General features: G+C 38.6%; 3 protein-coding genes across 3 annotated transcripts; 2 read left to right on the forward strand and 1 right to left on the reverse strand.

The window, feature by feature from the left end:
* Positions 1-5,764: 5,764 nt before the first annotated feature.
* ULP1 (Ubiquitin-like-specific protease 1) lies at positions 5,765-7,158 on the forward strand (the record flags this gene model as incomplete). Its single annotated transcript, XM_036646953.1, has 2 exons — positions 5,765-5,769; positions 5,838-7,158. The coding sequence occupies 2 exons, from the start codon at positions 5,765-5,767 to the stop codon at positions 7,156-7,158; spliced, it is 1,326 nt and encodes a 441-aa protein (XP_036487842.1).
* Positions 7,159-7,335: 177 nt separating this feature from the next.
* On the reverse strand, positions 7,336-8,808 carry CGCS363_v015105 (uncharacterized protein; the record flags this gene model as incomplete). Its single annotated transcript, XM_036646954.1, has 1 exon — positions 7,336-8,808. One exon carries the CDS (start codon positions 8,806-8,808, stop codon positions 7,336-7,338), a length of 1,473 nt encoding a protein of 490 aa, XP_036487841.1.
* A 21,433-nt stretch (positions 8,809-30,241) lies between these two features.
* CGCS363_v015106 (uncharacterized protein) lies at positions 30,242-30,520 on the forward strand (the record flags this gene model as incomplete). Its single annotated transcript, XM_036646955.1, has 1 exon — positions 30,242-30,520. The coding sequence occupies one exon, from the start codon at positions 30,242-30,244 to the stop codon at positions 30,518-30,520; it is 279 nt and encodes a 92-aa protein (XP_036487843.1).
* Between the last annotated feature and the right edge of the window lie 31,846 nt (positions 30,521-62,366).

The following is a 62,366-nucleotide window of genomic DNA, read 5'->3' on the forward strand; positions in this document are numbered from 1 at the left end:
CCTTTTACCTTCAATCACTCCGTCTTGATCCATTCATCGTCAATCCTCTGGGCATTCCGCCCTTCAAGTCTTCGACGAATCATCCGTTCTGGAAGCTGTGCCTGTGAGGTTTCGAGCGTTCTGTTTTCCATCTGACTAACTGCTGCGGGATCCCCCCCTTTTCAATCATAGCGGGAAAGCCACGGACGGCCTCTGGCTTCCGTATGAACAGGCCTGGCCCCCGTTATGGGAGATACGCAGACAAGGAACTGTTTCCACTCCTTTTAGACCCACGGGATCTACCCTGTCTGGCATTCTGTCTGTCCCTTCGGGGTTGCTATCCTTTGAAACATGATCATGAATGTGGAGTCGACGCCGCCGGCCTTGAACTTCAACTTATAGCTGATTATGGATGTTGACCCTGACCTGCGTCTGGACTTGACTTGTGGAGGAAGTGGAGAGTCGATGGAGGACAGCTAGAGCTTCGTTCCAGAATAGGGAGGTGGGACAAGGGACAGGGCCTGTGAATGGAGAAGCGCAAAAGGTGAAAGAAGGTGGTTCGCTGTGGACTTCGACTCTGGATTTTGAAACATCTTCCCATACCATCGCCTCTTGACACTACGTATTCGGGCGCAATCGTAATCAGCCCAAGTCTCCCTTCGCTTGTATCAATCATCGACCGCGACGAACATGGGTTGTCGAAGTGTTGCGTTATTTCTTTGACTTTGAGGTGGTCAGTGGCGACTTCGAATCAATCAGAAGATCTGCAAGTCAACGTAATGCTGCCTTGGAAAACATTGTCGCTTACCTGTCTTGAACAGACACGCAAAGAAACCCGACCAGGAGTCCAGGACCCTGTCCAATCAGCTCTCGTTCGGAGGTCGCCTTCACTTCCTGCCAATCTCCCTAAAGCTCTGAGCAGGATTAGGCCCATCGGCAGCCTCGACCTCGACGCCATTCAAAGCGAGTTGTTCGATCCGCGCCAGGCTTGACCACATGGTTGCTGAGTCCGTCTCCAAGCGGAGGTCGGTCTTCTGCATTTGCAAGCACATTCCGTGACGGTGTTGAACATGTACGCGCTGTATCCCGAGTTTGCACGTCGACAGTTCGTGTCGACGTTCATTCACGATCACACGGCAAGTCTCCATCACGCCAGATTCCTCCCAATCACTGACAAAGACCTCGACTTCCCATTAGCTCCCTGTCGCATCGTCGCCGCGGCAGGCTGCGATGGGTGATGAAAACTCGCAGGCTCCTAAATTCCAACGGGAGGCCATGATCGTGGTCCTGCATTCGGCAATGATCGTGGTAGTCTTTCCCTGGATGCAATAGGAGGTGAAGGTGCCCAGACCCTTGATCGAGTTTGTTTGGCTGCCGAGCGATCCGGGCACGATTCGGTCGGTCGGTCGGAATACACAAGCAATTCGTCCTCACACCACCGGGTCCATAGAGGCCGGGGGGCCGACACGTCGATGCGCGTCTTCAATGCTGTCTCGCGCGGGCTTGATTCTTTGTTGTTGTTGTTGTTGTTGTTGTTCTATTTTCCGACGTCAGAGCTAGGCTCGGATCGCTCCCTAGGGCATGCGGGCTTGATTCGAGAGATGTCGAAGACGCGGGCACCAAGGTCGACTGGTGGCCGGGGCAGACCTGCCGACGTAGGCAACCGAGTGGAGTGCGCAGGACGCCAACCTCCTGTCTCGTGCGGACGGCAAGTCGGGCAACTAGGGAATCAAGTCAGAGAGGGCGACAGGATTGAACGAGTTGGATGGAATGCTGCGCGCTGACAATGATGGTGGCGGGGGGCCCGCAAGAGATCCGAAGGAGATGTGGGTGGGAGAACGACGGGATGCGGGGCGTAGGCAGAACGAAAGCTTGCGGAGGAAATCATCTGTGTGACTTGGCAGCCGCTCTCGCTGGCGTAAGAAGTAATGATGATTGGCCGCAGACCACTGCTCGCTGTGTTATGGGCTGTGATGGTGCTTCCTGAAATCAGGTGTCTGTTCGTGATGTTTCGTGCCGGGAATAATTTGCGAGCATGTTCCGAGCCTGGCGTGGTGAATTAGCCAATGATTCGGTCGACATTCTGCAGTTGTTCGTACCACGGCCTCGAGGTGTGGAGCCCCAACCAAATCGGGAGCTGACGCCTTCTGCAAGCCACGTCGGCAGGGGAGTGTGTGGTTCCTGCGATGGTTTTTTTAAGGCTTCCAAATGCAGCAGGAAGGTATGCGTTCGTAAATGCTTTCTGACTTTTGTCAAGCGGTGCCGTGGATGGCAGGTGAGATGATTGATCCGATGAGGTTGGCTGGCCCTGGAGCAAGCTTGTCTGGCTGGATGGCCTCACCGAAAAGGCTCCACCTCTTTGCCAGCGACGAAAGTGGATCCCTCCACACACCTCACCGAGGTGACCAGGCGGGTCGCCCAGTGTGAGTCGCACATACGGTGCACTTGAGCAGACCACTGAAGATCGTCGTCCCACTAGATTAATCCATCCTCACACGCCTTGCCCGACGGGATGCATCGACAACATTTTTGAAGTGTCCGCTGTGCAATATTCCAGCCTGCATCGAGATAGCGCAGCACATCGTGGCTTGGCTGGACACCTGCCGGGCAGCAACGCAAGTGACAAGGGAGTCGCATCGCAGTGGCTGACTGGATGACCTACCTGGCCGCACTGCGACATCTGCGTCAATGTTGTCGCGTGTGGTATCGACGTCGGTAGAAAACGGGGGCAGTACAAATCCAAGACGCCATTGAATGAGGTAGCCTGAAAGTCCGGAAGTACCAGATTGGTGACAAATGTCATCAAACGCGACGAGCCATTTCAAAGGACCCCAGGTCCATGACGCAATGGCTCTGGGTGGTGACGACAAGGTTGTGGGAGATCTCCAGCAAACGTGAAGAACATTCATCACAGCTTCCCAAAAAGCGCAAAAAGACATACAACACCGGGCATTCGCCGGTCGTCACCGACCCGACTACTACTCCAGCCCTCACTGGCTTATCTATGGGAGAGCGGACGGGATCCCGAGTTCTCCAGTGGGTATGGTCGTATGTGCTTGAATACTACTACCCGGCTCACTATATCCGGAGGCATACTGTGTCCTGGGGATGTGACGAGACAGGCATCACGGAGCCTAAGAAAAGCAACGACACTGGCCCGTTGCTTCTCTGCCTGACTGGGAGACATTATGTGGGAGCCGCAGCGGTCACGCTGGCGTTGAGCAGCAACATGGCGGTTTGGCATCCAGCGCATCGTCTGGTGCATTGACGCAGGCCTGCACCATATCTTGCGCCATGTTGGGAATCCCAGAGGTGACGACCCCTAAGGCCCTCGGTCTCGCTCAAAGGAAATGGAGACGATGGATGACCGCCGCGGCAACCGACAGAGTAGAACAGGGTGCCTACCGCGCATCATTCCCGTGCGGCTGCCTGCAGAGACCGCCAAGGGTTGTGCTTCTGGTGGCCAGTCCGCTTCCATCATGTCGACGTTTCGGTTCCAGGCTTGCACTTTCCGCTGGTGCACTACCCTTTGACTGGCCTGCTCTTATAATACCGGCGGTATCCTAAGGGTGAATCGTCTCTCTGATTGGCCTGCCCTTACGATACCGACGGTATCCTAAGGTGATTGGACTGCCCTTACGATACCAGCGGTATCCTAAGGCTGGCCAGTCACATCACTGGTATCAGTGGACCAGACCACTATGTGAATGAATGGCTGTGGTTCTGGAGACCTTGATGTCGCACACCTTGATGTCGGAGACCTTGACAGCTGCTTCTCGGGGAGAGGTTGAGGACGGGAAGTTGGGGAAGGGCGGAGACGGCAGCTTTTTCCCGGATGGCCAGGTGCATGTGCATGGGCCACCCCTGTGCGGTTAGTGGGTACCTCCCGATTTCAGCGCTAAAATCGGGAGGTACCTTCTGTAGATACAGCGATGTGCAATAGATCCCTCCCGATTTTGGCGCTGATATCGGGAGGAATCTCATGATGCCTATTTACCTTACCTACCTTAACCAGAGAGGTGTCTCGGTAAGTACCTAGACCAGACCAGCACGTTGACACGATGGTCTGCACAATGTCCGATTGGTAGGTGGTTCGCGAAAGCTGTGCAGCGAAGAACACTGCGTCAATCTTTGGTCCCGCATTGGCTCGCCGTCAAGGCCAATTCCTAGAAACCGTCGATCTGGACACATCCACCAACACCACCTCCGACCAGTATGCGACAGTATTCTAGTACCTAAGGCCTCATCATCTCATTTCGCTTCTCATTTTCCCAAGTGTCCGCCCAATCATGGTACTCTGGCCCGTCGAAAGTTTCATCTGAGCTAAAGACGCTTCGGCTCCGACGTGGACCAGATAGCTGTGGCACATGAAAGAAAGCTGCTCACCAAGGTAGCACACCAGACTAGCACACCAGACTCACGTGATGCAAGAGCCGGAACGGTGCTCGTCATCACCAGCTGAGGACAGTCCGTGCATCCTTCCAATCTCAGACCATTCACACCAACCTTCACAGCTAAGGTTTGACTTTCAGTCATCATCTTTGCCGAGGGCTTCACAGAGGCTCTCCCAACGGGATTCGCTTGTTTCATCCCATAATCAAGAAGGATTTATTCGCTGAAACTCAAACGACTGCGACTCTGGTTCATCAACCCCGCCCATCATTCATTCACCACGCAGCCTCTCAAGATGCCTCAAACGCGAAGTTCGAAAAAGGCACCGACGGCGCCGAAACTACGTGCCATTCGACCGAACATCCAAACACGGCCTGGGCAGAACGGCACCGATAATTTGCGGAAAACTCAAGAGACAGGTATGCTTCATGCGGGTCATCTTCATACTAGATGTGCGTCATGAGCGGCAAAGCGCTAACGGATACCTTTGTGATTCAAGACTCCCTTGAGGTTGATAACGAAGAGAAAAATTTGGAAAACGAGCTTGAAAACTTTCGCATAATTCTTCGCGACCATCTCGCAGCAGGAGAAGATGTTGTAGCCAAATGGGAGGCGATATGTAGCAGGTTTGCTCGATTCGCATCCGTAGATTCCTTGCTTGACAGACTCTCCCGTGACGACCAAGAGAGCCTTCATTATATCAGGGAGCAAGGACGGCGGATTCGGTCGAAGAAGGCATTGATCCTGCGAGAGTGGAATTGGAGCGAGGATGACTTGGTCGAAACCTTTCCGGATGTCGACAGCCGTGCATTTTGGGAAGAGCTAGCCAAGCTGGTTCGCCAGTCCACCCCGGAGCAGGCTTTCCCGATTTTACGGCGCTACCAAGGGGAACGGCAGGTTGGAGTACGCGGTTCCAATCGAAGTGTGATGTGGAAGCCGTGGGAAGTCAAGAGGGCGTTGGAACATCTCAAGAACCAGGCCAAGGATCGGCATCTTTCGGAAGATCAATCAGAACGACGCCAAGATAGCAAGTCTCCTGCAGATGGCCGTTTGCAACTGTCACGGGACAACAGAGCCACCCACGAGTCAGTCTCAAGCGAGGAGATATCCAGTCCAACGCCAACGCCAGACACCAGCGGGAGTAATCCACGACGAGAGACTGCGTCGCAGCGACGAAATTCGCCAGACGAATCGGAACCATCGTCAGACAATGCCGTTGAAGAAGTTAAGGCCACCGGGAAACTTACTTCTATCGCAAAAGCTTCATTGCGAGTTGAGAGACGGCTGTCTAGGGAAGGTGCAAGCTCCACCGCATCAAAACCTGCTGCTCCTGTCCCGACAAGGCGCACGGCAGGAAATCTCACCAAGGACGACGATGGAACAGCAGGGCCCCATGACGTTACAGAATTGGAACATGACATCAAACTTCAACTCGAGAATAATGTCACTGACCCAACTTCGTCCAGAGGGCAAACTCGCAAGAGGCTACCCGAGGACCAGGTCTCCGACGTTGGGCGAGGGAGCTCATCCACACATGATCTCCCAGTAAGGGGTTCCGACTCTACCCCGTCAAAGAAAGCGAGAACAAGCAACGAGACGTCGCGAGGCTTGAAAAGTCCCTTTACGCCGTCTCTGCCACCAAAGACAACAGCCGTGACGGGTCTCCCAACCCCCGACTCGACCGGGGCGAAGCCTTCCATCATACTAAGGAAAAGGTCAGTTTTATCGTCAAATACCGGAGACGAGCGACCGGATGTTGCGGAAAGGGGGTTGGATGATGCATTGGAAAGTGTCAACTTCGAAATCCCCCAGAACTTCCATGCGAGACTCGCCCCTGGAGCGGAGTTGGACGATGGTGTCATCACAACCTGTTTGGATGTGTTCTCTAGCACCACGGGCTTAGGTTGCTCCATCATCAACCCTCACCTTTTCAAGGCTGGCAGCACGACGAGATATGCAAGCGTGCAAGTGGCCATCGCAAGGAGCGAGACAACCAAGATTCTCGTCCCTCTCCACCTTCCGGACAGCCACCATTGGGTTCTATGCTGCGTTTTGAAGAATGAGAAGGAGATCCAAGTCTACGACTCCCTCGCCGGGGACAACGATGAAGTACACCACCTACTTTATGCGCTGCAAAACCTCTACTTCGAGGATTACCGCATCACTCCTCGCCCGTGCTACCAGCAGATAAATGGATACGACTGCGGCATATGCCTGTTAGTGAACGCTGTCCATGTCATGGCCGACCTTAATCCGCCTACCGAAGTCAACACAAACGTGTGGAGGAATTGTTTCAGGGCACTCGGTGACTCGACAGCCGTTCCAAGCCTCTTGCCCGGGATCCCGTATTCCAGAGAAAGCTTCAAGATCCATCTCGAGTTCAGCAGTGGCAGCTTCACTATCGATGAACTCAATGCTCTTTGGACTGAGAAACAAAATCAATTCAAAGCCGCAGTTGAGGAGCACCAAGCCAAAGTGAGAAGACTCACGCCAGAGGCTCAGCAAGTTCTCGAGATACTGGAAAAGGCATTCACAAAGCTTACGGAAGACGAACAGAAGAGGCTCTTGGAGCAGTGGGATCGTGAAAGTCGTCAAGAAGACGACGGTGGCGGATGGATGCATGGCCAGGGCCGCGCAGAAAGAAGGCACCTTCGGCGGGCAAAACAGAGGGTCTTGAACGCCCTGCCACGCTTGGAGCACGCTGTGAGATACTTGCAGGCTCAGCTTGACCATCTGACTGTGAGCAAGAAGGAACTAGATGGGTTGAAGTTGAGCTTGGATGCTTGACCCATGGAGGAATTTGCATGGTCAATGGCTTGTAGAATGATCACTGGCAACATATGAGATTCGACGACAGTCGAGTGCAGACCATTTGATTTTGTTCTCCTTTGCCACGGCATCTCTCCCGTCCCCAGGGCATGCAGGACAAGTGTTGTATGGGTATCCAAGTAATGGCAACAGTCCCTAATTTGACAGGGCTTTGCGCATCTTCGCTTTCATTTGAGCTATTTGGGCCGCAACTTTCTCATTAATATATCCATTTATAGTTTCCGCCATGTTCTCTTCAAGCCATTTACTCATATGCTCTTTCATCGCGTCACCCAAGTTATCCTTCACCCAGTCCTCCATCTCGTCACACAGGTCTGGCATCTGCTTCCCGAGCTTCTCGCATTCTTCGTCGAGCTCGCCGGTGTGAATGAGGAGAGACTCGACAGTCTCCTCGGTCTCGGTTTGACGGTTCTCAAGATCACCGCAGTTGTCCTCTACCTCATCGTGCCGTCCCTCAAGCTCCTTGTTCCGCCTCCGAAGTTCTTCGACATCCTCTTGCAGCCGTTGGATTTGCTGACGTTGCTGTTCGAGTAGAACCGCCAACCTGCCCTGGACACATTCCGCATCTGCGAATTGAGATTCCGACCTTTCTTCGGGACGTTGGGCGATTGCTGTAGTTGCGTGAACGCTGGCGAATGAACGCTGGAAATGCGCCCTTTTCGAAGATGGGTGCAAGTCGATCTCTTCGCTCCCGCAGTGTAGCACTCGTTTAGAAGTCTGCAGCCTTCGGTGCTGCCTTTCGCTGCCGCCGTACTCAGGCAGAGCGTCGTCATCGCGGGCACTTTTGACGAAGGCAGCTGCCGCGGCAGCGGTCATGCTGGCCCTCGGCTGCGGTCCCTCAACCACGCATTCGTCATACTGCGGAGGTGAATCTTGGTGACGCGGAACAGTATCGAAGGGAACTGTGGAAGCACACGATTCGGTCGAGGGTGTCGCAGATCTGTTGCGTTCACCATCTCTCAGAGGGACAGCATTTTGGTCCTCCTCTGGTGTGAACACAACGCCACCTTTGCCACTGTACAGCCTGCGCAGATCCACCATACGCTCGTATGACTGACGCTGGGTTGCCGTCAGATTCGCAAACTGCCGCACAGCCTGGACAAATGTCTCAAACTTCATCATCGGCAAGACATTGTGCGGCATGTAGATGGAGAACGTCGGAACCGTCGCGAGCGAGGCAGTGGAGCGAAAGGCATGCCACGCGGGGCTGTCGGAGGCCTCGTCGCGTGCGAAACCGGTCGGCACGATGAGCTGGGCATAGAGGCCGCTGTGCAGGTGGAACTGGAGGCGAGTCAACAGGCGCTTGCCGCCCAGTCGCTGGCGGACGCGTTCGAGGTGTGATGGGCTTCGGTCATTTGCGTCGCTCGTGTCGCAAGTCGTGTTTTGCAGCGAAGCGATACGGTCGGGTGTGATTTGCAGATAAATGGTGGTTTTGATGGAGGCACTGTCGGTGATGGATGTACTGAGACGGAAGAGGGCTGAAGCTGACGACTGATACACGGCGTTGAGTTTGAAGGGCTGGTCAATGAATTCGGGCTGTCCTCCGTCTTGGTCTTCACGCACCGCAAAGACAGTGTGGACAGATCGTGCGTCTTCGGCGGACGACATCTCGTAATCGCTTGGATTCAATCTGCTATATGTGCACAACGTAGCGGACAGGAACCAGCTGGGTGAATACTTACCGTGGTCATGTCATAGGCCTCTCTCCCTTTCGCCGCAAGTCCTTCGCAGGGTTTTCAGGAGCAGAGGGTTCCAGCGTGACGCCGACCCTGCCCAGGGCACATTGGGGGCTCTTGCGCAAGCAGTAGAATGACCGGAGCGACGGTTGACAAGATCCAGGCGTGAAGCTGCGAAGTTCACGGGGTGGATGGGTTCCGTCGGGATTCCGGTCCTACTCGGACAAAGAGTCAAGCAAGCAGCCGGGGGCAGTCGAATGGTTGGGACAGCTGGAACAGGTCTGCTCAATGAAAGCGCCGGCACGAGAGACGAGGGCGGGGATTGAAATGACGCTGGTGTGGATGGGGTTTAAGATGGAGATGATGGTACGAAGCGACACCACGTGAATACGTGATGGAGCGGAGAAAGTTGGGACGGACCGCCTCACGCGTGGCTGGGTGGCTGGGCAATTTCGGCTCGGCGAGATATTGTTCCGCGGCCAGACCCCCTCGCGGGCATACATGATTGGTTAGATTGGCTCTATTCTGAGTCAGCATGAGATGGTCTGTGCATCGGGATAACACCGGCTTGCAGACCGCTTCCGGGAAAAGTCTGTGTCGTCTTACGTTGGATCCCGGAGAAGAGGGTCCCACTTTGGCCACGGAACTCCGGAGTAGGCTGGGTGTTGGAGGCGTGAGAGGGATGTCGCCACGACAACCTGCACGTTCGAGGTCCTGAATTTTCAAAATATGAGTGCACCTTGTACTTCGAAATAGTCAGCCGGATCTCGTGCACCCAATGCATTACGCTTCCGTGTGCCTACCTCCGTCTTTCTGCCATGTCAAGACGTATGTGATGGTGGATTCGCGGTCGCGGGTCTTTTACCGGTCTGCAAGCCAAGTGGTGCGACAAAGCTCAGGTAGATCCAGACAGTACTGGTTGAATATGCTTTAGACAACTTACTCTGGGCTATCAGCCCGGTTTGCAGCCTTTTAGGTAGTTCGGAGAAAACGCCTGCTGCAGAAGGCAATGCGGGCGATCTCGTCGCAGCCATGGAGCGGGGCGGAGCTTGGTGGGCCCACCCCGGTCGCCCAAGTCCGAAGCCCGGAATCAGCGCTGAATACCACCGGCCCTCCTTATCCCCCATGTCGCGAGCTGGTAATTTTCACAACCATAATCTCGACCTCATCAAAGCGTCGCAAAGAAACTGCACACATTCGTAAGAATCGTCGGCTCATTGCTCTGTAGCTATTTCTATGAATCGTGTCTTTCCTCGCAGCCGCACTGCGCCGGTCCTTGTGCAAGGGTTGGCTTCAAAATTGGTGTTAAATGATGTGTATTATTAACACAGCAATCCGACTGGTCGGTTGATTGAGATCATCGGCGATACAAGTCATAGAAAGCTGTCCCCTCGATTCAATGTGGTCACCCGCATCCTCGGCACCATTCTAGAACAGTAGCCCAACAGTCTCTTCAGCGACAGCATTCCGTGACTCAGAGAAGGACGGTAAGACCAGCCTAATCCCAGCGCAAGGATTATTTCTTAATATTTGCCTACGCATGACCAGGCTTCTCTTCCAGAAGCCATGATAAAGACCAAGGCCCATGTTGCCCTCCCACACGCTTCATCTCGCTGAGGTCGCCGCTCGGGTAAGGCTTGTAAGAAGAAAATCGTCTCCGTTACCTGTCATCCGAATGACACTCACGGTCGTTCTATGTTCTAAGCCGGAAATTCACGATTCACGGCCCTCCGCCCATCCAGGACTTTGCACTCTTCGAGACTTCGGCCCCGATTCCTGTATCAAGACACTTAGTTTTTGCACCTAATAGGGGCCTCCCTGGTGCCTTTCCTCGCCGCAAGATATTCAGAGGTGAGTTCAACGAGAAAGGAAAGTTCCAGTGGTATAGCTACTGGAGCTTTACTTCGGAATCAACTCGGACATGTCTCGCAGTACGCAGGCCGCCATAGGTGGATTACGCGACGTCCTCAACACTCTCAGCAAGGTTAGCGCCAGTCTTCGGTGGATGGCAACGAGTTGATGGACAGAGCTGGAATCAAACAACTGGGCATTGCCGTTGAACTAGTGTCGGTGGAGATTGAAAGTAGATGCAAGTCTTCGCATTGGGCAACGTGCCACTGGAATTTGCAACGTTTCATGTAGTCACAAACGCACGCCAGCGGTACGAATCAATTCATGGGTATGCGGTCACTAAATCTCAAGTATTGGCGCTTGGAAAACCCTTTCCAAGCTCATGAACCATCTTCAAAGATACAATTACAACAGAGAGTCCGTCTTCCAAGACTGCCAAGGTTTATGAAAACTTTTCGAAACCTTGGCTTGTGGTATATGAGGCCTGGAGCATTTGCGGAAGCCACTTGCTGATAATCAGAAGATGAACCAGCCAGTAAGTACCCGGGAACGTTCGTGAAGCGGACTATCAACCCTGGAGCCTGATATCCCTTTATTAATCGATATTTCTAACCCACAAATTCCGTCGTCTTCCCCGAACTTCATAAAGTAGAGCGGCTAAGGCTAACATTATCAGATATCCATTCAGCACGCGTCGGGGCCTCTTGAACTTGAGCTATGGGACATGTCTACGGCTAGAACACACTACCTATGAAAAGCTCCGGAACGCTCGAGATTGGAAACTTCTAAGTTCTTAATCCCAAATCATAATTTCTCGGGCGACGTAGGCGTAACACTCATCAGAGGTCAACTCTACCGTATGAATTCAGATTGCAAGCTCCTTTCTATCACTTTCATATACTCTCACCTCCTGGGAGATCAGCGACCGGAAATGGTGCCGTGGCCTGTCCACCATGAGGACCCTACCTTTCCTGGCCAGAGCGGAATCATTGAACCTCGCGCTCAGGAAGCAAGACAAACCCATTGAAGTCTGAGAATCCGAGGAAGCATTGAGAGCGACTAAGGATCTCACAGACTGTTCATGTCTTCAATCTTGTCAAACATCTGGATTCTACACCTGCAAGACTTGTGAAGTCTTCGACCTTGACTTCGGTAAATACCACGGCTAAAATTCTTCAAGGACTTTGGTGCTACGATAAAACAAATGCGGCATGTACTTAGTGCAAAAGCAGCAAACAGTAGCAACAGTACCAAAACTATCTCATAGAACGTTCAGTCCTTATATTCCGTCCGTTCTGTACCTCAGTGATACAACACAACCAACAGTAGAGACGTCCCTCTCCTCGACGCAAATAGAAACAAATGCGAAGAGCTCTCCCACGGCGAATACACAAAGCGGGAAGCTATTGTGGCTTATGGACGGCTTGGAGCATGACTTCAAGACTGGCCACAGTGTTACTCACGCCATCGGCAATACCGACTGAGATCATGGTCAGATTACCATGACCATCACTCTGCGTTCGGCTTTTACAGAAGCTTTTTGCTGGCTTGGTAACAATTTTGCCTGATTAGTGTTGTCCATATCATTCAAGGCTACTAGGCTGTACTTATTCGTCTCTTCGGCCAGCCACCCCGAAAGTGAGGCTTCAACTCGGAGCGGCGGGAAGCAACACAAAGACCCCTGCGCTTCCGTCCGTGCCAGTTCATACCAGATCGAAAATCGTTCGAAAGACTCTGCACCGGAGCCAAACAGCATGTGAAGCCATCAATCACAGCTGCAGGGAACAAACAAATACGTTCAAGTTATATCGGATGGAAAGGGCAGATCCCATGTTAGGTGTATGGCCAACAGCGGCTCAATCATTCACCAGCCACTGTCCCGAATTCTAAAACTTCCTACTGGCGTTACACCTGATCTACCGACTGAGAACTTCGAGGCCTCAGAAAGCTTCTTTGAGCAGTAGCCCATCCTGAACTTACCTCAAACGACGTCTGGTCATTTCTTAGCGCTCGTTAACTATCAGGCAACTACGACAAGGGGATAAGGCCGTGACTCATGCTTCTGCGTCCTCAAGAGCAGAATCAGCTGCCTATGAGCATCGACTCTATATCGGACGATTCTCCTGAAGGGTGGCATCAGATTGATCAAATTATACTAGAGAAACATTATCTAGAAGAAAGCCCGAGGAGCGATCGAGGGAACATCCGAGAATCGATGATGAGCCCGCAATGAAAGAACAAATGACAATTTCGTTAGAAAATCATTTCCAACGTCCAAAAGGGGCCTCATGCCAGAATTGCGGTGCGATTGCGTGTGACTCAAAGCTGATCAACACATCAACTCGCTGGAAATGCAATAGGATGAAAAGGCTACGAACTTATTTCTTTGGGATTAAACCAGCTGCCAGTTTAGATGATGAGGGTCTAATACGTGCAGGAATGAAGGGTTTTCGCATCTTGAATTGCATGTATATCGATGATAAACACAGAGAATGGATAGGGGACAACATTTCAGCAGACAACATTATCCAATCGACGAAGGGTGCGGATAACGAAGTATAAAGCCACAAATCCACAATACCCGAGACGAAGGAAACTGTCTTTGAACACCGCACACATCATCAATCCCTGAAAGCATTCGCCAAAGCTATCTGAAGCTGGTGTTATCTATGTGATCCCTTTCTTGGGGCCTTATAAACAACATAACAAGCCCAGAGGGAGTTGCAGAGCCTCCTCAACACCGTGGAGAGGAAAGTTTTCGAGGCAAGCATGCACACTGCGGACACCGATCGCCCTAGGGTTCGCTCCAACATTTCTGGACTCGCAGGCAACAACACTTTTGTCTCCCGACGGCGATGGCATTGAATTTCTGGGAGACCATTTAAACCTCATTCTAAGAATGAAGACAGATTTCTCTACGGGCAAAGCTTCCCACGGGACGCTCTGCTAGTATCAGTGCTCGATTGGAGATATGAAACCTAGATCCGAGGCCGGAGTTGGTGGTAGTCGTCCGGACGAGTGACAAAACATCAACCTGGACACTTAAAAGAGCTCGTCTTCCGTACAGCATTTTCAGTTTGAAGATACGATCAAGATCCGCTGAGATCCACGGGCTCAAGTCTCACAATGTGCTTGATCCGCGCATGACTTCGATCTGTTGTCAATTCCACAATTGCGTGACGCTCGGCAGCACAATCTTGCTGCCTACACGTGCCGTCGACTTCGAACCCCCTGGTGATATTCAGATGCCGCGCTTGTATGTCACGTCGGTCCCAAAAGACATGAGCATGAGATACCTGACGCTCCAGTAATTGTTGGGGATCAGGTTACCAAACTGTACTGACCACGTCGCACCTCAAAGAGTTTGCGGCCCCTCTATTTGGTCTCCAGAGCATGCCAGAGGCCCTGCGTGACGCGATCTTGACATGTTGACCCCTTGATGTGCGTTTCTTGTGGATCAACTCTCTTCGCATCACACAAAAGGGCGATGGCGGTGTGGACTGGAAGCTCAAGGGGCCATAAATATGCAGGGTTTATGAGAATTCAACACCTTGGCTGCGCTCTCATCGCCAAGCGTGCGCCCAGAATGCCTTGCCGTCCACGATACACTCTCTTTAGTGACACTGGTGCTTTCCATTGGAGATTACACACGTTTCATGGTTCACGCACATTGAAGTGAGGCGGCCGGCGCATTCATCACGCACAAGAACTATAATCTTAACTTAAGGGCTTAGGTATGTCAAGATCGTACGCTCAGTCATCGCCTGGTAGGCTTTTTCTCTGCAGGTAACCCTTGGTACTGTGACCACTTGAGGGCTACTGATCGATTTCCTCGCGAAATCAACCCAAATTCTGTTCAGCCGTTGACCCTATGACAAAGCATCTTCTCAAGCAGGCAAGTAAGCCGCCTCGACAGGTTGAACGCAACGCCTTTATTTCGGCATGGTAAAACCGACTGTAGGAATATAGCCATTTGCACCTGAACGTGCCGGGCAACAAGCTTATGGCCATTTCAGGAGTAGGCCAGGTCATCCAGAGTGCGACTGGCTTTAAATGATGCTACAGCCTTTGGAAGAGCGGCTTTTGGCAACGGCTTTTGGCATGACATTGGAAATTCTGGAATGAATTTGTCTCAGCTGCTGTGGAAATGTCATAATCCAGGTCGGGACCGTGCTGCTAGTCATCCACGTTCTCCGACTTCAGCTGGAAGTCCATGTATCCAGGAACCAATTACCGTCTCACGCCCACCACCAGCGCATAAACATGGAAGCCGATGTTCAGATCGACTTTGGCTGTATTTCAGGCGCAGCTGCTACTAGCTGCCACATTCACTCAATGGTCCTCTCAAGTTCTTCACATCGAAATTTGAATCCATGGGCATTTGAGACCCAAATATTCAGAGGACCGAGTCTTTGAGCGATTCGTCAATAAAATTGCTTGTGAGATTGGACCCAGAAGTCCTGCAACACAGGAATCAAACTAACATTACGAGTCAAGCGACGACCGAAGTCTTCCTACCACTGGCACTACGAGGACCCGTCCGCAGCGTTGCGCTCATCGAGATTGGTAGCGCTCGGGGCTTGTGGGGATATCCTTGGCCAACAAAGGATAAAATCCGTACACGAGCAAGGTGATGCAAGTTCTGATGGGGGTACGCCTTGCTTTGACCGGACAGGCCTGTTTCCTTGCCCAAAAGTGTCCACGTGCACTAATTCACCATCGCCAGGTAGCAAAGGGCGTAGGATAAGCGCTGGTTCCGCGCTTTTGTTGTTCTTTAAAAGACCCCAGTGTTAGTTAACGTTAGTAACAGGTCTCTCGATGAGAATGCTCTGGTAATCGCCTGGATAGGGGTATTTCGAGGATACTGGGGAGTTTCCAAACATCCACTGGTAACATGAGAGAGAACGCAAAGTGATTGATTACCTAGGTATCACGCCAGGCTCGTATCGTCGAGGAAACTTGGTTAGAGTTATTCGTAGTGGTCCAGCTTCCATCTGGCCTAGTTTTGATTGGCATCGCTGTTGTCAGAATACGTCATCTTTCGTTATCATGAGAGATTGGTGTCTTTCGGGCTCTCCCACGTGAATTACATCCGTTCAATGACGGCGGACAGTGCCAATGAACTTGGAGGCACGAGACAATGAGCTCGCACTCTCCGTGCGGTTGAGAGCCCACTCAAGGCTGGACCTCATGTCATTTAGATCAGGGAGAACCAGATTCGGCGAGATCGCTCGGAATGGGTTATTTGCAAGGCTATCGAAGACATCGCCAATGTCTCGGTCTAGGTGACTCGAAGCGACATATTCCGTACGGGTATTGGATCTTGGAAAGGCTCAGGGGATGCAGTGAAGGAGAGAGACACAGGTGTCGGCCGTGGTGACGTTGAGGTCATTGATCTCCTAGTCACTGGTGATGATGGCATAGTTGATGCTGGTGACGAGAGGGCGGGGGAGGCTAGCAAATATAGTCAGAGACATGACTTCCCACTGGATTGGAAGTCTCGCCTTTTGTGCTACCCGGGCGGACAGGGAGGAAGAGGCTGATGAACGCGCCGACGGAAGGGATGGCAGCCAAGATGTAGAAGACATCTATGGCACCGGCTGCTCGGATTCCTGAGCGTCTAGGTCCTGGATTCATGCTGTTGAAGTTCGAGGAACACTTACAGCAACCCAGATCACACCCGGCGACATGAGATTAAACGTGGTCTGCGGAAACGCTAGATAGAGCATCTTTAGAGACGCGTAATCCGAGGTGCCGGCAAGGATGCCAACAACCGACAGGTGGTAGTAGCATGCAGCCTGAGGAGTCAAAACTTTTCACGAATTCGCCGAGCATGGAAAGAAAGGAATGCTTTGTTGTAGACGAGGCTGAGTGAAGTGGCGGAAGGCGGATACAAATACCACCATCCCAAGGACGTGACAGACCGGCGCCACGTCAGGCGGCTTCCTTAGAGGAAGTCAGTGGGACGAATTGAGCCATTGCGTGAACCATGAGACTTACGTGATGTACGTATATCAGCTACTTGCTGGTTGAAGCGGTGGCTTTGCATCCCTTTTGGCCACGATGAGAGCTGGCTGAACCAAAAGCGTGGGGTTTGATACCGATATCGTCGGACTTGTGGTTGAAGTCGGGAGAATTTGGCGGCAAGAAGGGGGCTCAATGAACCCGAGGGAACAGCAGCGATTCCACGGCGGCAGCAGCGACAACTAAAGTTGTGTCGGAACATGCCAACGGTGTGTCGTCGACAGCGTCGGGATCGTGACCGTGGTGGTTACCTGCTGGTGACTAGCTTCAACCTCCAAGCCGGTCAAAATAGAGTGACTGTCTGCACCAACAACCTCGGGGCCGTGGGGGTGGGTGCTGCGTTGACGGGAAACCGAGGATGCAAGGCGCATGGAGATAATATGATAGTAACGCCTGCAACGGGGCTTCTGAGACTTGCTAATCACGAGCTCTATTGCTCGTTGTGGCCAATTGATAATGAGTTGAGCTGCTCAAAAAAGAAAAGCAGAAGAGAGGAAACATACAACACCGGGCATTCGCCGGTCGTCACCGACCCGACTACTACTCCAGCCCTCACTAGCTTATCTATAGGAGAGCGGACGGGATCCCGAGTTCTCCAGTGGGTATGGTCGTATATGATTGGAACTGGCATTTGCGGTATTGTTAAAGGAAAAGCCCAGACACTGTTTTCGAATGAGCCTCAGCCACCGCGGTGTTAGCGCTGCTTTCCCACGGCATGTACGTAACTCAGCTTGAGATTCGAGTAACACTGCCAGCTTTGCAGTAGAGTGCGCAAACCGAAGATGATGACGAAGGCAGCTGCAGGAAAATTGAGTACAATCGCGGGCATCTGGGATGCAACGCGGACGACGTCAAAATAGAGTAAAACGGAGCAGAAGAACGTGGATCGGATGGCACTTATCCGTACTAGCAAATCACAGCGTGTGGGCGGGAATAATTAAGGCAGGGCGTTGTTGTCATGGATGTGAAGTACATGACTCGCGCGAGAATGCGGTGGACCGAAATCCGCTTTGCGTCGGTCGGCCACCACTTTCTGCATCCCAACTGAGAATTCCCTCTCAGTAGCCATGAAGTCCTCCGGCCCAAGTCACAGACACCTCTGTCGCAAATCCCAAAACTACTGATTTTGTGATCCGCCACAAGACGGCGTGCAGGGTCATGGGCGTGTCTCCGATCGTGGTCGCCAACATAGCGAAGGCGGAAGTATTATATACACTACAGTCGTCGCGGCTAAGTTGCCGTGTGCAAGCTTCTTCCGCTTCTCGTTTCCCTTCTACTTCGATGCAAGCAATTCCGGCCTAATAACTACAAAATATCCTTAGCGACGTTTGTCGTTGGCAATCATTGATGCTGCGTGAATTGAGGCTTCAGTTTGGCGGAAGCTTGGAACTCTGGACCGGAGTACTCCCAGATTTCCTCGATGGAATTTTCTTGGTTCATGTTTCTGTGTGTTGTTGGTCTCCCTTGGCGAGTGACGAAATTTTGGAGATGCTTGTGCTCATCACGGTTGGCAGCTAGCCCATTTTTGGCTATCGGGTACAGCTACCGCAATGCGCCTCTTCCAGCATTACATAAGTTAGATTATGTGGGTCAATATACACAATTCACATTGGTGCACATTGGCTCACTTATGGTACTGTGACGGCGTCGGCTGAGCGCACTACTGTGCTCCGAGGATGGAGGATGTATCAGCATCATAGCATCGAACCCTATCGATCTGGGTCATTTCCAAGATGCGTGATGGCGTTGTTAGCTAGGTACTGCCTCAAATGCAGATGCTGGATGTTTGGGGCAATTGCAGGTTGATTGAAAAGCGCAAGCCAATCTTCGCCATGTAGTCTGATTATTGCGCAACGGAAAATAGTATCATGACGTGGGCTAGGCCTAAATCCATCTGCGCAAGACATATTCGATATTTGAAGCTGTGGCTGACGAGGGAAAGTGTCCCACCTCGAGATGTGAAGGTTCGGGCCGAAGATGCGATATGCCGAAACCCTCCGGCGGTCGAAGCCTGGTGGGGTGAACGGGGGAGGCACGGAAAAAGAGGCGAGGATCAACTTTCGCAGAAGGTCGAAATAGTGACGATGTGTCGTGGCGTCCGAGAAATCGCGATGTTGGCTCGACTCGAAAGCCCGGGCGTTTGTTCCCCAGTGACGGTTCATGCGGGGTGGCTAGGCTGTGTTTAGCACTACTGAAATCAAGAGTGACGATTCTTCCCGTTCATTTTGACTTCACGGGGTTTCATGGACGACACCTCCTACCCAAAAAGCGAAAGGCACATGCTCTATCCCTTTAAAGCCGAGGAGGTGTATTTTAGCGTCGTTTTTGGGCTACTTACGGCAGCCTGCAGGGCTCACTGGGTCAAAATTGCCGAGGCGTATAGAGCTACACTAGTGTAAGTAGGAGGGCTAGTAAATATTTAATTTAGCGAGGGTTTTTACTTTTTTAAAGCTTCTAATTAGCTAATAGTAGTGAGGGTAGTTAGCTTATATATTAAGGGTAGCTAGCTTATACGTTAAGGGTAGTTAGCTTATATATTTTATCTTAAATACTCTACTAAAGTATACTTCTAATTTCTTCTTTTTTCCTTATACTTACTATAAATTAGTAAATCTCCCTTATTTATATAGCTTTTTATATAATTTTATACCCTCTATTATTAATTAGATTAGATTCTAATTTAAATAGTAATATATATTATCCTAATAAGTCTTTAGTATAACCTCTATTTCTTTTTATATTTTTATTTTAATTTATATAAGTCTTTATATAATAATACCTCTATATCCTCTATATATAGCTATATAAGATAGCTCCTTCTAATAGCTCCTTTCTTAATAAGAATAGTTACTTTATTACTAACCCTAATAAGCTTATTAATATCTATATAGAGGATAGTAACTCTAATTCTAATAAGAACTTTATATATAAACTTATCTTAGCTAAGATTAGAGATATATAGCTCCTTTCCCCTCTTATAAAATATTTTAAAGAGAATAAACTTTCTCTAGTTTTATTAACTTTATACTACTTTATATATAAGTATATAGTTCTACTTCTATTTTATATTTTTACTAACTTCTTTATAAGTATAATTAAAAGTATAAATAACTATTTTATTAAGTATATCTTTAATATTAAAAATCTTAAAATAATATATTTCTATATAGTTTTATATATATTTTATTAATCTATATATAAGTATTTAACTTTATTACTTTTTATTCTAAGTATAATAAGATTAGTTAGTATATATATAAGATTCTTAATATAAAATAAGCTTAGAATTATAACTTTATCTTAATTTAAGTATATAGAACTAAACGTTCTAATATAGAGGTATATACTAACTATAAGAGAGAGAATAACTCTTTTTTAAAATATATTATTTTATCTTTATATATAGACTTATATAGTAGCTATATATATAATAGTAGTACTTCTAGATACTCCTTTAGTTTATATTAAACTATATATCTTTTATTCTTAAGTATTACTTTACTAACTTCTATATAATTACTAAGGAGAAGGTTATAACCTTAGTTAAGTCTACTAAAGCTCTTATTATTATGCTTAAGCTTAATTAGAAGTATATAGCTTCTATTACTCTTAAGCTTACTTATATAAAGGTAATTAAGGTTACTTAAGCTAAATATATATTTATTTTAATATTATATAACACTTTACTTACTACTATATAGTTTATTAGTAATATACTTATATTTATTATAAAAAAGTATAGTAAGATATTAATAAGCTCTTCCACTCAGCTGCTACTCCTATAGCCTACTAGTAAGTGCTAGAGGCTGCTATATAGCCCTTTCTAGCGCCTTAGCGTCTAGCTAGTTCTTCTCTATAGTATATTATAATTATTACTATATTCTTAGGTTATAAGCTTAGCTTTATTAAATTAACCTTAAAAATATTAATTTTGAGGTCCTTTTAATTACCTTAAGTTTATAATAATCCTCTTAATTATCTCTATTATTTTACTATTCTTTTTATATATAGATTAGCTAATTTTATTACTAATTACTTTATCTATTTACTTTCTTAACTCTTAATACACTTTAACGTACTATAGTAGAGATCTTATTATATTTACCTTTAATTAAGCGTATATAAGTAAACCTATTACTTTATAAGTTAAACTCCTCTTAATAAACACTTTATATTATTAATCTCTCTTATTATAACCTCTTACTCCTCTTATCTTATTACTATAAGTAAGCTATTACTATAACTAGTACTACTATAAGAATAACCCCTATTAATATACTAAAGCTATATAGTAAGTCTAACTAAATAACTTAGAAAGTCTCTATTAGTACTATACTTTAAACTACCTAAGTTAATAACTATATTATTAAGAATATTCTTAAGCTTAATATAGAAATAAAAAAAGAAGCTTAAGTAGCTAATTAAAATATTATTTATAATATCTTTATTATAACTATAGAGAGCCTTATTAATAAGCTCCTTAATATAGGCTAAGAGGATAATAGTAACCTATATAAGTTAATAGAAGCTTTAAAGAAGTATATCCTAAAAGTCTTAGAAGATACTATTAATATACTTATTAATAAGTTTAATAAAAACATTATAGAAGATTATAAGATACTCTATAATACGCTTAGATATACTTAATACTTTAAAAGCTATATCACTAGCTTTATTAGTATATATTCTAACTACTATTAGTTTATTATCCTTTTTAACTATTTTAAGATAAGGTTTTTAGATACTTATAAGTTCTATACTACTAATAATAAGATACCTATATAGAATAATATTATTTAAACCTTATTTACTCTTATATAAAATAAAGAGTAGAAGATTAATATTACTACTTTTAAGAAGACTATTAATATTAGCTAATAGAGTATTAGTAATAAGAAAGTATTTACTATATTATTAGCTAATAAGTTTACTACTAAGTGTAATCACTATAGATATACTTATACTACTTAGTAGTATATAACTACCTATCTTAAACTTATTCTAAATAATTAGGCTAACTATAAAGCTATCCTAATAAGAGCTAAGAAGTATATCTATAACGCTAAGTATAAATAGGATATACTTAAGAATAAGTCTATTTATATCTATATCTTACTAAATATTCTTAGTTAATCCTTACTAGTTAGTATTACTATTAGAAAATTAATAAATATCACTAAGTAACTTATTTATAATATTATTAGTAAGATAGTACTTACTGCTATTACTAACTAGAAGATTCTCTATTTAGATATTATCTTTAACTTTAGCTATTCTAACTTTATTTTTAATAAGTATAGCTACTTTATTATATATAAGGCTAAAGTTAACTTACCTCTATATAAAGGTACTAATAGAGAGTATACTTAACTTAAAAGTATTAGTATAGTCTACTTTTAAACTATTAATCTATAGAACCTAACTAAGATAGTTAACTAGACTATTAATAACGTTAAGTATAGCCCTCTAAGTTTAGTTAACCTTCTTAGCTTAGGAAAGTTATATAATATTAGTATTAAATATAACTACTATACCTCAGCTATAGTATAAGTTTTATTAGGCACTCTATTTACTAAAGTTAACTAGTAATTAAATATCTATATTATCCCTACTATTTAGTATTAAAAGGATATTCCTCTTAATACTACTATTAGCCTTACTGCAGTTTATTATAAGTAGCTACTATCTCTTAAGCTTATATATCGCTATCTTCTATATACCTACCTTAATTAAGTTATTAAAATATACTGCTATATTAATATTATATTCATAACCTAAGAGATTAAAAACTTCTACTATAAAGCTTACTATTTTACTAAGTCTACTAAGATTATTAGTAGAAACCTTCTACTACTATTAACTAATATTAATAATAAGATCTATCTTAATATTATTAAAGTTAAACCTCTCTCTATTATAAGTAAGAGATATATTCTATACTTTATAGATTATTATAGTAACTACTACTAAGTTATACTCTTACTTAACTATAACTATAAAGTTATTCTTAATACTATTAAGATATTTAGTAATATCTTTATTAATATAATATATATTAATATTAAGACTTAGGTTTATAATAATACGCCTAAGTTTAAGAAGGTCCTTTAAAACCTATTCTTCTCTAAATTTTATATAAATATATCTATTACTAACACCCTATCTATAAATAATACTATTAAAAGAGCTAGAAGGACTATTATTAAAGCATCTTAAACTTAATTAATTAATACTAATCTTCTAGAGGAACTCTAAGACTATACTATTAACTCTACTATTTAGATCCTTAACCTTCTTCTATAAGCTAATAAGGATAAGCTAAGTCCTTATAAGATTATAGCTTATAAGCTTAATTTTATAGCTAATTATAAGCCTCTATATATTAAGTATCTTAGAACGTTTAGATATATTACCTATATATATAAAAAGGGTCCTAATAAGCCTACCTATTTAGCTAAGATAGAAGCTAGAGCAATAAAAAGCCTTCTTATTAGCTATAGCTTACTTTATAGTTATATCTATTATATCTATATTCCTAATAAGAAGAAAGTATTTTACTACTAAGATATCTAATTTTATAAATAGCCTTAAAAAATAGTTCTTCTACTTATTACTAAAGCTCTTATTACTAATAATAATAATTATACTATTCACTTTAATAATCCTAACTTTCTAATTTATTACCTTATTATATCTAATATAACTAATACTCCTAAGAAACTTATTATTAATATTAATAAATAGACTTCTAATAATAAAAGTATTAATCTAAAACTAGCTTATATTAACTATATAATATCTCTACCTCTAGAGGAAGTCCTCTATTACTAGAATATTATAAAAACTATAACTATAGTAATTAATAATACTATATAAATATCTTTAGAGACTAATATATAAGATAATAATAATAATAACTTATTTAAAAATATACTAAAAAATAAAGAAGCTAATTATAAAGATCTAGCTTATACTATAAACACTATTAAAGAAGTAACTAATATAATAGTCCTAGAGATAGTAGTTTAAAATAAACCTTATTAAGTAGCTTAGAAGTTTAAAGGATATTACTATTAGCTTATTAGAGTTTATAAGTATAAGAAGAGGTTTTTTATAGCTACTAATATCTAAGTTTTAAACTATACTTATTACTTCACACTTAGCGCTATTATTACTACTACCTTATTAAAAGTTCTACTTAATAATATTATTATCCTAAAGTCTTATAATAATATTAAGTTTAACCCTTAGTAGTCTAACTAGAAAGTAGTATTTAAGCGTAAAATATAGTAGTTTTATAATAAGGAAGTATATAAGCTTATATACCTTCTTTATAATACTAAGATCCTATTTAGTAAGTAAGTGCTTAATATTAAGACTAATAATAATAATAAGATTATCTAATATAAGACTTATTAGGTAATTTATAGTAACTATAAGTATAGAGATTAGTCCTCTTAAGAGGTCTATATAGCTATTACTATAGCTACTATAATCTATATATTTTTTGTTATTATAGCTCTTTATAGACTTAAGTATAAGATATATAACTTTAATATAGCTTTCTTAACTACTTCTATCCCTAATAATATAAAAGTCTATATATACTAGCCTCTAAACTTCTCTATAGATAATAATAAAGTTTAGCTACTTTAAAAGGTATTCTATAGCTTTTATAAGAGCTCTCTTTAGTAGTTTAACTATATTAACGTTAAGATATAAAAGCTTAGCTTTACCTCTATTAATAGTAAGGTCTACTTATTTATTAATAAGTTATTTAAAGCTTATACTCTTATATATATTAATAATAATATTATTACTGCTCTTAATAAAAAGATAACTAAGTAGGTTTATAATATACTTAGTAAGGTTTACCCCCTTAAGGATCTTAGTGAGGCTACTAAGTTTCTAAGTTTTTAGATTATCTAAAATTATACTAATAACTAAATCTTTATTAACTAAACTAAGTATATTAAAGCTATTCTTACTTACTTTAGATATAAAGATATTAACTTTATTAAAACTCCTATAGTATTTTATAAAGAGCTGCTAATAATATAAAACCCTAAAGAATATATAGAGGAGGAATATACTATCTATATTAAAGAGACTAGTTACTATAACTACCTCACTACTAATATATATCTTAATATATCTTATACTATTAATAAGCTTAGCTAAGCTAACGCTAAACCCTCTAAGACTTACCTTTATACTATAAAATATCTCTTTTAGTATTTTAAGGGAACTATCTACTATAATATTATCTTTAGTAGTCCTAACCTAATAATTAACTATAGCCTATATATTATAATAAATTTATCCTTTATAGATAATAAGCCCTCTTATATCTTAACTAGTAGCTATATTATTTATTTTACTAATAGCCTAATTACTTAGAAGTTAAAAAAGTAGACTTTTATTACCTTTAGTTTAATTAAGGCTAAATATATTAACTTAACGCTTACTATAATCACTATAAAATAGCTATACTATATAGTTAAGCAGCTTCTTAATTAAAAGATCCCTATACTTACTATTCTTTTTACTAATAGCGCTAATATATATACTAATATTATAAACCCTCTTAATAAAGCTTAAACTTATTATATTAACCTCTATTATAAGTAGATTATTTAAGAAGCTATTTATAATAAAATTATTATAATCTATTAAATTAAAAGTAATAAGATACTTACTAATAGCTTTATAAAAAGCCTTAGCTTTTATAAGTATACTAAGTTTATTAAAATACTAAGATTAATAGAAAGTTTTAATTAAGTATAGAAAGATAGAATAGAAGATATTAACTAGCCTAGAGAAGGATTAATCTAAGCCTTTTAAGCTAATTAGAGGCTAAGGATTATCTAGCGTTTTACTAAGTTATTAAATAGTTAAAAACTCCTTATTTTTAAGCTTTTTAGCTTAAAGAGCAATTTTAGCTAGAATAGCTAGTTTATATATTAGCTAGCGCTATAAAGCTTAAAGGGGGGTGTTAATAAGCCTTACTACTTAGTTACTACTCCTATAGCTTACTAGTAAGTGCTAGAGGCTACTATATAGCCCTCTCTAGCGCCCTAACGTCTAGCTAGTTCTTCTCTATAGTATATTATAATTATCACTACATTCTTATAAGATTAGTTTTAGTAGGTTCTATTTTATTCTAATATTATCTATATAATTACTAATAGTATTATTAGATATTAATAAGATCTTAGAGCTATTTATTACTTCTAACTAAAAATAAGTTTATCTACTTATATCTAACTAATCCTATATATATTTCTATCTCTCTATAGAATAGTTTTTAGCTTAGTTATAAATATATAAAACTATATATATAGAGTTAATATAATACTAGCGTTTTAGTATTAATATATAGAGTTAGTAAACTAAATACCTTTATATAAGGCTTTATAGCCTTATATAGGGGTTTTAGCTTTATTTAGTTCTATATTTTTAAGTTTTTAAATAATATTATATTGCTCTTAGTTATATACTCCTTTATAATTTATAACACTTTATAATCTTCTAATTATAACTAGTTAACTCTAATTAAACTTAGAATTATTCTACTAAATAATTATAGAGAAGTTTAAGCTTAAGTAGATAAATAATATAATTATAACTTTTCTTTTTAATTTATACTAATTAAAAATATCTTTATTAACTCTAAAATAACACTTTTACCTCTAAGATCTCTATTATAAAGTCTATATAGAGTTTACTTCTAAATTACTATAGTGAATTCTTAAGCTCTTCTTTAACTACTACTTAGCTAATCTAAAACTCCTTACTTATTTATAAACTAAGGGGTTTATAATCTTATAATATAGTCTCTAAAATATCTAAAAAGTATATTAGTTATAATATTATTAAAGTCTTAAGTAATCCTAAATAGTATTTCATAAAGCTATTTAATACTTATAATCTATAGATAAAGTTACTTAACTTATATTAAACTTTAAGTAAGAATTCTTCTATATATTTATATACTAGTGAGGCTATATTATTAGCTAAGACGTCCTTTATAAAGCATACTATATAGTCTTCCCTAAGTAAGTTTAAGCCTAATTAAAAGAGATATAATATTAGTAGAAAAGCTAGATTACTTTAAGCCCTAACTTTATTTAGTTATTTAATATTTATAATAAATTACTTCTATTTAGAATTAAGATATATACTATAATTAATATATACTCCTACTATATTATATAGTTTTATATAGGGTTTTCTATATATACTATATAGTTTATACTTACTTAATATCTTATAGTTTTATAATAATAAGGTGTTATACCTTATATAATATAGTTAGATTATAGAGTTAAAACAGCTTTAACTATTAGTAGTTAGTAGTATTTATTATAAGAGCGTATAAAAGAAGTATAGTCTTATTTAGGTAAAGCTATCCTAATTAGCTTCTATAATTATTAGACTTTTAGTAAAAATATTTATAACATTAAGATTAAAACTTAGTAGAATTAGCTATATTAATCTTAATCTACTTCTTAATATATATATTTTATATTTAAGCTATATATTACTATATCTAATAAGTCTAAGAATATTTATTTTAATTATAAATATTAAAGCTTTTCTACTTAAATTCCCTAGGAGATAAGATTATACTTTTATTTATTTTTATACCTCTTATCTATAAAGACTTCACTAACTTTATATATATCTAGAATAACTATTATATTTAATTATAAGTAAGTTAACTTTATATTATTTATAGTTAGCCTTAGATAATATATTACTACCTTAAGCCTAAAAAAGGATAGGACTTTATATAACTTATTAACTAAGCTAAACTTTAAGAGATATTAAGTATTCTATAATAAAAAGAGTTAGATCTAAATTAATTCCTACTATAATTAATAATAGATATATATAAGAGGATTATTTTATTAACTCTAAGTTTTCTAGATATTATAAACTTCTATAAATTAAAATACCTAAGTATTAAGGTATATAACTTTCTATAGTAATAATTAGATTATTATATTACTTTAAAATAAGAGCTAGTATTTAGATTACTACTAAAATAGGATAGTAAAGTCTAATAAGTAAAAGAACATTTTTATTAGTTTAGGATTAATATTAAGTAAATTAAAATAATACTAATTAAGGATATTATAGATATTATAAAATAAGTTTTTTACTATTTATTTTATATAGATAGAATTATTCTATAGTAGAATATCTTTAGTTTCCTTAAAATAAGTTATATTAGTATTACTATATTTTATTATAAGCTCTTCTTATTAAACCTCTTTAATTTTAGCTATTTTAATATCTTTAAGTTTCTTAACTTTTAAATATATATACTTCTAAGAAGTAGCTCTTTTTACTTATTATTCTATTATATCTTTTACTTTTTATATAAACTTTTATTTAGTTTAAGTTTAAAGTTAAGATTTAATATTAGGATTAATCTTAAGAGAGAGTTTTTTTATAAGTTACTATTTTAACTAAAACTTCTTTAAAACTTATAGATTAAGATTAATTAGCTTAACTTAGCTCTCTAATATAAATATAATTATATATATACTTTTATTAAAAGAGAGGCTAATAAGTTTAAGAAATAAGCTAATATCTATAGTATTATATATAGATCTATAGAACTCTAAAATATCTCTATTTATAGGATTCTTTAAGTTAATAAATATTACTTTTTAGTTTTAATCTAAAAATTACTTCTCTATAGTAAACTCTATAATAATATAGCCTATTATATCCTTATAAGATAAATACTTTAATATCTAAAAGAATTATACTTTATTATTAAATTTCTTTACTAGTTAAGTATAAGTATATATCTTAACTAGTAGTCTATTAATATCTATCTTATAGAATAAAGTAATATAAAGATAGATATTAATATTAATAGTTAGGTTTAGGATTAATTTAGCTTATCTTATTTTAATATTATTAATACGCTCTATTAAGCTTTAAATAATAGTAGCAAAAAACTTTATAGTATCTAAAGTATAAAGTTTAGATTTAGTAGGGTTTATAATCTTTATAAATAAGTCCTATTAGAACTTTATTAACTTTAGTATTAATATAAAACCCTTAAATTTATCTATATAAGTTAAGTTAATAGTTTCTAGCTTTAAAACTATAGAAAGGTTAGTACTATAATATATATATACTACCTAAATACTAACTAACTTAGTAGTAAAATAATTAAATCTAACCCTCTTAAGGTAATAAGTAGATATATTAATATAGCTATAGATAAGATATAATAGATTTATATAATTCTACACCTATATAATTCTATATAGAATTATATAGAAGTATAGAATATTTAATATATATACTCGCTTAGCTATACGCCTAAATCTATATCTATATTTAATTATTTATAGCTAACTTAGGTTTACATAGTGGTGTAGCTATAGCCTTAGGGTTTACTTATATTAGGTAATTTCTGAATTTTAACCTAGTAAGCCCTACAGGCTGCCATACTACTTACTTAAGCAGGAAACTAGGCCAGAATTTCATGGTATCTAATTAACTAGATTCCCTGTTTTCTAGGTAATATCATTAGATGTGAAAACAGCGCTAATTTACACCTCCTTAGCTTTAAAGGGATGTTATGCAGGTGAGTAGGTCCCTACCTATAGGCGTAGTAGGCAGGCGTAGTAGGCAGGCATAGTAGGCAGGCGTAGTAAGCAGGCGTGGTAGGCAGGCGTGGTAGGCAGGCGTAGTAAGCAGGCGTAATAAGCAGGCGTGGTAGGCAGGCGTAGTAGGGAGACATAGTAGGGAGACGTAGTAGGGAGACGTAGTAGGGAGACGTGGTAGGGAGACGTGGTAGAGAGATGTGGTAGGCAGACGTGGTAGGGTGGTAGGCAGGCAGAGTAAGAAGGCAGATACGGCATGCAGCCAGTAACATCGACACCTTCCGCTTCAGACACCCTGCGTCAACGCGTCAAGAAGGTCCCCACCGACTGATCTTGGTGCTTTTTTTTCGTGCTTCTCACACTCACCTCTCGCACCACTTCTCTCCAGACTGAATATTAAGGTTGCGTCTCGTCGTCACCCTGGCAGACGGCAAACGGCAGGCCCTCGTCCAGACCCACACCTCCTGCCAGATCGTCTCTTTCTCCTCACCCAAGATGCCTTCCGTCATCAATCCCACCGGTAAGCAAATAATGAACTTCGTTCCTTCTGCACCTGGCTTTCGCCCTGCTTTCCATGTACAGTTCAACGCTGACACAGGCAACCGCTACACAGCCTCCAAGCCGAAGCCGAAGTTCCGACAAACTACCCTTGCGAGCGCTTTCGGCACCTCCACTACCAGCCGCCCCTCTCTGCCCAAGACCAAGCCAAGGATCAAGCCCGCCAACGCCGTCTAGAACCCGGCGAGCGACAGACCCAACACCGAAGCCTCCGCTGACGCAGTCCCCGCCGATGCAGCTTTCCCCGAGATCATGAACGGCCGCGCTGGCGTTCACCCCGACCAGGGCCTGCTGATCATGTACAAAGTCCGCGATACCGGACCCCGCGACGGCAACAACGAGACGTGGAAGCTAGCGAAGCGCATCGACCCCGTTGTCGTCAGCACATACTGGGACAAGGTCACGGCCAGAACCGGCATGACGCAGCGCGCCTGGCTCTCCCGCGTGCGTTTCAAGTACCGTGTCGAGCTCGCCAAGTTGGAGAAACAAAAGGTCACTGCCGCCGCCACCAAGAAGCGCAAGCGCCGTATTTCCGAGGAAGACGAGGACAGCGACTACAAGCCGCCGGGCGCTTGATCGACAGCGGGGCACATGTGTTCGCGGATCATCCAGGAGGGCGCTTTTCTGTCGCAAATCATGATGCTCGCAGTGACGAGCAGCTGAACGGACGCCTTTTCTGGGTCGGGTTTTGCGTGCTACTTTACTTTCCACGCGGTTGTGTTGGTTGGTATTTGAGCAAGGCCACAAGTTGGAAGATGCTCCGCGTCCATGTTGAGATATGCAGTCAAGAGTTCAGTCACACAATCATGTCATCTCCACCCACAGCAATGAGTTTCTTACGATATCAGAGAACAGTCCATTTTGAGCGGCGTGAGCTCAGCATTCGTGTTTTCTTGCATGACGTCAATCAAGGCGACTGTTTGCGAGAGCTAGATCAGCCAAGACTAGCTCCAAGTAATGAGGATATGGGTAAAGCGCTAATAGGAGGATGAAGCATCCTGATAGATGATGACGATGACCTGAACACTATCTGCGAAAAGGTTCCTGAAGCATCCTGCATCGCATCGCAGCCCATGGTGACCATGTATCTCATGCACAAATGGAACAAGGCGCGTCTTTTTGGAAGAAGTAATTGATTATTATGATGAGCCACCAGAGAAGATGGTGAAGGATCCAATAGTCCAGCCGCTGCTATCAATATTCTCCCCTGCACCTCCGCTTTCAACCTTTCAGGATGGCCTTCAGCAAGCGCAATAAGCCAAGCACAGCAAAACGCCGTACCCGCAAGCGAACACCCGAAAATTTCTGGCCAGATCGAGGGTGGAGCTTAGTGCTCAGGCAATCTAGGAAGTCTTGATCATCACTTTAGATCGGATCAGCAGATGTTCATGATCGCTTGGAAAGTTAGGAAGCCTGACGGATAGAGCTCATGGTGCAACGGTCAGGTTATTGACTGAAAACAAGGGATTGATTTGACGCGAAAGCCATGGTGCTTCCAGTCATGCGCGTTCGAAAACGCAAACTTCACCTGGAAGTCAAACACGGTTGAAGATAGGCTGATGAGGGGCTTCAAGGATGCTGGGAGCTTCACGAGCCAGTTGTGTGTCAGGGACCCAATAGACGTGAAACCCATCAACAAAATGCAGCTTTAGAGGCAAGCTGCTCCTGGTTGAGGTCCGAATGATCTCCAACGTGCAGGTAGTACGCGAAAGGTCTCCAGAGTCTTGGGGCCGGTGAATCGCGTGAGCAATTGATAGTGTTCCTCCAGCTGTTTCTGTTGAGATTTGCGATGTCATCGTTAGATTAGCGGTGGATGATGGCCTGGCAAAGTATGGACATAGTTGGTCACCGGCTTCACCAAGTCTCGTTCGTGGTTGAAGTGCATGTGCTTGGCCTCTGAGTGAATGCCATTGCAATGTATATAAGGCAATAGATCCTGAAGTCCTGAACATTGGTGTGCACCGGCTTGGCTCCGTGCCGACAACCTCCTGTAAGCGTCCAGCCTCTTCCGTGAGACGATCGGAGAAACAGCAGTGCGCCAAGACGGGGGCCGGACATGATCGAGGCTATGGCAGCCGCCCAAGATGTGGCAAAGGATGTGCGTGTGGGAGGAAATCTCGTCGATAACTTCGTGCTTTAAGATGTTGAGAGTCTGGAAAGTAGTCTGCCGATGAGCCACATAAAAGTTGATTGTGTGTTTCAAAATGGTCGGATGGAAAGAGGAGGGTATTGTGTCCAAGGGAAGATGAAGGATGAGATACGCAGGGCAGCTATATATTTGGGAAGCGGGTGCTGAAGCCAATGCAATTGCCAGTTTGCCTTCTTGATTTTGGCATGCAATAGTTCGGTGGTCCTTTTCATCTTTAATGCGGTTTGATGTGGCGTCCTCATCTATCACTGGAAGCACCAAGCCACCACACTAAGACGGAGCCCTAAGACTCTGACTCTAAGGAAGCAGCAAGTCCTGTCCACTACAATTATCCACTGCGAGTAGTAGGTCAAGATGGGATGACGGCTGGTATATGCTTCGCTCAAAGCTTCACTCTTATTATCTATTAGAGAGGCTTATCCTCGATGTAGGGGTCTATTCCACTCTCTCAGGCACAATGCCTTTCACAAGCCTCCTGTCAAACTATGATTTTCTGCTATTAGTCAATTCTCAAGACTGCCAACTTTCTAAACACGATCTTTGTTTTTCTTGCTAAGTTTGGATACCTAGATCGAGATATTTAGCTGATTCTTTGAGAAGAAGGCTTTACGTTGTCTGACGTTATAGAATCTAGGTATCCCATCCCTCCCATATTCTAAGGCTAGTTATGGGACTTGCGTCATTCTTATTAATTACGTTCTCTTTTAAAGTGCTTCTGTGAAGTCTGATTTATGCTCACTCCGTCTATATAAGAACAGCATTAATTTACTCTTAAGTTTTGCTGGACACTAAAGATGCGTGAAGGAAATCCAAACCTTTTAATTTGATCTGAAGATCCTTATTCAACTAAGTTTAAATCTCATACTAAGTATGCTAATAACTTATTCTAGTCAGGTTACTGCTAACCCTTTCGAAGAAAAGAACAGCTCCTATTATAATTATAACAGTTAACACCTATCTTTCTGAGATCAGCATATTAAAATACATCTTAACGAAACCTATAGCAAAGGTTTTTAAGATTCTAGCCTTAGTTTCGTTAGTAATACCTTATAATAGCCTCTTAGCAGTATTAAAGGAACTCCTGCTTATAGTCTTAACTCAGCTTATCTCTAAATATTAGAGCTACGTTATTTGTATTACTTAGACTGTATGCAACTAACTAGCTACCTCAGCTGAAGTTTTAATTTGCCTACTACTTATAGACATAAAAAATATAACTAATTAGTTATAGTTGTGATAGAAGCTAGCGTATTTATGATGAGGTCTGCTTTATATATCTGCTGAGACTTTTTAGAGGTTAGAAACTATTATAGATATATATGCTTGTTTACTCTAGGATAACACCTTAATACTAAAAAGTATCTTAGTTATTCTCTCTTAGAAACTAGCTATAAAAACATATAATCTTATGCCTAGTTTATCTAAAATTTAGATTGTTAACAAAAGTATTATTAAAGTTATTAAGCTAGCATTTAATCTAAGAAGGGGTAGGCTTAGAGGATAGTTAGTAGTGCCCTCTTAACGCTTAATATAGACTAGGTTAAGGCTAAAATTTAGGCTAGAAAGCAGCTTCTTTAAGGCTATAAATAAGTAATATAAAAGGGGGGCATTAAGGCTAGTAAAAGGAAACTATATTAGACGATAATATATATTAGATTTTATATCTAGATAGATTAATTAGTTATAGGTATCTATAAGCTTATTAATAAGGAGGGGTTTTAGGACTTAACTATAGAGTTTAAATAATATATATAGCTAAAAGAAAACCTCTAAAGGCTTTTTAAACTTAACTTTTTAAATCTAGATAACTTTATTATATTTAGCTAGAAACCTCTTAAGGCTTCTAAGACTTCTTCTTAACTATAGTAGTCCTCTAGATAACTTAGCTTATTTAGTGAGAAGTCCTCTAAAGCTTCTTAGAAGTTAGACTTAATTATAGATCTTAGATACTTTATTATAATTAGCTATAAGCTTTTAGGGGTTTCTAAGATCTAATAGTAGAATTTAGATAACTTAACCTTAATTAGCTAGAAACCCCTAAAAACTTCTAAGACTTAACTATTAAAGCTAGATAACCTAACTAATTTAGCTAGAAGCCTCTAAAGACTTTTATAACCTAAATAGAAACTAAATAAAATAAAATCTATTTCTTTATAATACTCTCCTAAAGATTACTTAAGAGAGGAAACGCTTTAAATCTTATATATATACTTACCTCTATATTTCTACTTAACCTTAAATAGATCCTTAAGTTTATATATAACTTATTAAGTTTATAACCTCTATAGAGCTTTTTACTTTTAAATATAGCTAATTAGATAGTTAAAGTAAACTATAAAATATTTTACTTTACTCTATATATTATATATAGTAAGTATAATTAGTAAATACTCCTCTATATCTCCCCTCTATTAAAGAAAAGGTATATAAACTATAGTAAATAAATAGGAAACTAGAGAATAGTTTAGATTTAATACGAATTATTATAGGTAGTATATATAGCCTTAATAGGGAAATAAGAGAATAATTAATATATATAGTATTTATAAAGTAAAGAAAGAAGATATAGAAGTAACTTAGTAATAAGAGTAGATAGATATAGCTATTTAGATATCTAGAAGGGAGAGTAATTAGAGCGTATATCTATATATAGCTAGAAGTAGACTTAAACACTATATTATATTAGTTAGAAAGAAACTAATATATTAATACTAACTAAATATAAAAAACAAATAGGAAAGAAGGCTATTTATATTATAAACTATATTATTTAACTAGTTAATAGTAATAAATAGTATTAAATATTATAAAATATAATAATAAGTAACTCTAATATTTTCTTATATAGCAGACTTTAGTAGAAATAAAGTATTTAAGGATATATAAATAGATTAAATAATATAAGGAAAAGGATAAATAAATAATTTATTATACTAAGAGTATTACTAACTCTATTTATAATTACTTAGTATATTATAGCTAATTATATAATAGCTTATCTACTATTAACTGCTATACTTAATTACCTCACTAAACTTATAGCTTAGATAAAGTAAATAGCTAATAGCTCTATAAGAAGTATTATAATATAAGAGGAAATAATATAGATAGTTTATATATATTAAGAAGAAGTAATCCTAACTTAAAATAAGATTGCTTGCTATCTCTATAAACTTATATAATTTCTTTATTATACTATTAATTAATATTCTTTATATATATATATATGCTTATTATAACTACTACTCTATTAGCTATATTATCTCTATTAAGTTAAGATTAAATATAGTATACTATATTAATTTAGATTAATTAAAACTATACTCTAACTATCTAATAATGCTTTTTCACCTCTAATATATAGTTATAGTTATATATAAGTTAAAATATCTTATTAAGTTTAGTATAATGCTAATATATTAAGGAGCTATACCTTCTCTATTTCTACTGCTTATAATAAATCTCACGATTTGCTGGAAAAAAAGCATTAATTAAGTGGAATAAAATTTAATTTACTATATCTAATATACTAATATATTAGTGTTATATAGTAACTAATAGGATAGTATAAATAAGAACGTTAATAGACTTATAGTAGGATAAGCTTCTGTAATAGATATACTTAACGAAAGATATTAGCTATAGAGAGAGAGAGAGAGAGAGAGTATTTATTATATCTCTAATTCTATTTTTAGCTTCTTATTTATACCTTACTGAAGATAAAAAATATATATTTATAGCTTATTAGACTAGTTATTTAGCCTATCTATAAAGAGCGTAAACTTCTATTATAACTTATATAAGTATTAACTAATTATAAGAATGTTTTAAAAGAGTATAATATATTAGAAGAGGAGAGGTTATAAGTATATCTAATCTGAAGCTTATTAATATAAATAGGTATATAGTAATTATAGTAAGTATAGCCCTCTATCTTAGCTTCTATTAGGATGCTTATTAGTATATATACTATAAACTAAATTATAGATTAAATAAGTTTATACCTTAAATACTATATAATTATCCTATAAGTTATTAGGGATATCTAGTATATATTATTAGATAATAACTAAGGTTAGCTTAAGTATAGATAGAGATAGAGGTAAAGATATTAAGGGGTTAAAGGTAGATAATAGATATAATAATGTTTTCTTCTTATATTAAGCTAAAAATAAATAATATTAATAGATCTAATTAGTAAGCTTATATTTAAGTATCTTATAAGTATATCTATTCACTAGAGTTTCTCTTAAGCCTTATTTATATAAAATTTACTATATATAGGATCTTTTAAGAAGGGAAATATATTTTATATTATAATGCTTCTCTCACTTAAAGCCCTTAAAGGCTTTTTTTTATAGCTATTTAGACTAGTAAATCTAGGTATCTAGGCTTTAGATTACTTCTACTCCTTCCCCTATAAGCTATATATAATTATTACTTAGCTCTAGCTATAATAATATAATAAAAGTAGAGAAACTAAAAATAGAAGTAAATCCTAAATAAGAATAGTACTTATATATATTCCTAAAGTAGAATATAAGTTAAGTACGTATAAAAAAGTAAATAGAAGGGAGAAGAGAGAGGGAAGGAGGGGTATATAATATTCTTAGGTAGTTAGTATTAGCTATATAGAAATTCTAATTAAAGGCTACTTAGATATTATATTTATTATAAGACTTATAAAGGAGCATAAAAGAAGAGTGTAGTAGAACGATATAGTCTACTTAAACCTTAATATAGCTAACTATAAGCTAGCTTAAGTATATAAGCTTAATAAGAATATATTATAATGCTTTCTTCCTATTTATTAGTATATTAGGACCTCCTCTATATAGATATATTACTTATTTATACTGCAGAATATTTATAAACCTTATTATACTTAGTAGTATTATTATTATAATAAAATATAAGTATAACGCTAAAGATATAACTCCTATATACTATAGCTATAAATAATAAGTATCTAATAAGCCTTTCTAGGATTAAAAGTTAGTATAGGAACTTATAAAGCCTTATCTCTTAGTTACTATAAAACTATATATTAATATTATAGATATAATATAGAGTAAAAGTAATAACTATTAAATTAAACCCTCCTATATATATAAACTTTAAGACGTCTTTATAAAGGTTAGCCTTAAGCGTAACATACTTAAAAATTATATATTTATCCTATATAGCGCTAAAGATATCTACTAAGCCTTTAAAACTAAGTAAAACAACTAAAATAGTAGTAAAGAAGATATTAAGGAATACCTATTACTTTAGTAAGCTAATATAAATAAGACTAAGGTTAAGGTTATAGCTAGCTAGTATTATTTCTATGCCTTCTAAGAATATATAAAAATAATAAGTATTATAGAGTTAAACACCTAGTAGATATATAAGCTATATAATAAAAGTAAGTTATAGAACCTTCTTATATATATTAAGAAGTAAAAGTAGTATTAGCTTAACTTATAATAATAGATAAGCTACCCCCTAACCTTAATATAAGACTATATATTAACTACTAAGACTTAAGCCTACTTAATAACTATAGATAGATCTAGAAATAGCTTATATTAGTAGTATTAAACGCTATTAAGCCTAATATATATATTACTATTAACTATAAGCTTATAGTAAGACTATAGCTTAATAGTAAGAAAGGCTTCCTAACCTACTAGCTTATTATATTATAAAACTATAAGTAGTAGTAAGATATAGCTACTTATTAATATTAAATATACTTAAGCTTAGAGACCTTTAATATATTAACCTTTAAGTAGATAGCTAGCCTCTATATTAATAGCTACTAGTTTATAATACTTAAGGTAATACTTAATATACTTAACACCCTCCCTCTTAATATAGCATAAGATATAAAGCTAAGTAACTAAAATATACTATTTATAGCCTTACTTACTAGTAATAATAATAAGGAAGCTTATATTTAGGATATTATTAAGGCTGCTTTTTTCCCTACTAATAACTATAATAATATTAATAATACCCCTTAATATATAGTAAGGCTCCTTAAGATATTAGATAATAAAGCCTATAAGAGGGTTTATACTACTATATTAGTAGCACCTAACCTCTCCTTTATTAACTTTAAGTGCTTCTTATATCCTAAGAGGCTAGAGATAGAGACTGCAGTTTATATATTATACTAAGTTATTAGTTAGATTAATAGTAGAAATACAGCTAAACTTATAGATATAAACCTTAAGTCTAAGAATAAGCCCTTACTACTTAAGTATATTTAGGCTGCTTTTAATAACCTTAGTATATATAAGGACTCTATTACTTATATTGAGAATATAGCTATATAGCTTTAGTAGTATATACTTAATCTTATAATATATAATATAGATACCTTTTAAGCGTAAGAGGTATAAGCCTTAACTATAGAAAATATTACCTTTATTAATAAGTCTAACTATAATACTTATTTTAGTTATATTAGCTAAGTATATATCCTCTATATTATTTAAGGTATTATAGATACTAGTAATATAGTAATAGATATACTAAAGCTTAAATAGAGAATACTAGCTAATATTAATAGAGACTTTTACTAGGTATAAGCCTATATACTTATAAATACTTTTTATACTACTCTCTTTAAAATAAATAACTAGCTTATTAAGAATAGTAATTTTAAACTTCTTAAGTTATAGTATAAGATTAAAGAGGTCTTTATCTCCTTTATAGATCTTTTAAAGCTTACCCTCTTTAGTTTAGCCTTAATAGCTGAGAATATAACTACTAATAATAAGGATAATTATAATACTAATAAGAGTATTAGCTCTAGCTTATAGCGCTATTAAAAATACTTAAGCTTAATAGCTAATATCTTACTTCTATTAGTATAAGAGGATATAAGCAGCTATAAGCTAATAAGCTATAAGGTTAGCTTTATCTATATTAAGGTGCTCTATATACTATTAAATATAAAAAGGTAAGCTTTATTAATCTCACTCTATTAACTATTTAATAGCTAGCAAAAAAGGTTAAAAACTACTTTACTAGCTATAAAGCTCTTATTACTAGCTACTACTTCCTCTAATAGAGTAATAATAGCAGCTTAAAAATTAGGTTTTAAGATAGGAAAGTAATAAAATAATAGCTTTATTAGGCTTAAGGGGGTTCTTCTAGCTAGCTAGCTACTTAAGGATTAAAAGAAAGAGAAAGTAATAAGGTATAAAGGGGTAGTTTAATAGAATACTTAGAAAGAACTTTACTTCTAAGCTATAATATTATAAATATATTTTATTTTTAATATTTATACTTCCTATTTTATCCTATAAAATAACATAAAAATACTTATTTATTATATACCTATATATTATAAAGATCTCTTATTTTTATACTTAAGAGTAAAGCAGATATTTATTATACTTAGTTATAATATAACTTTACGCTTTAAAGCTTATATTCCCTTTTCTATAAGAATATTTATATAAAGAAAAAGCCCTTAAAGGCTTTTCTTTTTCTCTTCTTATAAGACTTTATAGCTCTTTACTTTAGAGTAAAGCTTTATATCTACTTATTTTACTACTATAAAGAAGCTTTAAAGGGCTTCTCTCTTTTTCTCTTCTTATAAAACTCTATAAACCTTTACTCTAAAGTAAAGCCTTATATCTACTTAATCTACTACTATAAAGAAGCTTTAAAAGGTTTATTTTATTTTATATATCTATATACCTATTTTTATTCCTTAAGTATAAGTTATATAATACTTTATATTTTAAGATCTTAAAGTAGCCTCTATATAATATCTTATCACTATTTTATACTTTCTTAATTATTATACTACGCTAGATAATAAGCATTTAGGATAAGCTTTTTCCTTAAGCTAAAGGTATATTATATCTTTTCCTTATATAGTAAAATAAATTAAATAAAATTCTACTCCTAAGAGATAAGGTATTATAAGGAGATATATTAGAATGTTTTAATATTATATTTATATTTTATTAGCTAAGTTATATTTTTGCTAAGAATAAAGTAGTATAGCCTTCTTTATGCTTAAGCTTAAATAAAAAGTAGAGACTTAGTAGTTTATAATATCTACTAAGGATTATATTATAACTAATCCTATCTAAATAGTTAAATTAGACTACTAAAATTATAGTAAAACTTATATATTACTTCTCCTACTAATATATCTATTAGTATTAACCTTATAGTACCTTCTACTTATAAGTTATAAAGAGATAACTTAGCTATTAAGGAGGATAATTACTATAAAGTAGGCCTTAATAAAGTAATAAATAATAAAGGTTATAATTATTAAAATAAAGTTAATATACTTAGTATATATAATAAATTATAGAGATAGAGGGTTAAGCACTCTATTAGTTACTACTAGCTTTATAGTAAGCATTAAGACTACTTAGTATATATAGTATATATAAGTAGTAGGAAAGCTAATATAACTTAGGAATAATAATATAGTTTATCTCTAAAGTGCTATTAGATACTTTTAAGCTAATTAACACCTTAGTATGAATATAAAGGTGGCGCTAGCATTAGCGTAAAGCCCTAGGGGGGGCTGCTAGAAGGTAAGTAGGCATATAGCCTACCCTAAAGCCTAACCTACCTACCTATAACCTAACATATATATATAACTAATAAAACTAGCTAGCTAGCTATAGCTTATAGTAATACTAACAGCTAGCTAGCTAGCCTAGCTAACACTAGCAGCTATAATAATAAACCCCTAATATAGCATAACACTAATAAATAACTAGCTAACCTTAGCACCTTAAAAGCACTAGCTAATACTAACTACTACTAATACTAATACTACTTAGTACTAACGCCTAAAGTGCTAATACCTAAGTATAATACTAACGCTTAGTGCTAATACTACTTAGTACTAACGCTTAGTATTAATATTACTTAGTACTAACGCTTAGCGCTAATACTTAGGTATAGCACTAACGCTTAATACTAACACTTAGGTATAGTATTAGCGCTTAGCGCTAACATCTAAGTAGTATAACACTAGCGTAACGCTTAGCGCTAGCACTACTTAACACTAATATTTAATATTAGCACTACTTAGTACTAATACTTAATATTAGTACTTAAGCATAATACTAACGCCTAACGCTTAGCGCTAATACTACTTAATATTAACGCCTAATATTAATACCTAAGTATAATATTAGCGCTTAATATTAGTATTACTTAGCACTAACGCTTAACACTAGCACTTAAGCATAGCATTAACGCTTAGCGCTAACACTTAGGTATAACACTAGCATAGCGCTTAATACTAATATTACTTAATACTAACGCTTAATACTAGCACTACTTAATACTAACGCCTAATATTAGCACCTAAGTATAATATTAACGCTTAGCGCTTAATATTAGCACTACTTAGTATTAACACTTAATACTAACACTTAGGTATAGTACTAACGCCTAATACTTAGCATTAATACTACTTAGTATTAACACTTAATAACTAAATAGCACTAATAGCTAGCATTAGTATTTAGTACTAATATTAGTATTATTAATACTTAGTAATATTTACGCCTAACTTAGCATTAGCACTTAGCTTAGCACTTAAGGCTAATACTTAATACTAATGCCTAATATTAATATTAGCTACTAATACTAATAATTAGTATTAATAGCTAATATTAATAGCTACTTAGCTAGAAGCTATAACTACTAAACTAAACTAGCACTTAGTAGTACCTATTAATACTTATTACTAACTATTAATATAAACTACTACTTATAACTATTAAGCTAGCTAGCACTAAAGTATTAATACTAATAACTAGCTTTTAGTATTAATATTTAGCACCTAAATAAAGAGTATTAATCCTTAGCCCCCTAGTAAGCTAACACCTTAGTAGAGTAAGAAATATTAGCTTAAAGAGGACTAGCTATAAGCTAATACCTATAATAATAAAGCTAGAACTAGCTAGCTAGTCTTTAATACTACTTATAGTAAAGATATTAATATTAATAACTAGCGCCTTAATATAAATAGCTACCTCTAGCTCCCTATTAAAGGCTAACTAAAGACTACTTAGAGGCTTAATAAAGCCCCCTTAAGCCTTAAAAAAGAAGCTAAGTATAAGCTAAAAGGGGAGGTAGGAAGTAGATAATACTTATTAATACTTATGCTTTTCTCTATTAGCTTCCTCTTAAGCTTAGTAGCTAGCTATAATATTCCTAATCTTTATCCTAAATAGCTTACTTACTAAAATAGTGCTTATTATATATAGAATAAGCTTAAATATTAAGATTAATACTTATTATATTTAGAATAAGTTATATTAGATTAGCTTAAGCTTAAAAAGCTCTTTAAACCTATATAAGATCTATTTATTTATTTATACTTCTTAAAGATTTTACTACTTTTAAGTTAATAAGCTAAATAAGTCCTCTTATTTTTTATATACTCTCTAATAAATAAGTAAGCTAAGCTTTAACTTAAGTAATAAACTTAAAGAGGGAAACTATAAAAGTAATATAAACTTTCTCTCTTATTAGTAACTTAAAGTTAAAAAAGCTCTTAAGAGTTTATATTATAAAGTAAGATATTTTTAAGATTAATTTATTCTTTAGAGGAGAAGTAAGAGTAGAAAGTAGTATAATCTTATTTATCTCTTAAGTTTATAGTTATAACGCAGCCCCCCTATAAAAAGACTACAGCAAAATTCACCTTATATATAGGCATAATTCTGGAAACACTATATAGGCACCTTAACCTATGCCCTCTACTAATTAAGGAAAATAGTATAGAAACCCTATATATTCCTACTAGTAGGTAAACCTTTTAAACATCACTACATAAAGTTAAACGCACACCCTAGCTAAATAGACTAGCAGAATAGTAATAGCGTTAGCTGCGCAGCGTAAGGCTAGCAGCGCTACATATAGTAAGGCTGATTATATTAGGGCTGAAGGGGTTACTAAGGCTCTTATAGCCTAGCTGATAATAGCTTCGCTAAACCTTCTAGTGAGGTACTATAAATGCTGCTATAAGAGAGATAACTCCTCAACTAAAGAGGTTATCTGTGAATACTACTATATAAAAGATAACTCCTTAACTAAAGAGGTTATTAGAAGAGGTTCTTATAGCTAGAAGCATAAAAACTCTACTATACATAAAGCCTTATACCTATCCCTCTTCTTCTTCTTCTTCCTTATTAACCTATAATAAATCCTAAAGCTTCACTATATCTGCACTATAAGAGATATATAAGAACGCTAATCCCTTATGAGGTATACCTTTCTATAAGGGAATAGCTGAGGGTATTACTATGCAGAATAATATCTATATAATAAATAAAGCCCTTAAATTTAGTAAGTACTCTTTTACTAATTAGTAGCATATTATTAAAGTAGCTATAGCTAGAGCCCTTATAAATACCCTTAGAGGGGACCCTCTTTATACTATAATTAAGGCGATAAATAATAGCCTTAGACGCCTTTATATAGAGGCTATATATGTTTCTAGCTATCCTGAGGAGTAGCCCTTCTTTATATAAGCCTTCTATAATACTAAAGTAGAGGCAGCCTAAGCTTAGACCTAGTAAGGCTTATTAGTAAGTATACTTTATACTAACTGATAGAGAGAGCGTTACTAATAACAGTATAGCTGCTGCTAGGCTTATTAGCTTAGCATACCACTTTATTTATAGATAACGTAAGGTATACTAAAGGTGTTAGCTAGCCTAATTAAATAAGAAGAGATAGTGACGACTTACTTTATAGTAGATAGCAAAGTAGTAATAGGGATAATATTAGCAGCATAAGTGATATATAAGAGAGAGGATAGGTTAATAGTTTAGTAGTTAGTAATTAAGTAATTAAGTAATTATAAACTATATTATTACTAAAGTGAAGTTAAAGATAGTGAAGTTATTAATATATATATATAAGTGCAGCTGAGGTTAAGAGAGTTATAATTATATGACTAAAAGCTGTATATATTATTAGGAGGCATAAAGTTAGGAGGTCTATCGCTCTAAGCAGGTAAAAATCATAGTGAACAGCTAGAGGCCTTATTTATCCCTTAATAAGGTCCTCTTATCTCCCCTCTCCCCCTAATATAGGGAAAAGTATTATTAGAGCTAGAGGTATAAGTTTAAGCTTAAGAATACTACTTAGTATAAGCTTAAGTTTACTTAAGCATTTTAGTAGCTTTAAATAGCTACTTTTAGGTATAAGAGGAGAGCTTATAAAGCTTAGCCTTACCCTAGCTAAATACCTTAGTTATATATTATATATATAATAAGCTTTTATACCCCTATAGTTCTAACTAATAGCCTTACTACTTTATATACTTATATATATCTACTAGCTAGAGCCTTAATAGTTCTAAGGGGGCTTATACTTACGCCTTACCTTTATAGGTAGTTTTAAACCTTTAGGCTACTAATATAAAGTTAAAGCAGTATAAAGCTAAGGAACTACTACTTTACTACCTTAGCTACTAATAGCTATACTGTTATATAACTCTTAGGCTTTATTAATTTTTTAAAGCCTTACTTAAGTAGTCTTACCTAATTATTACTTAGAAAGCTAGCTACCTTTTAAGCTATAAAAGCAGATTTTAGAAGCTAGAGGTATATCCTCTAATAAGCTTAAACCTCCTACTAAGTAGCTAAGTATAAGTAGCTTTCTACTTATAGGCTTATAAGTAAGTATAATATAAATGCTAAGCTTACTACCTATTTATATACTTATACCTAGCTACCCCCTATAAGACTAAATTTTTACTCTATATCTACTTATATTTAGCTTAAGAAGCTAACCCCTAATACTTTAGTTATTAGGTATTTATTTTTATATAATCCTCACCTCTATTTAGTGCTTAATATAGCTTTTAAAGCTAGTACTATTCTACTTACTATATCTAATAAGTAGATTATCCCTTTAGCTATTAATAAGATTAATACCTCTTTAGTAATAAGTATAAAGTAAATATACCTTATTAGAACTATTAGCTTACTACTTATAACTTACTTTTATAATAGTAGTTAGTAGATAACTTAAGAAGCTTTACTAGCTTAACTTCTTTAGCTTACTACTTAAGCTCTCCCTTTTATACTATATATATTATATATATTATAGCTTTAAAGCTTACCCTTAATAGGAATATATAAAAATAGGTTAGTTAGTAGAGAGGAGGAAATATACTTTAAGGACCTCTTTTTAAGTCTCTCTATTTTATTTAGATTATATAAAGCTACTTTAGTAGCCTATTATACTACTAGTATTATACTTAGCTAAAGCACTCTACTTTATAGGCTGTTTTTAACCTTAAAGGGGATTACTACTTTATTTACTTTATTTTCCTACCTACTAAGTAGCAGCCTATTAGTAGTTTAATTAGCTTAAGTTATAAGGGCAGCTACTTAAGGTCCTATTAGCTAGCCTCTCTAGAGGTTAAGAGTATAAAAGCTTACTAAAGCTAAGTAAGAAGCTAGTTAGGAAGCTTTACTTAGTAGAAAAGATAAATTTAAAGTAGTCTTAAAAGTATAATATTACTAAAGTAAATTAGTTTAATGCTTTATACTATAGTTAAGCCTTCTTACTAACTAGAGTATTAATAGGGGTAGTAGCTAGATACTTCTTAGTAACTTTAAAGTATAAGGGATATTATAGCTATAGCTACTTAATACTATTTTCCCTTAGTAATACTTACTATAATAATTAAAAGGCGCTAGGGATAGATACTATGCTATACCTTACTATAATAGCCTTAAGGAACGCTAGCTAAAGCTAATATAATGCTTAGGGATAATGCTTTTTATAGCTCTATTATACTATTAGTAGGTAAAATAAATAGTAATATTTAATGCTAAATAAGATAGAGTATTAATTATAGCAGTTATAATAATATAACTATATATAATAATATATACTTATACTTATTCTACTTTACCTCTTATTAATAAGGCTGCTTATCTTTTACCCTCTCTTTTTTCTACCTCCTTTAGTTCTCTTTATCCCCCCCTAATAATATAATACTATATTCTACGCTCTATCTTCTTAATTAGTTTAATATCTTAAGCCTTATTAGCTTATATAGTTTAAGTCCTACCTATAAGACTAAGTCCTAACTATTTTAGAGGTATATATATCTTATCTTTAGGAGAGCTATAGTTCTTACTTACTAAGAGTTTAATAAGCTATTAAGAGGTATTAGCTAGTATAATACTTTACTACTACTAACCTTAGCATTTAAATAGTAACCTTATAAGCTATAATATAACTACTAATACTAATAGTCCCCCTAGCTAGCTATAATCCTACTTAGTTCTCTATCTCTATAGCTATAATACTTCTATTAGGCAGCTTTAAAAAGAAACCTTATTAAGACTTCTAAGCTAATAGTTTCCTCTAAACTTTATACTAAATAAAATAGCTTACTAACTATACTTAACCCTCTAGTTATAACTTATAGCTATAGCTTTTATAGAGATAGGTAGAATACTAAGCTAACCTTAATTCTTATTAGCGCTAGCTTAGTTTTAAGTACTTATTACTTAATAGGAATAATATTCTTACTAAGTGTAGTAAGATATAAATACAGCTAGTTCTTTAATAATAAGTTACCTTTACTAGTAGTATTTTTTAACTCCTTAAGCTTAACTATAGGGGTATTAAGCTTTAAGCTTTAAATACTGCTACTTCTCTTAGCTAAGCGTCTTACTTCCTATTATAAGCGCCTTAAGGCTACTTTTAAAAAGGAGGCTAAATAGTCTATAGATACTTAGTTTAAGTATATTTCTATACTTAAGATAAAGCTCTTAAGGCTTAAGCTAATAAATAGAGGTAAACCTAGCTAAAATTAATATCCTACTACTAAAGTAGTAAGAAGAGAGGGCTAAATTTCTACTTTCTAGCTAAGCTTTAACTTACTATATCTTAATAGTATAGCTTTTTAGTAGATTAACCCCTTTTAAGGCCTTATTAGTCTGCTTAGTAAATACTTACTTATAAGCTATAGGTATTATATTAAGATATATTACTTATTATAAACCTTACTTTTTAGTATCTTTTTAGCCCTATTATTTATAATATTATTATCTTATCTCTATAGTTAATTTTAAGTATAACGCTTATTTTAGTATAATATCCTTTAAGGGGGCTACCTTAACTCCTTAAGGCTTAAGTTACCTAATAAGTGAAATAAAAAGCTTATCCTTATACTAAACATCTCTATTAATACTTTATAAGCTTTATTACTACTAAGCTAATACTATATACTATACTAAAAGCTGCTCTTTATAAGCTAGCCTAAAACTATTTCCTCTCTTACCCCTATAAGAGAGGTAGAGTTAGAAGTAAAAGCTTTAGTAATATTAGCTTAAATACTAATCTTTTAAGAGGTAGTAATGCTTAAGGCCTACTTACTCTTAGTTAAGTAGCTAATAAAGCTTATAGTAACTACTAGCCCTTAATTAGTTTTATTAAGCTTAGTATATATATTTAAAGTTATAAAGTGCTAGCTAATTATTAAGTAACTTTAGCTAGTCTTATTAGTTAAGCTTTAAGCTTCTTACTCCTCTTTAGTATTTAGAAGCTAGATAGATTATTTAAGTTTAAGGAAATAAATAGTAGAGGAGTTTATTTCACTCCTACCTTAACTCCTTACCTTAAAGTTAAGAGGACTAAGTTAATAACTTAGTTAAGTATTAGCTAAGTTCTTAAGCTATTATAAGTAGTCTCTTAAGATTAGCGTTCTACTGCTTACCTTACTTAAACTAATAAGTAATAGCTAGCTAGTAAGTTGCTAAAACCTTAACCCTTCTTATATTAACTTACTTAGCCTTACTTAGGCGTTTATACCTTAAGTTAGAATAAAAGCAAGCAGTAAGAAAGGCTAATATTTATAGAAGAATAAAATAGAATACTAGCCTATTAAATTTACTATATACTTATTAGTAATTAGGCTTAATATAGTTTATAACGCTTAAACTCTTATTCCTCCTACCTTATTATTAAGTTTTAAGGCTACTTATATAAGAATTTCTACCTCCCCTTCCCTTTTCCTTTTTTTTTTTATATTTATAGGTTTATTAGTTTTTTTTTAGTTTTTTTTTAGTTTTCTTTATAAGCTCTTAGTAGTCTATCTCTTCTACCTTAAGCTACTAAAGAAATATCTTAATATAGCCTTAGCTTTTTTTTATCTTTATACTTTTATTAAGGTGCTAGTTAGAGTAGCTACTATACTTATTACTATAGCCTAACATAAAGGATTCTTGGGTTTGCAACCGAATTCGGTTCAGGGTTCGGTTCTCATTGGCTAGAAAATTTCGTGCACGGTCCAGGTTTGGCTGGAAAAAGGTACAACACGCTAAAAACGGTTCTGTCATAGTAAAAACGCTTCGCTCCTCTGCAAATTGCTCAAGAAGTGACCTGCAACCTAATCCATTTTTTAGAATTCCGCTACCTAAGTACCTCTTTTGTACTAATAACCGAATTTGCACCTCTGAAATGGTTCGTGTACCTTTATAGAGACCATAGAAGTATTTCCTCCCCCATTTCTTTGACCTGATTAGTTGTTTGAATCGTCATAGACGTCTTTCATACTTCGCTATAGAGTATTATAAATTCATATCTAATCGTTTCCGTCGATGCATAGGTCCTAGAAGAGCCTGGTGTTGTATATTACTCGTACGCATCTATACAAATTTTGCTAGCATTTTTCTCACTTGTTTAGCTATTATTGTTAACTGAGAAGTATAAGTCTCTTATGTGTAGTAGACTTAATATAAAGTTAAGAACTTAAGTTCGTCGCTTACTACAGATTTCATTTCTTAGTAAGCCTCACTGTAATTAACTAATCACTATCCTGCGTACTTATCTAATCATTTACGCTACTAGGTACCCTGTAGTCCCTATATCTCCACTAATAAGCCCTCATATGTCATCACACTTCTATGTAACGCCTCCTTAAGTGTCTGTATTCGCTATTTTGAATTAAACCTCGCGTTCACAGCTAAGGTTTCTTCGTATATGCAAGCCTCTCTTATCAGTCCATTCCGCCTTTGACCGAGTAACCTCATTAGCTACTAACCGTATGTCGGAACCAGATAGTGGTCTACACAGGCTTTTTGCATTGTTTTTTCTACAAAGGTCTTCAGGGGCTATGGGCCACGGTTGGGTCAAGCTAATAGAAGAAGCACCTGAAAGGTAGGTAAGGTATTGCTGCGCTACTTTTGCTTGTTTCTTCTAAGATCCTCTTTTCCTAGCTCTCTAAGAGGACTCGCCAAGTCCTCGCTTTAGAGAGCTCTGTGCCCTGGACCCGCAGGCCTTTCCGTCCTTTCGGCCTCTGTTGACCGAGCTGTCCCCGGGCTCCTCCGTTCCGTGGGCCTAGACCCTTACATTCTGAAGCTTTTCGTACCTTAGTCAGCGGGATAACAACGATAGTACTGGACGCCTACGCGGCACAAGACCAACGACAGTAACACCTTCTCACTCCCCAGGTTCAAGCCCCTAAATTATTCCAATATCTCATACTTTAAGCTAGCATTATTAAAGCTTACTACACTCTAAACCTTCTGCTAGCAATATTGCCAATCATATCCCTTTTTTGTAAGCTAATTTCCTTTAAACAACGCCTTGAAATAGGTTAAGAGACCATATATCTCTTTCTAGTATTCTCTATATCTATGCTAGCCTGGATCAATTATGGGTTATCGTGCTACCTACCGAAGTCAACAGTATATCGGTTTCTATTGGATGCTGTCAGCTAGCTTGAACCGTTTCTCAGTACCAAATCATCCAAACAATAGAGCGAAATCCCAGACCGAAATGGGTTATCCTGCCAGCTACCGATTTCAGTTGCTCATTAGTCTCCCTTTGATGCTGTTACCTAGCGCGAACCGTTTTTCAGTACTAAATCATCTAAGCACTGAAGCGAAATCGTAGACCGAAATGGGTTATCCTGCTAGCTACCGAATTCAGTAGCCTATCCATTCCTATTGGATGCTGTTACCTAGCGCGAACCGTTCTTCAGTACCCTGGACCGAAATAGGTTATCATGCTAGCTACCGAAGTCAACAGCTTATCGGTTTCTGTTGGATACTACCAGCTAGCCTGAACTGTTTTTCAGTACCAAATCATCCAAGCACTGAAGCGAAATCCTGGACCGAAATGGGTTATCCTGCCAGCTACCGATTTCAGTTGCTCATTAGTCTCCCTTTGATGCTGTTACCCAGCGCGAACCGTTTTTCAGTACGCTGGACCGAAATAGGGTATCCTGCTAGCTACCGATTTCAGTTGCTTATTAGTCTCCCTTTGATGCTGTTACCCAGAGCGAACCGTTTTTCAGTACGCTGGACCGAAATAGGGTATCCTGCTAGCTACCGATTTCAGTTGCTTATTAGCACTATTAGCTAGTGCGAACCGTTTTCTCGTTCCAAGTAATCTCGCTTTATAACCGAATCCCAACCGAAATAATTTATTAGGGTATTGTCCAGTATAAATCATTCCCTAGTACCGAAATCTTGAGCTGAAGTAGGTGGATTATGATATACCTAATACCTTCGTGAACCCTTTTAGGAAACCGATATATCACTACAGGCTTAATTTTGAATATCCTCATTAAATTGGTTCACTACGCTTCCTACCGAATTCATTACTCAACTAGCCTACAATGCGTATTAAGTCGTTAAACTAGCTTATCTGCCTTCTCTTTGGTTTTCTTGCTATATAACCCACACATAATGCTTTCAGCCTGCATATATATTGTCCCGCTATAAAGTTAACCTTATTATCAATAAGACTAACACACCTCCTAATAATATTAACCTTATCAAAGCTGCCCCGCCTAGAGGTCTATCTTTAGAGCGTCCAATCATATAGCTATTCCTTGCCCACACGTAACATCATAGCTAGCTATTAGCTTATGAGCTACACTAGGATTCCGCATAGTGATAGACATTTTAGGGTTTGTTCTTGCTCACACTATTAGTACTTTATTCCTTTTATACTTCAATCCCTCCGCTTCTGAATAATAATCTATTAATTAAAATTAAAAGAGCTTTATCGTTCTCCACTCTGTCTGTGTTAGGTTATTATTGAACGCCACATGATGTTAACCCTCTTATGCTTCTGTAACGTAAGCTATAAAACGTCTTACTATTAGACCTTCTGATTCTCTATATAAAGCAGTCTTTCCTCCAGCATCCTAGCCTAATTCTAATCTACATAACACCATAATCATATTATTGCCCCCACATCGGACCGTTTATACCTACTCGTCTACGATAATTATGTCTGTCGGTATTATCACTATATGTTATACATTTATATAAATTTATATAAATCGTCGCTCTCTATATAGTAAGTTGTATGGTAATATTTTCTTGTTGTACGCTATATACTAATAAGCCCGCTCTTCCAGGTTCTCATTGTCTTCCTATAACCTATTAATTCGATACTATCCTAAACTACTTTTGACGTCCACACTGTAATATTGCGAACGACCTATAAGTAAAAACTGTATACCTGTAGTTCTGCTGTTTTTTCCGGAAAGTATACAACAGGTGGACAACAAGTAGCTAGTAATATCGTTATAGTAAACTCGCAGAGCTAACCTGCGTGAGCATAGTTATGCTCGCTAATTTCTCGTACGGATACTGATATATCTACTGGATAAATGTATCAGTAGTTGTACTTGGGAACAGTGGCGTAAGTGCCCCTTAAGGGCAATCTTTCTACTAAGACGCGTAAACTACTAGGCGTAGCTCGCCCACCCTCCAATCATCACTCTAGGGGGTGGGCTCCTTTAGGCGTAGCGGGACTGTGTATGGGCTTAGGTTTTATTATAGAGGGCCTATAAGGACTGTACCTAATTAAATCGTTAAACCTGGCGCCGAATGGGAAGACTTCGGATGGCTTGCGGGGTAGAAAGGTTGGCACTTTGACCCAGCGTGAGCTAACATCAGGGTTGCTTATTCTTAGCAGAAAAATGTATACAAGTTCCTATATTAACTCCTAAAGACTATATGTTTGCAGTTTCCTTATTGCTCTAGACCTTGTACGCAGCGTAGAGTAAGTTTACTAAGGGATTATATAATTTCTTCAGTCATTGTTATAGAAGTTATTCTACTCACTAGCTAGCTAAACTGCTTCTTGTTTTAGAGACACAAGCCGTTATTTATCAAAGCTTTTTCGTTCATACGTCCAAGTTGTTTATACTATGTACGCGCCGTTTCAATTCCTGATCCTACTTTACTACTAAACCACTATATAGCCCATATACTAGGTGCTCGGACCTAGTAGTTATAAGAGGTTGAACAGTATAAAAAAACGTATGTATTTCTTAGTAAGAAGTTTTTATCCTGAGCGTCCTTTAATCATAACGTCGCTAAGCCTATACTAGGTATATAGTCTATTTCCTAGGTTAGTACTCACCGACGGGGCTACGTAAAGCAGGAAGCATATTGCGGGATAAATCTCTATATTAGCATATTCTCTTATTTCTATTACTCCTATTTTACTCCTCGATTTCACTTGCTGTTTATGTGTTCCTATACTTCCTTTGAGTAATCCCTCTTATTTTATAGAAGCTACTGTAGCTATAACCTGTATTTTGGCTGTAACGTTCTCCTGCGCTTATGCCCTGTGTGGAATGTTTGTAAATAGTGATTAAGAAGGTGAATTAATATTTGTGCTAAAGCGGTATAAAGAGCTGTATACTAGAAGGGGGTAGAGCTATTAGAATTCTTGATAATTTTAACTTAAAGGTAAGAGCTTACATAGGCGTTTTTATAGACGCTAGTCGTTATTTAAGAATGAAATAGCCTGTAAAAGTAAACAGACACCTAGTTAGGTGACGATGAACAAGGCTGAGCAATTAAATAAGAAATACACTTATTTCTATATAACCTTCGTACTTTCTCATGACTTCTGTCGCTAGACCCCTAAGGGAGCCACTAAGGCTATTTATTTCACCTTATAGTAAGAGTCTACTAAGTCTCAGCGCTTGAAACCCGAATTAAAATGTCCGTTGTTAGGCTTTTCTGTCTTTAGTTAGCGTTGCTTTTCGTCCTCGTTCTCTATCCCCGCTATGCTCCTCAGATTATTCGCAGCTAAGTAGGGGCAGAATACTGCGGCGACAACGCTACCGAACTTCCTCTCAGCAATCCATTTTTCTCCCAGGAAACAGCATAACCCAAGACATAGAAAGGATGCAAGTTATAGGTGAAGCACAGCTTGGCCACCTTTGTACTTATGCATTCGTCTTCATATCTCTTATAATGAGCTAGGAAACTGATGCACAAGTGTTTTGGGCCTTTTAAGTGGTTTTCCGGCTTGGAGTGGTGTCAGATTATACGTATAGGCGCCCGTAAGGGACAAATTAGCACCTTGGTGGGGCACCTACGTTTTTGCTGCTAATTTGACAAGTGGAGTGCCCAGCACGATCAATAAGTTTTCTCCCCTACCTCGTTTCAGTATATAGAAGCGAAGAAAGATACTTATAAGTCGTCTGTACATCCTTACGCACGGGCCACAACGATCTCAGAGATTCATTGTGGCCCGTGCTCTAAGAACACTGCTTCTAACTAGCGAGGTCCTTACGTTCCAGAAATAGATTTACTACACCTAGAAATTTGTTAGTACACCCTAGCGTTCATTTCTAAGAACCTCGCCTCCCGCCATGCTACCGAGTCCATGGCTCAGGACACCCTTAGGAACAAGCCGACAGATCCGCTGCCTCTGCGAGGACATGATCCTAAAGACGAAAGAGTTCACATTAGGCTACCTTGTTCTTCTGCACTATTCAACATGCTATTCAGGATCTTACCCTCATCCTCAGGAAGCTTTAGCAAAGTAGCATCACTAAGCTATCAGTAATCATAACTAGGGGTATTGAGATCGGCTGGGACCGGAATGAGGAGGCATTCCAGGATAATGATCGCATGAGATTCTTTAAGAATGGACGTGAGGAGGTCCCTGCAACCCTCCTATAGGAGGTTAGGGTTATCACTATTCCTAATCCTAATGGCCGCGGCGGCTACTACAAGAAGCTGAAGCACAACAAGACTAACGTCTAGGTCCCCTTTAAGCCTGGCGCTGGCGAGGAGGGGGCTCACCTGGGCGATCACTATGCTGAGTTGCTTGAGGACCGCCTGAAGAAGGCGAATAAGCTAACTAGTATACCCTTAGCTAAGTACTTCAAGCACACCCCATCCGCTAAGAAGCTGACCATCTAGAATACTACTGGGGGCCACGTTCACAGCATCGCTATAGTAATGATGCACCTCCTGGCTGTCCGTATCGCCAAGGTGAACCTATCTAATAATGAGAAGACGAGCCTTCAGAAGATAGTGCAGGATGACATTGTAGCGGGGCACTGGATTGCGGAGTACAGGGCTGGGAATGAGGTTAACCACAAGGCCACATTCTTCTCAATAGGGATACTCGTCTAGGCTATTATGAGCCCTATGGAGCTAGAGAAAAGAATCAGTAGATAGGTAGGATACTAGGGCATTATGGCCTCTAGCTAGAAGGATAACGAAGGATAGTGCAACGGGGCAAGGGAGAAAACTCATCGATCGTGCTGGACGCTCCACTCTGGGCGGAAAGCCCCTGAAAACGCCCAAACACTTGTGCATCGATTTTCTAGACAACCACAAGAGATATGAAAGTGAATGCATGAATGCAAGCCTGACCAACTTGTGCTTCATCTATATTTTTCACTCTCTTTATGCCTCGGGTTGTGCAATCTTTTAGGAGAAAATGGGCTGCTGAGAAGAAGTTTAGCAGTGTTGTCCACACAGTATTCTGCCCCATCTCCGCTTCGAATAATCGAGGAGGCATAGCAGGGATCGAGAAGGAGGACGAAAGCAGGGCTGACCAAGGCCAGAGGAGCCCAAAAACACCCATTCTTATTCAATTTTGGAAGGGTAAGAATTGATGAATTTTTTCTATGGGCTGGGTTGAAGAAACCCGAAGGCTCTTCTAAGAGGGTGGTCACTGAAGTCATCGAGGAAAAACGGGAATTTGTACAAAAACGAGTGTGTTTCTTGCTTGTCTGCTTGGTCTTTTTCGTCGCAGGCTGACCAGGCCTCTGTCTACTTATACAAGCCATTTCCTTCTGTGATAACGCCTAACGCCTACGAAAACGCCCATCTGGCCTCTTGCCTTCAAGTCAAAATTGCCAAAAATTCCAAGTTCCCTGCCCCCTTCCAATAGGTGGTTTTGCAGGACATGAGAAATCAACCATTAGGCTGTTACTGAAGGTAGGGGATAGTATTACATACAAAAGGGGATAGAGCTATAGCTAAAGCCTGTTTATAATTAGACCCAGCAAGCAGACATTTCAATTAATAACTCACTTTCCCACTGCTCACACTGAGTAACAACAACCTGATCCCAGGTCAAGCTTTCACATTAGCTCTCTATATCCCCTCTGATGCTTTGATATAGATTGTCTACGCAGGACGTTAAATAAACCTTCAAAAGTGACACCTTCATAGACCCTAAGGCAGTTCATCACCCTGGATTGATCACCTTGAAGCGTGGTAATAGGGGCTCGCTAGTTAGGGTCAGCACCCACCTAGTATAAGGAGGCTACTAAAACATCGCATGCAGGCCAGCAGAGGAGCCGTCGAGAAGTAGGGGTGTCACCCACATCTCGCTTCCAGCCTCAGCTCCCACTAGATATCATCACAAGCTATTTAGCACGCCACTATATTATCCGCATACTATTAATCCTAGCTGCTAGAGCGTGTCTTCCCTACCAGATTAGTTTCTAGACTAAGGGTAAGCCTCATTTCACGCTAAAACTAACCTAAAGACTTACCCTACTTACTACTACCACTGCTCCTCCCAGTCTGCTTATACTACATATAATAATAAGCTGTTCGCTAGCATCACAATATTCGCTGCATCCTATTACGCCTGCCTCCTAGTGTATACCTTCTCCCGCTATATTAGCTCAAGACCTCTACTATAAAAGGCGTCACTTCTTCCTAAAACTATAGTCTAAACCTCACCCTAGACACTACTACTACTGAAGCTTAAGTGGGCTAATGTACCTCACTGAGTGTACATTGACCCACTTTTGACAAATTACAGAAGGAAAGAACAAAACGCGCTGATTACGTTATAGCATAGAAATTAAAGTGGACCATTGTGCTCCCCTGAGTGCACATTGACCCACAAATTCCAACTTACTGCGTATGTAATCTTAAAAACGGGAGGGAACACTTACCGCAGCTATACCTAATAAGCCTTAGCATAGCCTAAAAGTTCCACCCAGGCTACTAAAACGTAACCCGTGCAAAGTACGAGATACTTGCACGAGTTGAATTCCGCTTATATAATTACAACCGCCACTAGATGAAGCTGACAACGCACAGGCGTATAGTGTACCTATTATCATTAACGAACATGAACACCACATTCATTACAGCTATTGAGCTAATACCTTCTCTAGACTCGTTAATACATACTGCTGTAGAAAACCTGTTAAAAATATTAAATTAAGACTAATCGCCCTAGACTAACACCCATTCACATAGAAGGTAGCCCCACTAGCTACCCATAACCTAGACTATAGTAACCACTCTAAAAGTCGTGCACTATCCATGCAAAAGGTCACAAATGCATGCCCGAGCTTGCTCCGGATGACAAACCGCTCGCCCCCCGAAATCTCCATTTATCGTGATGTCAAAAAAGCGCTTTCTAACCTACAGTCTATTGCTAATGTTAACAGGTTCTAGCGCAGGAATCTTCAGAAGGTCTGGCATTTGCATATCTTCACCTATCACTAACAGGCCCCCCCTCCCCACCCCTAAGGCTAACAGTAGCAGCCCTACACAACAAGCACGGACAGTAAGTATAGCCCCTATGGATCCCCAGTACTCTTTCCTATTCACACAACACTAACAGGTGCCTAAAGACCTTACACCTACCTAGAAACAATAGTTACTCACTTTATTGTTAATAAAGACCCCCAGCTTCATATTATGGCTACTCAGCGGATGCTTAACAGTATAACCCGGTTTATCCGCATGAACCTCCCCTCCTATTATAACGCTGACTCGATCAGCGAGCAGGCCCTGAAGAGCAAGCTGAATAATGACGAAATCCGCTACCTCATCGTCAATAGGATCCTCACGACGAAGCCCTTCACATCAGGGCACTAGGTGGTCTTCTACACTATCTTAAATGCTATTCAGGCTATTATATTAGCGTTTAACAAGGTTCACAAGAAGCTACACACTACTAGGCTGTCTATTATCATAACTAGGGGCATAGGGATTAGAACAGAATTCGAGGAGGACATATATAAGGATCACAGCTGCGACAGATTATTTAAAAACAGCTTTAATGAGGTCCCTGGACGTTTACTTTAGGAGTCCATAGTCGTTATAGTCTCTAGTAGCTCTAGCAGCTGCTACAAGGAGCTGAGGCGCATCATCACCAACACCTAGGCTTCTCACAAGCTTTGTGTTTATGGCTGTAGGTATAAGGCTCATCTAGCTGACCACTGGTATGCCGACTTGCTCGACCGGAGTCTAGAAGAAGGCAACAAGGTGCCTAGCTAGTCCCTTACGAAGTACTTCAAAAACATTCCGCCTATCACTAATATCACTACCTAGGTTACTAGTAGAAGCCACGTTAACAGTATCGCTATCGACGCTATGTATCTCCTGGCTCTCCGCATGGCCCGAGTTAATGCTTTCGATAATAGCATAACTGCTGTTCCGAAGATCATACGGACGAGGTTGTGGTGGGTAACTGGGTTGCGAAGGAGGCGGCTGCAGATGTACACATAAGTAAGTCCTTATTCTTCTCTATAAAGCTGCTTCTCTAGGTTACTAATAACCCTATAAAGCTGGAGGACAAGATCATGGGATAAGCATAGAACTGGTCCTAAGAAGGCTAAAGGGGTGAGGAAGTAGATGTGATTTATTTTCGCAGGGTATATGGACGAACTGCTTGGCTGCTCCTTTTCACGAAGGGCCTAGGAAGGGTTAATAGATTTAAAGGTTCTTCTATAGCTAACCGATCGTCGCCTAATCAGGACCAAGTCCACAGTGAGCAGCTTAGGGATCGCGTAGGTGTTTAACAATAACCTTTCTTCTAAAAGGGATTTATCTAGCGTTTATTTCAATCGGGGTATGGATTCGTTATCTTAACGTATATTGCCTTATATAAGACAGCTGTCTAGCTAGGTTTGAGGTATATAGGAATGTAACCTCACAGTCCCTAGACTTAGTATTAATCGATCCCCTGAGCCTGGACCTCATTAGTCCCTATATGTACCTTGACCTCTCAAATCCTTGCTTATTTGCCTCTCAGCCCCCACTATATATATGTTTACATATATATGTAGACGCGCTACGTCTGAGGTAGTCTCCATTAAGGTTACCGTCTCCCAAATTTTGATCTTCACCCCTTAGAGCTGGTCTTTTTATACCCTTCTAACCTAAGCTGCCCCTTCCCACGCTATCGTCTTTCATACCGTGAGAATAAATGATTCATTTCGGCCGTCTGCACCCCATGTTGTGGGCGTACTCTCTTCAATAGAATCTTAGTCGACCTTATAATCAGTAGTCCCTTCTCTTATAACACGTTTACTCCCCTCCCCTTATTGCTTCTTAATACACTTCTGGTCCCTAAACACACTATACGTTATATCATTTGTATCGTCTTAAAATATGAAATTTAAACAGAGAGAATAAGCGTTTGTGAGGCATGATACCTATTCTACTCCGTCACCTTGTTATTACTCATACGGCTCCTTGTTCGCATAGTGTGAATAGCCTAACATCTACTACGTATTACCTCTAGCCCTATAAGCTAGATAGCTTTTGCGTCCTCGTCTTCCCACAGTCACATACACCATCCTACACTTTCAACAGATTAGAGTTAAGCAATAGAATAGCTTAGCGCCTAACTATCAATAGTAGCTACGACGGCGGAGTACCCTAAAATAACGTTCTATTTCAACTACTAGCCTGTTCTTTCTTACCTAAGCGAAATAGACATAATAAATAGATACCTAATATAGAAGAACCTAAACTAGAACGCATCTCGTCCTATTACCTATAAAAACCTCTACTGTTACTTACTCCTTCATCATTTATTCTGATCTTAATAATTTGCTCTGCCCCCCTTACACTACTCTTTCCCTTCTCACCCTTCTCATATCGCTATAAGCAACAGAGACCCCTGATCGCACCTTCAGTAACATGGGTGGTACTTCATAGCTTAACGGTGAATCTGTAGGTATATTCTATCTCCCACACTAGCCTTATTATCCTCATAATAATTAGGTCTGCTAACCCCTCAATAATCTCAACAGATATCGGACTACAGTATCTGCCTATAGCCCTCGGATCTATCACTACATTTCAGCGAGTGTCGTTAGCTATAGCTTTATATCTTATAAAGTCACACGAATGAAAAACTCGATACAACTCTGCCATTAGCCCAACGAAGGCACCTACGAGAGGCAGTGATCAATTAGACGCCTTTATGAAGCTACTGCATAATAAGCCTGGTATTATGCGAAATATAGCCCCATAACAGCACCTATCAGACCAGCGGCCTGCTAACACATCTAGCACACCTACATCTTAACGGCAACCATAATCCTAACTTAGATATCTATAAACATTTATATATCCTTCAGTATCAGACTCCAACATCCTACTTTCTATAACGCAGTCGATAAATATGAGCCTAAGTCGAAAGGGTCGGCCTTCAAGTCTAATTATTATTTCATCTTCCCTAAACAACGCCCCTCTAGAGCCTCAGTCTCAAGACAATCACAAACCATCTCGCTATCTAGCACAGAGCTCCCAGGCGCAGAAGCGTGCTGTTCACCCATCGTCACCTAACACCCCGCCATCTGCTCAGCCTATGAAACGCAGGCGTCGATCGGATAGTCCAGACTCCCCTCCCAACAACATACGCCAGCGCCAGCCTCCCAGGTTAGGCTGCCCATTGCCGCAATCTAACACTTTCCGAGCACCCAGGGCCCTATATACTACCAGGGGCGTATCACCACCCGCTAGACGCCCTCATATCGCCACCTGTCGATCCCCTCCTACATCCACCTAGAGAATCCATACTTTTGCAGAACGCAGCCAATACGCAGGAGACATAGGATACCTTGGCTCTACCTGTACACCACCTCTATTCCTAGTAGCCGCAGAGCGTATCCGGTAAAACTCCTGCTATACCTTAATATATCCACTGCACCTCCGCTATTATTTCAAGGTCTGGAAGGACATACTACTACATCTAGTAGCTTCAATAACCACCATCAGACGTCTCCAGCCCCTATCCCTAGTCTAGCTATAAACACTGATCGCCCTGTATACCCGTCTATAGCACGAGCAAATTTTCTAGAGGAGTTAAGGATATTTCTCTACTTAGGCTTTAGGTATTTTGGCGATGGGGCAGTCATCTCATGCTACTATTACTAGTAACCCTTCGCAGCCTGTCGCGACCTGCAGCTCGCCTAAGTATACAAGCTAGCGTTCATTATAAATATCTAAACCTATGAACAGTATACCTGGAGAGTAGTAGCAGACCCCACGCTTATATCTTGATTCTCTCTAGACTCCATACGATCAATCTACTTTCACCTCTTCATCCCCCTTAAGCAGCCCTATGTCTGATATTTGCTCCCTAACTACAGACTTTAACAGGCAATCTAGCTTAGCACTCCTATCATCCCCATCACATCTCTCCCTATCTAACTGAGCTCTTCAATTAGTAGCTCTTTTCCCTAGCAGTAATAGTCTACTACCCTAAAATAAATACAGCTGTTACACTATCTCACATCTCATAGCCTTACGATTACTATGCTCTATCACAGTCTCTTCTCTCATAGATCTGCAACACGATTCCAACGACCCTAAGGCTAAAGGTTCGCATTGTTAAGGCGTCCACCCGTCATCCTCTGTAGGTTCGTTCACCTTATTAGGTAGTAACTAGGGAAGCTTCACCTTATCAGGTTATCTTCACCTAGATAGCATCATGATTAATAACTAGACGAAGATTAGGTTCAATAGAGCTTGTAACTATGTACAGTATACCCATTACGTCAGTGCATAACCCAGCAGCTATAGGTGAAATAAGCTCACCTCACGCATATACGCTATTTGAATCTAATATGAGCCGCACAGTGCCTCTAGCTAAGTCTAGGCCACACGCCTCCTTCACTACTAATAAATAGCAATATTTGCCTTCTATGTAATGACGTAAGTAGTTATTCACGTGCTCATTAAACGAAGAATGAAGCGCCTCCGCCTATTTTCTTCAATACCTACGCCCACTCCTCTGACGTATATAAATCTCCTGCGTCTCTAATATAGTTTTTGAATACATATATTGTCTATAAATGGTTTTCACGGTCCATAGCATATGTCTCCGGCCCTTACAAATCTCATATCCAGGACGCAAGCCTATCTATATCGTCATTGCGCCTTCCGTCTAGAGACATCCTGTGGCGCACACTCCGCCATCCTTTAGTAATCTTCCTGGTAAATAAATTTCAGTTAGTGGATAGGCGAGCTTACCTTTTATCCCTTTCCCAACACGTCACGCCCTCCCCCTCTATCCATCCTGAGGACAAACCCTTTCAGCACGTACATCTTCTTTCATATAGTGTAGGAATACGATCGGACATATGTCACATCAAGATAGAACGTCCCCTCGCCCTAGCCGCCGGCGCCCTCCTATCCCTTCACTCCAGTTACAGCACCATCTAAACCCTCATCTCAGGCGACAGAGGTACTTAGTGCTACAGAATGAGCCGTCTGCCGGAAGCTCTCGAGACCAAGCCCCTCAGCTTGGTCTGGACGAGGGCAACGCCCTTCTATATCCACAAGTCTTAACTACGCGGCAAATCAGCGATAACTTCCGCTACGGTACTGACTGGAATCGTAAGATTCTAGCTAGATCCAACGAAGAGTTTGAAGCAAAGAAGCTGGACCTTGCAGAACGGAGCAGGACTCTAAAAGATCAGGAGGCAGCGGCAAATCTCAGAAGACATAAACAGGAGGCTAGCCTGATGAGAAAGTTCATCAACAGGGCCCAGCATAGCCGTGGAACGGCCAATCGCCATGATCATCACCTAGCTGAGCCGCAAGAAGACAGTGCAGGCGAGCCTCAGCCGCCGGTCCCAGCTGCGTCCGACGTTCAGTCGCAGACTCTAACACCACTACATCGCTGCCGTCGCCGTCGTGGAATCCCTATGAATCTGTCTGACTCGGATTCCGACATCCCTATGGCTATCACGAGGTCAGCTCG

The sequence above is a fragment of the Colletotrichum siamense genome (genome assembly GCF_013390195.1).
Source record: "Colletotrichum siamense strain Cg363 chromosome Unknown KSG_Cg363_contig16, whole genome shotgun sequence".
Taxonomy (NCBI): Eukaryota; Fungi; Ascomycota; class Sordariomycetes; order Glomerellales; family Glomerellaceae; genus Colletotrichum; species Colletotrichum siamense.